Below are 72,089 nucleotides of genomic sequence, written 5' to 3'. Positions count from 1 at the left end.
TATGGAATAGAAAAATTGGTGTATCGGATAAAAGGGAAGTTATAGTAAAGAATCTACAGATTTGTTAACTAGTTCAAAGAATAATAATATTCAGCACCTCTTAAAGCAGATGAATTAAATATAGCAGGAGCTAAAGTAGATGGTTTTGATAAAGAAACCAATACCATTTATTAAAACTGTGGCTATTTTTGGCGAGGTTGTAAAAGATGTTGTTGAACTGAAATGACTAACAACAAAAATCGAGAATCAATGGATGATTTATATCAAAGGACATTAACTACAAGTACAGAAATACGAAATTCAGGATATAATTTAGTTGAGATGTGGTAATATAATTGGAAAAAGTTAGCAGTATATAAAAAACTTAAGAAATTAAAATGGTTACCTAAAGTTGTTGAGCTCCTGAATCCAAGAAATGCTTTTAAAGGAGGTTTTACAAATGCAATGAAATTGAGAGCTGAAGCAGATATAGTTAACACAAAAATAGGATATATTGATGTGTATAGTCTCTATCCAACCGCATTATTTTATGATTATGATCCTGCAGGTAATCCAATAGGAATATATAAGCCAAGATTTTATTCTAAAAAGTGGTGTGGGTTTATAAAATGTTAAGTAGTGGTACCTACAGGATTCTACCATCTTGTTTTACATGTATGACTGAAGAGTGGTAAAAATGAAAAACTTTTATTTCTTTTATGTGTAAATGTGTAGAAGAAAGAACAAATAAATGTAATCACAATCATGATGAAAGAAGTTTTATTATATCTTGAACAACTTATGAAGTGATTAAAACTATTGAAAAAGGATATAAAATTTTAGATATCAATATAGTAACATGTTGTTCACAAATTTCATGAAGACTTCATGAAAATAAATTAGAAATTTAATTTAAAAACTAATAAAACATGTATATAAGATGTAAAAGAAAAGATAGATATTGGCTTACATCCTGTTAAGGTAGAAGAAAATACAGATAAAGAGCTCCTTTTGCTAATATTTGTTCAAATTCGTTATGGGGAAAATGCGGTCAAGGACAAAGTTTGGGTAAAACTGAATTTGTTACAGATTTACAAACATTTTAAGCGGTACTACTGGATATTCGTTTAGACAATGACAATAAGGTTCAGATGAAGTTCAATTTCAAAGATTGTTGTGTGGAAAATAACACAGCTAAAAATATTTTTATAGCAGCATTCACCACATCAAATGGAAGATTCAGATTATATGATACGTTAGATAAACTAGGAAAAATAATTATCTGTTTTGATACAACAGTTTAGTGTGTGTTGATAGTGGTAAAATTACTGTGAAAAAAGTGTGTATGCTATATTAATGTACTGATAAATTAGGAAATATCTGTATTATAAACTGGGTTTCGACTGGACCTAAAAGTTATCATTATGATAAAAATACAGAGATGAAAATAAAAGGATCCACTTTAAATTATGAGAATATTAAAAATCTAACAGGTGAATGCGTAATAAAATTAATTGATGATGAAGAGAAAGAAAAGATCCAATTAGAATACAATCAAGTAACTAGATATGTAAATAATAAAAATTTAAACAACAAGAAAGTTAAGAAAGAACTCTCCATTCAATAATAGTTCTAAAAAATTATGATACAGTATCATACAGATTTTAAGTTTTATTAATGCATTTTTATTCTACATAACAATAGTACTCTGTTTAAAAAGATTAGTGAAACACAAGTAATTTTTTAAAATAATTTACTGGTTGTGAATATGTGAATACTAGGTATGTAGATGAAACATGTTTAGAACAGGATAATGAATTTAAATTTATTTTGCCAGCCAGATATTTGAAATTAATTAGTGATTGGAATTTTCAATTTTTTTGGAGGAGGAAATATAAGACTGAGATAAAGTGGAATGAAGAAACTAAAAAGAATGTAGTCAATTTTATCATCTCGAATTCACTACGTGAATTCCTTAAATTTTTGCTCTGATTTTTTCACACTAATCTCATGTGGGATGGCCATTCTTCACTTTACTTGATACATGAAAATTAATTTCTTAAAAATTAATTCCAGTGCACCCAAAATGCCCATTATTTTCAACTAAAAGTTTCTTTCATTCTAGACAGATTTTATTTAGGAATGATAAAACTTCTCTAAATATTAAAAAAATTATTCTAGTGTGATCGAAATGCACATTATTTTCGATGCGATATGTAGTGGTAAGTGATTATGTTGAGCACACTAAGCATGTTTTTAATGTACAACCTTTTTTATGAATTTATATATATATATATACTGAAGGGCCAAAGAAACGGGTACACCTGCCTAATGTCGTGTAGGGCTCCTGCAAGCATGCAGAAGTGACCCACCACAACACGCATGTACTTGACTAATGTATGAAGTGGTGCTGGAGGGAATTGACGGTATGAATCCTGCATGGCTGTCCATAAATCCTTAAGAATATAAGGGGTAGAGATCTCTTCTGAACAGCATGTTGCAAGGCACTCCTGATATGCACAATAATGTTCATGTCTGGAGAGTTTGGTGGCCAGTGGAGGTGTTTAGACTCAGAAGAGTGTTCCTGGAGACACACTGTAGCAAGTCTGGATGTGTTGCATTGTCCTGCAGCCCAAGACGATCATAATGCACAGTGGAAATGTATGGATATAGATGATCAATGCTTTCGTACATGTCATCTACCAGAGTCATATGTAGATGTATCATTGGTCCCAATATGGATATAGATGATCAATGCTTTCGTACATGTCATCTACCAGAGTCGTATGTAGATGTATCATTGGTCCCATATCACTCCAACTGCACACACCTCACACATTACAAAGCCTCCACCAGCTTGAACAGTCCCCTGCTGACATGCAGGGTCCATAGATTCATGGGGTTGTCTCCATACTCATTCACGTCCATCTACTCAATACAATTTGAAAGGGTACAGGAGTTGGCATTCAGCTCCAAAAGCCGATATCGATGATGTTTCGTTGAATGGTTTGCACACTGACACTTGCTGATAGCCCAGCATTGAAATCTGCAGGAATTTGCAGAAGGGTTCCACTTATGTCACATTGAACGATTCTCTTCAGTCATCGTTGGTCCCATCCTTGCAGGATTTTTTCCAGCCACAGTGATGTCGGAAAATGGATGTTTTACTGGATTCCTGATATTCACAGTACACTCGTGAAATGGTTGTACGGGAAAACCCTCATTTCATCACTAACTCAGAGATGCTGTGTCCCATCGTTCGTGTGCTGACTATACAGCATCACATTCAAACTCATTTAAATCTTGATAACCTGCCATTGTAGTTGCAGTAACCGATCTAACAACTGTGCCAGACACACCAGTCGAGCCAAGCACGTCGATGCTGTGGCGAGAGTGGAAGACATGCTAGAGGTGTTCGTGCCCAGTGTCCCACTGCTAATAACTAATAAACAACAGTGTGTTGACATGTCTGGGCTTAAAAGCTGTCTTATCTGTGCTGTGGTAGCTGTATGATCCACCACTGCTGCCCTTACACTACAACGATCCTGGCGAGCAACTGTCCTGTGTGGACACCCACACCCTCATCTACATGTGTGAAATGTTCATGTGACCACTGATACCCCTATCGTTGCACATCTGATGCAGCGTGTCCAACTTGTGTGCCACCCTTTCGAACTCACTCAGTGGTGTGTAGGAAACACGAGTGTGTCTCCGTGACATGGTTCCGTGCATGCTTCACACATTTGCACCACACTAAGCCTTCTGGCTATGAGAATTCTCTGTTAAAATATAGACGCAGATGGCGCTCTGGTATCTATGCCACTATGCTATTTGTTGGTGGACAATGTTGAACTCATTATCAGTACAGCTACTATCCCCCAGGTATCATATGCCATAATTGCATCAAAATCCATGTCAGCTTCCCAGGTGAACATTTTTTTCCTGGCCAATCGTCCTGTGCTCACCGCATTTCTTGGTTCCTTGTTTTTTTGGTATTGGAGTCATTTTTGTCATCAGAACGTTGTCTGACCATTCTACAATGTCATATATTTTGTTACATAACCTTAATATTTCTCATAAATCATCTTGGTTCAGACATTTCAGTATTTCTCGTGGTATTGCGTCTATACATACTGGTTTCCCATGCTTCATTGGTTATTTCACTCTTTACTTCTTCGATTATGAGTGTTGCTTCATTCTCATCATCATTTAGACTGTTCATGGATTCAATTTCCAGAGTTGTTGGTTTTTCTCTATGTCATATCGCTCTTTTAAATAGTCTTCCCATCTGTGTAGAATGTCCTCGTGAACTTTGTACAATACACTTTCGTCTTTATTGAGAATTTACATAGTAGCACTTCCTGGTCTGGTTTGATCCCAATTTTTAGTCTTTACTATGTTGTACAGTTAATTGTATCTTCCCTCAATCTCCACTTCTTCAGTCCAATACGAATACTCGTTGGCTTTGTCAGGGGTTCTTTGTCTAGTGATATGTTGGTCAGTTCAAGTATTATCGTTATTGACGTCTGCACCTTGTATATGACGAAATATGTGCCATATGTACAGTAATTCTGTATGTCCCCTCTGAACTAGATGTTACAGTGCTGCTCATGGTCACAGTACGCAAGAAATTCTAAACACAAATACGACGAAAAGCGGAAGAGCACGGAACACGCGTTTCTTTTCATTTTTTTCGTTTCATTTCATTTATTATCATCCTTTTCATCATTTACGTGATATAAGAATTGTTATAATACTGTCCAAAATATGCATAACAGAATATTACAAATTTCTATCAAACACACAAAATTAACATTAGGTTGAAAATTAAAACATTGAATTAGAACACATAAAATTAACATTGTATAATATGTTGAATATAAAATTATTGCATTAATGTGTTGTTCTTTTACATGTTTTTAACATGTACCGTATGTGATGGATTTATATATATTTAGTACATGTTCGAAAACACATATTACACATGATTTTAGAGTTAAAAGTGTATAAAAGAGACATAGAACTGACATTGAGAACAACATGATATTGACAATACAACCATCAGTTAGTGATTTAAGGATTCAAAATATTCCTCTATGCTGTAAAAAACATTTATGTATCATAAACTTTTTAATTATGACTTAAATTTTCCGTCATCTTCTGTTCCCCTGATGCAGAGTGGCAGAGCATTATAAAGGTGTATTCCATAGTGGCTCACATGTTTTTGAGTTTGTGTTTTTCTTGTTCTTTCTACATGCAGATTCTTACAGATTGTAGTCATGAAGATCTGAATTTACTCGTAAACTACTCAAGTGTGTTCTTGTATGCAGTATGATTTTTAATATGTACAAAGATGGTACTGTAAGTATGTTTAGCTGCATGAACAAGGGCTTGCAGTGTGTTTGTGGCGAGCTGTGTGTAATAATTCTAATGGCCCTTTTCTGTAATTGAAAAACCTCTCTCAAGCGACATTTAGTTGCAACCCAGAATTTTATTCCATAGGATATAATAGAATCGAAATAAGCCATATACACTAATCTTGTACACTCTGCACTGCAAACTCTAGAAATTATTCTCAGTGCAAAACGTGCTGAATTGAGTTTTTTTGGATATGTGTGTGACATGGTCTTTCCAACTCAAGTGCTGATCAATGTAAATGCACAAAAAATTTTGTAGACCAAACTTTCTCTATTTCATGGTCACTCAATGATAAATGGTGATCATCCTTCGAATTTACTGTACCATACTGTATGTAATTTGTTTTATTTTAATTGAATGTTAACTTATTAGCGTAAAACCACTGTTGAACACTCTTCAGAACCTTTAAAGCTCTAGTGAATAAGGATTTGCTGTCATCACTTACAATTATACTTGTATCATCTGCAAATAAGGTAATTTTTGATGATCTGTTAGGCCTTTCAATGTCATTTATATAGATTAGGAATAATAGAGGGCCGAGAACACTACCCTGAGGGACACCTACTGCCACTTTCTTAGCATCAAAAACTGACTTTATTTTTTTTTTATTCTGGGATGAGGTGAGTTCCACAGCCTGAGTTCTATCTTGGAGATAGGATTCAAACCATTTCCTCCCAATTCCTCTGATGCCTATTGCCTCCAATTTGTCAAGGAGAATTTGATGATCTACTGTATCGATGGCCTTTGAAAGATCTTGGTTGATTCCTACCACACATTTTTTATTGTCTAAATTTCCAATAATTTCTTCCGTATAGGCCTGTATAGCTGTTTCTGTGCTGTAACCTGTACGAAATACGTGTTGATTGCAATTTAGAAGATTGGAGGTGTCAAGGTAGCTTATGAGTCTAATTTTCATCAGTTTTTCAAAAATTTTTGATAAAGATGGAAGGAGGGATATAGGTCTACAGTTTTCTACCTTATTTATATCCCTATTTCTGAATATTGGTTTAACCTAAGAAATTTTCAGCCTTTGGGGGAACACACCTTCACTGAATGATAAATTGGCAATATGTACCAGTGGTTCCAAGATTAGTGTGGTGACTTTCTTTATTGTTGTCACTGGCACTTCGTCCAGTCCTGCAGACATTTTGGGTTTCATACTGCTAATTACATTCAGTATTTCATATTTATTAGTGGATCTTATTATCATGCTATTGACTACTTTTGGAACTGTTGTTTTCTCTTCTTTGGCAAAGCTCTTGCTTAATTTATCAGGTACACTTAGACAGTAGTTGTTAATGTAATTTTGCAAGACTTCCTTCTTTATTTCAATGTTATCACTAGATTTAAGTACAATATTCTGGTCTTTAGAGCTTTCTCCTATTTCTCTTTTAACAATTTCCCATGTGGTATTTGATTTATTGTCTGACTTCCTTATTAGTCTATCGTTACTTAATACTTTTGCTAGATTAGTTACCGTTCTATATGCCTTTTTGTAGTTACTAACATGTTTTTTGAAATTAGGGTCAGTATTGGTTTTCATTTCAGAGTTTAGTCTTTTCATAGTCTTGGAAGAGTTTTTAATGCCAGATGTGATCCAAGCATTTGTGTGTCTATGTCTAAATGAAATACATTTCAAAATTTGTCATAAAAAGAGAGGAGAAAACATGCAGCATCTGTATCAGTTTGTGACAATACTCCTGCCCAAGGTTGGTTAGTCTGTGTTATACCAAATTGGTTGCAGTTTTTGGGAGAGAAAATTCTCTTATACATATGATGTACTGTTTTATATGTATTGGAACTGTGAGCACTTTAATAATAAGTGCGTTATGATCAGATATTCCTAGGTCAATATTCAAAACTTCTTGTATCTGGGCTTTCTATATTTGAAAATATATTGTCTATAAGACTTCCTGAAATGTTTGTTACCCTTGTAGGACTGTTTGTATTAATTGGGCATGCGCAGTAACGCTTGTTTCCTGATGCACTCTGGCAACTGCTCAAACGAAGCTTATGTCTACGCTTGGCCAAACCCACGGCCGCCTGCAGAGGCCAGTTACCACCGCATATCCAGTCTCCCGGGAAACGTTTGTACTTTGTATTCGTGCACGTGTCGAAATCAGAATCTTTGGATGTACCCAGAAACACTGGAAAAGTAAGGTGCTGAGATCCGTGTAAACTGTGAACAGTGTGGAGGACTGTGAACGTGAAGACTGAAGAGTGTATATTAGAGGTGGGCCAAACGGTTATTCTGGAGTAACCGTTATCACAGTTCCAGTTATTCTTTGATAACCGTTATCGTTAACGGTTATTAATAACTGCCAAGTTATTTTTCGCTAGCGAATACCGATAACTCCGACAGTTAAATAACGACATAGTTGGAATCCATCAGTTTAGTTATCAGTACAACTGCGAGTAGTGTGAAATAGCAGGAATGTCGTATGAATCGTGTCATAACCTTAGCTTATTAACTCCGGGTACATTTTAGTTGATGTTAGAACGATTATTAGTGTTTCAGTTTATATATTTGTAGGTTATCGGTCGCTATTAGAAATATTATCTTCGCAGCTGCGACAGAAAGTACGCGGAACTTCGTCAAAGCACTGTTTAAGTAAAATGTTAACAAGTAATATGTAAACTGAGTACTGTAGGTTAAATTCGAAGCTTAATTTCTTGTGCTGCTCACATAGTAGAATAAAGTGTACAGCCTTGTAATACAACAAAAAATATACGTAATGTGACAGATTCGTTTACTCCTGTGCTGTAAAAGCTAGTCCTATTGGGGAAAGTGTGAGTACGCTAATCCAAGTTTTATGTCAGATTTGCAAACTGCTCGATTTCTCCAGCGACAGCATGTTTATAACATATGAAGACATGCAGATCGAAAAGGTTGACAGTGTTACATTTCTGGGACTACAACTCGATAATAAATTCAGTTGGAAAGGGCATACCACTTTTTTTCATTCTATTATTTCATAAGGGAACATATTCTGTGGTAACTCATCAAACGTAGCAAAAGTTTTTCGCATGTAAAAGCGTGTAATAAAAATCGTTTGTGGTATCAATTCAAGAACATCATGTAGGAACCTGTTCAAGGAACTTTGTATTCTAACCACTGCTTCCTAGTATATTTATTCCTTAATGAAATTTGTTACAAGTATTTCCAACCAATAGCTTAATACATAATATCAGTACTAGAAATGGGAACAACAATCTACATAAAGACCTAAAATTACTTATCTTGGTCCAAAAGGGGTCCAATATTCAGGAACATGCATTTTCAATAAGCTGCCAGCAAGTCAGCAACCATTAAAAACTTGGTTTCAGATAAGGCACGGTTTACAGTGTGTTTGAATGACTATTTGATACATAAGTGTCTGATTCCACCCATCATCAATATGCCGGAAATGTCTATTTTAAGTATGTCTATGACGTCACTACATACACATGGCAACAAACACGAAGATACATATAAATAATACAATAACATTTCCCACCAAAAATACAATCAAACCAATGGGACAACTGCGGGAAGTTGGGGGTTTTAGGGTGAGGACAAGCTAGTAAAAAAAACACACCATGATCCCAAAACACAAAAGAAAAAAAATACAGCATTCTGCTACACCAACAAAAATCTGCAGGAATCGGACACTTCCCTTGAACAATATAGGTCAACTATAGGTGACCATACCAAAACACCAATACCCACAACTAAAAGTACGAAAATTGGAATCAGACATTTCCCTTGACCTACATAGGTCAACCTCAGATGACGATACTAAAACATCAACACACACACAATTATGAAAATGGGAATCGGTCATTATCCGGTGACCTATATAGGTCCACCACAGCTACTGATGCCAAAAAACCAACACCTACAACTGCGAAAAATAAAACCACAATCCCAAAAGTCCACAAATCAATCATCCCTACATAAATTAAATCACATTCAATACTTCATAAATACACAAAACATCACAGCTAGAAAAAAAAAATAATAATAATTAATTACCACCAGCAAATTCCGGCACTGCAACCTAGATCGACAGCCCCCCCCCCCCCCCCACACACACACACAAAAACCAACTCATAAACACCGTGCCGTAATGACATTCACACACCACAACACCTTTACGTCGAAGCAGACGGGTGGAATCAGACGCTTCCAGTGACCCCTCCTTCTACTCTGTAGATGAATATCGTAGCAGAGACTGATAGACCAGCTTAGGTAAAAATTCTGCTATATTTCAGTTTTGACAGCACTTGGTTGCAACAGTCAAGATCGGGTAATCTGTGTACGATAAATTTATTAAATGTACGTAACTGTGTTTTATTCTGTCAGTGTACCAATTCTGTAAATATTAGCAGTTACTGTGATATATTCACGTATTTTGACAATCTCCTGACAAATGATGAGGATAATAATTATTATATTCCACTGTATTATGTTATACTTTCTGACATGTTATTTGTCATTCGTGATGGCCAGCGGCTATTTCCGTAGCAGTACGAAAATATTTGTTCGCTCCAGTTACTATCCTCTCTGGAAATATCACCTGGAACTACGACCTTCAACTGGAGTCACCGAGTCAGGAACGTCTACACGCACAGTTATTCCGTTACCAGCTTCCAGGTTATCTGTGGTGGTAGCCCGATAACACAGCCGTCTAAAGCTAGCGAAATGAGGGATGCTCAACTACCGGACCTACCGATAGATGGCTCTAGCGCGTGCCACAGGCGTCTAAAGCTAGCAAAATGAGGGATGCTCAACTACAGGACCTACCGATAGATGGCTCTACCAGCTGATTACTGTCGTCTGTATTGCCCGCCATATTCGAATTTGGCAAGAAGTTTCTCTCGGTCTGTACGGTGTATAAGGAATTACGGACTATCGAAATGGTGATTTCTTGTTCCGCCTTCAATTGTACGAAGCGATGGAGTAAGGAGAGTGACTTACCATTTCACAGGTAATACGACTCCCGATACAATACGATAAAAATACAGACTTAGTGCGTTTGCTAATTCGATGTTTTTGAACAGGTTTCCTCTAAAGCACCCAGAGCTACTAAAGACATGGATTACTTCCGTGAAGCGGAAAGATTTTAATCCTACGTCTTGCAGTTTTCTTTGCGGAAACCGTTTCCGACAAGATGATTACGTAGTGAGCCCTGGAACGTGGGAGAAATGTTTCAAACCCGAAGCAGTGCCATAATTTTTGACTTTCCGACACATTTGATGCACCAAATAAACAGCCACGACAACATGTTGTTAGGATTTTGAGTGACAACGATGATTCTCCATTTGAGGTAGCTAATTACTTTCCTTGCTGTGTGTGCGCTTTTTACTTTTGTGAATTTGTTTCGTACGCTACATAGGTCTAAGCAATGTTGTAATACAGTTCCATATTTTTGTTTTTAGCGTTCTGTCCTGGAATCCGTGCTTGATTTGCCCTCTGCAGAAGCTACTGATTGCGTGGAGAATGTTGTCAATGAGAATTCTTCCGTGGAAAGCACGTCCCATTTATCCAATGCAGAAGCTACGAATTGTGTCGAAATCGTTAGTATAAGGATGTTTTCACACCCCCAAAGTTTTCTTATAATATTTTTTCATCAAGCCTTGAGTTATTTCAATCGTATATAACGAAATTATTTCCTTATTTAGAGTGCAGTTGGTTCTTCAGTAACTGATTGTGGTATACAGTCGAAAGTATAAATGGAAGACAAGGCGACCGAAACTTGCATTTTTTTTTCTCAGACATTGTGCACGAATTAAAACGTAAACTGAAGTGTGTCCGTGAAAAAATTCGAAGAAGAAAGTGTTTTCCGTGGATGACATCATAAGTTCATTGAAGGAGAAGGGGCATCTTCCTGAGAAGTTACATAACTTCCTCAATCATCAGAAAGGAACACAAGTGGAATTAGTGTGCAATTTAGTGAACAACTCTCTCTCATCAAAGGGTAATAGATACTCAACAAAAGTGAAAATATTTGCGATGACTGTGTACTTTTATTCACCAGCAGCATATGAATACCTGAAAAAATTAACGCCTCTTCCCCACTGATTTCAAAATGGGTGGCAAGTGTAGACTGTGAACCTGGCTACTTAAAAGATGTCTTCAAGTACATTGTAAGGCACCAGTTCAGCGATTCATGTCTAATTGTAGACAGTGTGGCAATTAGGAAGCAAGTAGTTTGGGACCAAGGAACTAAGCAGTACACAGGTTTTTCAGACTTTGGTGGGGAAGTGCCTCAGTAAAAGAAGTAATAGAGCCATCTGAGGCTCTTGTTTTCATGCTTGTCTCTATTAAAGGCAAATTTAAATGCCTGAATGCATATTTCTTTATCAACGGTGTACAGGCAAATAATCAGGCCACACTGATAAAATCTGCTTTAGAGAGGCTGCATAGTTCTGGCATTAGGGTTTGGTGTGTTACATGTGATGGCTGTAAGGTAAATATAAGCACTTTACATTCACTTGGCTGTACTTTAAATTTTTACAACGGTGATTTTAAAAGCTACTTTCCTCATCCTGTGGAAAAATACAATGTTTAGTGTATCTTGGACATGTGCCATATGATTAAGTTTGCCAGAAATGCTCTAGCAGAAGTATCTGCTATTGAGTCTCCAACTGGCATTATTAGATGGCATTTCATTGAGCAATTGAACAAGGTACAACAAGAAGAAGGTATGACATTTGCGAACAAACTATCAGGACAACATATAAGTAGTGTAAATAGAAAAATGAATGTTTCATTAGCTGCACAGACTTTGAGTTCTAGCATGGCAGATAGTATAGAGTTTTTGAGGAGGGTTTGTAATCCAAATTTTAAAGGAAGTGAAGCAACAGTAGAATTTTTGTATTATATTGATAGGATCTTTGATATTCTGAACTCTAGAAATCCATTAGGTAAAGGGTATAAGAGCCCCCTGAGACTTGACAACAAATCTTATTGGCTTGGTATTTTCAGACACTGAAAATTATATCAAAAGCTTAAAAATCATTGGTGTTCCATTGCTGCTCCATGCAAGAAATGTTAAATCTGCATTAGAATGTATTTATCTCTATGCTCATCCCAATATGGCCAATAAAAATGCATTTGTAAATTTTGTTAACTGGGGAAAACTGTTTAAAACAAGTGACTGCGTGTACTCCGTTGTAGAATACTCAGAAACTGTTTCAGATGTTTGTGATTGCTGGGGATATGCGACAGAATACAGGCCAAGATTTTGCATTGTGTTAAAATTAAATTCGTAGATTACCCATTTCCTGCTCCTGCTCTTGGTCATGATTATCATTATGAAATTGGGATTGAGGATTTATATCAGACTCAACTTGTTTGTAAGATTGCATCCCTGTACTCCTGCACATGCTTAAAAACATGTGGAAAAAAAGCCCGCTAAGAAAATTTTAAACAACACATCGCGTATAAGGCAGAAGTTAAATAAACTCATATTGTTTAATCATGTATAGTGCTCAAATTGGAAAAGATTATGTATTGGGACATTTCATGCAGATGGGTGTGACATTTTGACAGATTTTTTAAAACTATTTTGTCCATAGATTTGTTGTTGTATAATGATGAACTTCAAACGATGAATCACATTGAAGTAAAATTAACTCTTTACATCCTGTGTAGATATTGTAACAAAATTATAATTATTTATTATATAAGCTTATTTTAAGATGTTAGGTGTTACAAAATATGCACTTGCATTAAAAACAGGTGATTTGTGTGAAATTAATGAAAAAAAAGTTCTGAGACTTATTTGACAGATAGCTTTCAGTGTGAGAAAATATTTCCCTCAATAACTATGTTAACTTGAATTTTTCACTTTAAGAAAGCAGTTTAATCACAGAATGGGTGTGATCTAATGGAGTATGCAGTGGCCTTATGTTTCAAACAGTAATGTTTGTGGATACTCTGCAACATAAGAACAATAAAATTTTTACTCTCTTAATTCTTGTTTTAATACTTCTTAGAATGAACACAATGTTCCAATTGATCGTAAGCATTCTTATTACTTTAGAACCATTCTAGAATAAGGGGGCCTTATTCAGGCAAAACCTAATTTTCTTAATTTTGTCTTTATTTTGCTAGGAGGTCTTTCTATTATATTTTCCTGTGTTGAGGGAGGGGGGAGGGGAAGAGAATGCAAATAATCATATAGAATTATCTTTCTAGCACTACAAAGTACTGAATACAGTGATTACAGTTAGTCTTGGAAATCTAGGAAATTTCAAAAAATGGTTAAAATGGCTCTGAGCACTATGTGACTTAACATCTATGGTCATTAGTCCCCTAGAACTTAGAACTACTTAAACCTAACTAACCTAAGGACATCACACATCACCCAGTCATCACGAGGCACAGAAAATCCCTGACCCCGCCGGGAACCGAACCCGGGAAGCGAGAACGCTACCACACGACCACAAGTTGCGGATTAGGAAATTTCAGTATTCATGTTACATGCCTAATTTTCATCAACATTTACCTTAATTATACAGTTACACTTTTTGCTGATTTGAACTGTGTACTACATGTTAAAAAGATTTTGTTTGGTCATAGTAATAAAAGCATTTCTTTTTTTTTTTTTTTTTTTTAGGTCATATGTCCCATATGGAACTGAAATTATCAAGTTACAATGACAAAGGAAGGAATTAACATTAAGGAATCTTACTTCACAGAAATTATGTAACAATGGTTACACTTTTTGCAAGTTAACTTTAACATAAACCATTTAGTTTTCAATTAAGAGTGAAAGCAGTTGCACGAGTCACGTAAAGAACAAAGTTTCCCATAGGGAACTAAAGTATTTTACGTTTGACTTATTGCAGACCCAAAGTATTGCGATCTTCATATTTCTATTTAAAAAAGTTTGTAACTCAAATTCACAGACATTTTGGAACCTGTACTTACATGTGTGTAACAAGGTACTTTTCATGTGTCATGTGGAACCTTTAATTTTCTGGTTTAAATATAATTTATTTCATGAATTACCTTTAATACCGACAATGTCTGAATGCAATATTTACCATTTAGAAGAAGAAATATTAGTGTACAGAATAACAAACCTCATGAAAAATGCGAGAGATTGTAATGTACCGAACTTGGAATGACTCTTTATCAATAGCAGGTAAAATAAAGGCTTCTATTAAATGTTCAACGAAACCAGTCAGTACCTCTTAATTCACCATAGAGGTGATACAGTAATAAAAGAATTTACTTTTTTCAGAATTTCTGCTAAGTATTAAAAGTGTGAAGACCTATTCAATAAGTATTTGCTTTACCAATAACCTGTAGTACAAGCACATGTATAAGCAGGTAATTAAGGGAGTCAAGACTTATGTTAAAATTAAAGGTACTGACTGGTATCACTTGCTCACAAAACATTGTAGTTGCTGTACAGTTTATGGTGTAAGTGGTGTACCCAATGTGATTCCTGGAGGACATAATATTCTGTTATCCTATGGGAATGCACTGCTACCACACCTGTTGAAAGTAAGTTTTGCTGTGGAATAGTTGTATCAGAAAACAAATCTCCACTGTGACACCCTCATGTTCTTGGTATGCTATTAGCTATAATTACAGGAATACTCTTCACATGGAGGGAGGGAGAGAAAATCATGTTCTTAGGAGGAGCAAGCTTTACAGCAGCATATGCTGTTAAAAGCATAGTGAGATTTTCTTTTTCATCATTTCCAACATTGTACACAACTTTCTTGCACTATTATTTTATCACATTTTTCCCTTGAGAATGGAGAAGAGAGAGGAAGAAGAAAAAAAAGAAAAAGTAAGCGAGCTTTCATAAGAACTGAAAACTCTACTTGTCATTTGTTATTTTCAAAATGTTACTCTCTTTCCAAATGCTGTTCTATTTCTTCAAACCAATTCTGAATGTCTCAGGTTATTACATGTTATTTACTGTACATTGTCCAGCAATACTTCTGTTGTTACTGGATAGTTTGTAATTTGGCACTACTTTTGTACCACTGGTATTGTCTAGTGTACTTTTGCAGATAAGGTCGACTGGACTAGATTGTCCTGTCAGTATAGGACAAATTCAGACAATATGGAACTTTTTACAATAAATTTGCAATATAATGTCACCCTTGTCTCACACAGATTGTAGCAGCCATTGGGGTTCCTGTCTGGCCAGCTTCTACAGCTTTCGCTTTCAGGTTTGTTTTTTGCTTGGGCCATATCATGACAACCAGTCATTCCAGTGATTGACACTATGTCAAAGACTGGAACCAAGATTCACAGAAATAAAATTCCGTGGTTGTAATTCATAGTCTAATTAATTTTGCTCACTGATATGTTTTGAATTCAATTTTAAAATAAAACCATGGTACCAGCCATTATTTGGGTGTCAGACTGGAAAATTACAGTTTTAAGACACCCCAACCTTAAAATTAACAGCTGTGATCGATGTTATTTTCAACAAGTTCCTTCACTTCCTACATCATCATGGATCAGTCCAATATAATATCATTACTAGACTTAACTTCCAAATGATACGAGTTATGCATTTAAGAGGAGCATTAACGTTGGCCTTTGTGTGTGTCTCATTTAAACGTATTTCTTGTCTCGTATCGAAGACTGGGGCACTGTCAAAAACTGGTGCTTCTACCTAATCACTCAGTTAAAATACACTGTGTCATGTACAGGCGTTAATAAAATTATGGCATTTAAATTTCGGGACTAGTGCAGCAGGGGATACAACCCGTCGGCTTTGAACAATGACGTCACAAGTCGCCAGAGAGCATGTATTACAGAGATGAAAGAGCTGAGGAGAATGTTGAGAAACAAAGGAATGCGAGAGAGATAAACATTGATCTTGTCAAAAGCGTAAGTGTTTTTTGACTTAAAAAAAAATCTCACGAGATAGAATAAACTGATCCTACTTTATTAAGCAGCTCCCTTCAGTACCTAATAAGTGTTTTTTGGCTTTTTAAAAAAAAATCTCACGAGATAAAATAAACTGATCCTACTTTATTACGCAATATCTTGTCAAAAGCCGAGAAGCGATTCTTCGTAGTGTTGTAGCTGCCTTCAGTAGCTGATAAGTGTTTTTTGGCTTTTTAAAAAAAAAATCTCACGAGATAGAATAAACTGATCCTACTTTATTAAGCAATAGTGTTTTTTTGGCTTTTTAAAAAAAACTCACGAGATAGAATAAACTGATCCTACTTTATTAAGCAATCAGTAAAAAAACGAAATTGAAACATAACAGCAAAAGCTTATTAGAACACATAACTGCTTTATTATCTATGCCTCGAAGTGAAGACATTATGATCTATGACTAAGGAATGACGTCATTGTTCAAAGCCGACGGGTTGTATCCCCTGCTGCACTAGACCCTAAATTTCTGATCAAAGAGAGAGCCAAATTCGTAAGTGAATGTTGCAATTACAGTGTCAGCATATATGCAGATCGGTAATGCAGCACTTCAGATAAAGAAAAATAAGTTTTTCCGTTTATAACTAAGTAATACTTTAATAGTTCAGTTGTAATTTCCGTTGTCAGTAAAGATACCCCTAAGCAAACGATGTCAACTTTTTTTTCAAGACACGTATTCACTGTTTTCCTCACTTGATTTTCCGAATTATACCTGTAGTTAAAAGCTTTGGCAACCAAGGTAATTTTTTGGGATCCATTGAATCTTAAATAATATTTTAAAACGGGCAAATAAGCACTCATAAAATTAATAGTAAACAATTTATAGGTCAGCTTGTCAAACTTCAAAACACACTCGAATTTAGGAATTTCATAGCAGAACTGTCACTGTTTTTTCTCACTAGATTAGAAACACTTCATTATGTTGAAGTGTAGATATCTAGAACATCCAGTATAAAAGACTTATCAGGGCGCAGAACGAAAAACATTTTCATCCGTGTTTTCACACTTCGTTTTTCGCCAAATTCAAATATGGCGGACACTCAATGATATAATCTTTGGCCGGCACGCGCTAGAGCCATCTATCGCTAGGTCCGGTAGTTGAGCACCCCTCATTTCGCTAGCTTTAGACGCCTGTCCCGATAACTACCAGAGAACTAGAACTACGAGCCAATAACGATAACTGCCAGAGGAGAATACCGGCTCTGACAGTTATTTCCATAGTCGCTCGAATTCCTTAGTAACTTTCCTTGTACTACCCGTCCAAGCTAAATTAACACGTAAGGCGGTGGCTTAAGGGAACGACCGTACTTGTTAATGCCTGTACTGCAGCTCCTATCACCCACGGCTCGGACATTAACTTTATTTAATTGTTTATGCTAAAAGTAACGAAGGCCCACGAAATAGTACATAGTTCTTATCAACAGATGGCGCGCAGTCTCACAGTTATTCCCATGGTCTATAGAACGCCTCCAAATGCGCAGTACGATCTTCGGTCAACAGATGGCGCGAGGCACTGTTGACACTAAACAGTTATTGAAATAACTGCCAAAATCAGAGGAACGGTTACCGCAGTAACCGTTACTTCTCAGTAACCGTTTATTTCTATCAGTTACGTTATTTTTTGCCACCTCTAGTGTATATTGCCGCCGCGTGTGTGCTGTGGTTCGTGTTGAAGTGTAGGTAAGTGAGTGCTTGACAGTGTTTGGCAACAGAATAAAGAGCGTTTGATCGTCTTTTACTGGAACTTCCTTTAAAGCAGCAACTGGTAATAGAGACAACGTCCAATCAATTTTTGTATTTATAAGTGGGTGTTTACCAACAGTGTCTTGACTATGGGAGGAACGCTGTTAGCAGTCTTCAGGAAGATATTCAGCATTGTCGGCAGTGGATTGCAGTCGAGTGTATTTGGTCTAACTGTAAACAAATGATTTTTCAAACAGCTGAAACAGGATGACAGTTGTGAACTGTAAAAGTCAGATTAAAGCCGTTTTACGGAATGAGGATTTAAGTAGAACCCTTTTTCTTTGTATGTTTAGGACGGTGACACATTTGCGCTTTTTCTGCGCGTAGTGGTTTAAGTAAGTAGGCTACTAATGTTATGGAGCGACCTCGTTGGTGGTACATTTTAGTCATTCTGTAGGTGACAGATTCAGACATAATGTAGACCTATATCGTGTAGGAAAGATTCTGCACAATTAGTGCTGTTACTGGTAACCTTTTTCCTCTGGTGTTGCACTTCTTAATATTTTATTACAAGAAATCGCACAAAAAAGTGTTTTTTTTTTTTTCGTAGCATGTAAGCCATAATCCAACCATATCATGTAGTTTAGTAAAAGAATAACATTCTTTCCACATTGTTCATGGTGAGATATATGATGGTGATAGACCGAAAACTCTTCCTATGTTAAGAAACTCAAATTTACTTCCATGGACAGCCAGACTCATTCATGTATAGTAACCGTCAGAATGTGCGGCATAATATGTTGATTGGGAGTAGGTAGTTGATGTGCACTTGAAGCAATTGGCTGTAAATCCTCGAAAGCTACTGTAAAACTTGCTAGAAAGACTACTAATGCTGATTTATATGTGGCAATTTGTAGCTTCAGAATTTAAATGGCATTCTGACTAGCGAATGGCATTGGGTTTCTTTGCGAAAGTTGGAAGCAGTAAGTCTTAGCCAAATGAAACGTGGTATGTCCCAGCATTTGTAATGTACATTTGTCAACAAACAGTTGACTATTCAAAATTGTATAACAAATGTCATGTGGCTGGAGGGCCTGATGTGTAGCTGGTAGGGCCTATAATGCTCAGCATATTGGATACAACGCAGCTGATCGGTTGAATTGTAACTTGCAGGATTTTTGTGCTTATCACAAGGTTTGTTTTTCTGTTTCATATGTGCATCATAAACTGCAAGGTTTGTGCTTTGGTACCTCGTTCCCCAGTGTAGATAATAATTCTCTAAACAGCATAAGTATGAAAGATTAAAACCTAGTTTTACGAAGATAGTTTCAGGTGAGTCATAGTATTCAGAAGTGTAATAGAACAGAGCAAAGAAACTGCCAAAAAATGGAAGAACATGTTGTACAGTGTGTACACTGCAATTCAGTTAGCAAAAGAAATACAGACAGACCTTCTGAGAGACAATGAAATTATGTATTCATGACTGAAACATTTGTGTAGGCCCTACAGTAGTAGTAATATAGCCAATTAGGCCAAATTTATTAAGGGAGAAAAATCACTGGCAAGTAACAATGGGCCTGTGCTATTCTGAATATTACTAGTTTAGCCTGAATATTATTATTGTAGAATGTTGACTGTTGAGCAAGATACATTTATGAGATCAGTGCATTCGTATGATTTTAATGCAGGATAGCAACAACAAGATCATTTGCCATACTGGATTTCAAAATGCAGTTGTGTATGATATTCTTGAGTGTTTACAAAAAATGTGATAAGATGTCATCCTTCTACATGCTCAAGAACACCTTGAATTATTGATGAATGGAAACCAAACTGTAATCCTGGATGGGTTGAATCAATTGGGAAAAAAACTAGTAAACAATTCCCATAGCTTGCCGTAACGTTATTATAAGAGGAAAAGGCGTTCATGCCTTACAGTATATAAAGCTATTGATAATATTGCTATTAGTATGAAGAATGGAGTAGGTGCCCAGGTGATTTTGCATGGCCCTTCAGTCTTTTGCGGATGCATATTGATTTTAACACTTACAAATGCAGGCGCTAATGGACACGGTAATGGTTGGATTACTGTGGCTGTATTTTGTGGTCCTAAAGTAGACACTGTAGCAGAGCTTGAGACTTTTAACAGTTGAGAAATTATTGCTTATCAGACATTTCAAATATGTGAAGACTTACAACAGTGATAGAGGTACATATTATATTTCTAAAATGCCATTGGCTCTGTCCTTCCCCTTACTGTATCAACTTTGTGGGTGATCATGCTGCTTCCTGTCTCTGTCTTCCTGTCCAGTCTACCTCAGTGAGAGCCATACAGGAGATCCAGGTGGCTATGCAGACTTGTGACTTTCAGTTTAGTACCACGGTTGTGAAATCATCTAGCTCCATGGTCACACCCTCATCTTCACCTGCTGCGAGCAAAAACCATACCAACAAACCACTTGGCAGCCACCGCAGTGACTGCCCCCTAACTTGACCCATCTCCTGCTTATCATTGAATACAGTTATTCCTCAGTGCAACATTCACTGCATCAGATCCAGTAAGACTGAATTACAGCTCCTGCCTGCAGGAAACAAAATTACACCCTGATGATCACTTTCACCTCCCACATTTCATTTCAGTCTAATTTGACCTTCCCCATGAGGCTAATACTCCGGCTCATCGGGGACTCATGTTGTTCGTTTAAGAAGACATGTGTAGTCCACCATTTCCTTACAAACACAGTTTCAAGCTGTTGCTGTCCATCTTTCCCTTCCTGGTTTCACCTTCTCGCTTTGCAACATTTGCTCACCCTTGTCTTCTGGTGTTACCAGGGCAGACATTTTTTCAACTTGAAACTTCCTGGCAGAAAAACTGTATGCCGGACCGAGACTTGAACTTGGGGCTCTTGCAATTTTGGAACTTATTGCTCAACTTCCTCCTCTCGTTTTGCTGCTTGACGGCTTCAATGCCCACCATTCCCTTTGGGGCTCTCCACACCCCTGTCCAAGAGGCTCTCTCCTTGTAGATATCTTCAGCCAGCTCAATTTAATCTGTTTAAACATTGGAACACCACATTTCTTTCCAAATCCACACACTCTTTTTGCCACGTGGACCTTTCGATATGTATTGTTCAGCTTGCTCGTCGTCTCAAGTGGTCTGTTCTCCCCAACACACACTCAAGTGACCATTTCCACTGTGTCATTTGTTTGTGACTCCCTATCCCATCTGTGCATCCCACCAACTGGCAGCTCTACTCCTCACTGACGACTTTCGATAATTACCCATTTCCTCTGCATTGATGACCAGGTAGAATACCTTACAAACACTATCCTTACTATCCATACCTCGCACCTCTTCCGTGCTGTGATGTGCCCGTCTCCTGGTGGCTTAGGAATGCCACAATGCAATCTGCGTGCGGAGACAAGCTCTCCATGTTTTTAAATGCCATCCCACATTGTCAAACTGTATCCATTATAAACAGCTAAATGTGCAGTTTTGACACATTTTCAGGGATAGCAAAAATGCTAGTTGGGCTTTTTTCTTTTTTTCAAAGCTCTTTTAACACTTTTACTCCCTCTTCTGTTGTTTGGGATAATCTCTGTCGATTTTTGGGAACCACTGCTCATTCCCTGGTTCCTACTCTGACCACAGTGAACAATGTCATTGTAGACCCTCTTTATATCTCCAACAGCTTGGGCCGATATTTTGCAGAAAGGAGCAGGGCGATATCTTTCTCCTCCCAGAATCATGAATGTTACATTTCTGCTTTTACTATGAGGAAGCTTAAACATGCACCCTCTTTGTCCCAGTCATCCGCTCCAGGACCGGACAGCATTCACATTCTGATGTTGCAACACCTATCTCCTGAGGTCCTACACTTTTTCCCCCCATACATACAACCACATTTGGACAGATGCCACATGACTTGATTAATGGTTGGCTGGTGTGGTGGCTTGAATCTTGGAATCTCCTCACTAACGCCAAATATGGTTCCTTAGGCACCATTCTGCTGTTAACCATCTCATCACCTTGTCAACTCATATTATTATTAACATATTTTTGCGGAAGCGCCAAACTGTGGCTGTGTTTTTTGATTTGGAGAAGGCATGTGACACCTGCTGGAGGACAGGTATCCTCCATATTATGTATGATTGGGGCTTCCGAGGTCACCGGCCCCATTTATCTGGGAATTTTTAAAAGGCTGTTTTTAAGGCACATGTGGGTTCATCTCTGTCAGACACTTTTGTTCAAGAGAACAAGGTGCCACAGGGTTCTGTGCTCAGTGTCATCTTATTTTCCATAGCCTTTAACCCTGTTATGGATTATCTCCTGCCAGGTATCTCAGGCTCTTCTTTCATTGATGACTTTGTGATCTATTGCAGCTCTCAATGAACGTTTCTACTTGAGTGGCGTCTCCAGTGATGTCTTGATCACCTTTACTCGTGGAGCATAAACAGTGGCTTCCGCTTTTCCAGTGACAAGACAGTCTGTATGAACTTTTGGTGGCACTGGGAGTCTCTTCCCCCATCTCTACTACTTGGACCATTCCTTCTTTCATTTGTTGACACAATGAAATTCTAGGGACTCACGTTTGATAGAAACTCTGTTGGTCTTCCCACATCTCTTAAATGGCAGCTCGTACTTGTTCCCTCAGTCTTCTGTGAGTTGTATGCGGTACTTCATGGGAAGTGGATCAGACCATCCTTCTCCATTTGTACTGGTCCCTTTTTCATTCAGAATTGGATTATGGATTTATAGTATATTTATCTATGTCCATCTGTCTTACGTTGTCTTAACACCATCCACCATTGCAGGATACATTTAGTCACTAGTGCCTTCCATACTAATCCCGCTAAGAGTCTTTATGCTGAGGCTGCTGACTTACTGTAGCCCTAAAGGGAAGATGTTCTCATCAGTTGTTACACAAGCCATCTGTCTTCTGTGCCCAGTCACCTGTCCTGTGCTCCCTTTTTTTTTGACATTTCAATTGATCGCCAATATGGGGTGTGACCGTCTTCTCTGTTGTCTCCCAGAGTTTGCTTTCATTTGCTGCTTCGATAGCATAGCTTTCTGCCATGTCCGCCATGGGTGCGAGCTGTTCACCTCCGTGGCTTTGTGCCAAGGTACGTGTTCATTTCGGACTCCATTCACTTCTCAAAGTCACTACTCCTGGAGAGGTGTATCCCAGCAAGATTTTTGCACTTCGAACGCAGCTTGGGGACAGTTGTCTTCGCGTACACCGATGGTTCCAAGACCAGCCACAGTGATGAGTGTGCATTTGTACTTGGTGCTGATCCTTTTCAATTTTGGGTTCTTGACCAGTGCTCGATTTTTACCACAGGGCTCTACGCCCTTTATCAGGCCACGCAGTACATCTGGCAACACCGGCTTCCAAACTGTGCCATCTGCTCAAATTCTTTCAGTACTCTCCAGAGCCTTCGCGTGCTGTACACAGTCCACCGTTTAGTACAACGGATCCAAGAATGCCAATATGCTGTTCCTGTAGGTTCCTGATCACGTCGGCTTGCCAGGGAAGGAGGCTGCTGATGCTACTGCAAAGGCTGCAGCTCTCCTCCCTCGGCCTGCCAGTCATTCTGTTCCCTCAGATGATCTTTGTATCACTGTCTGTCGGCGTATAGTGTCATTTTGGAGTGCACGATGGTCTTCTCTCCAGGGGAACACTCTCTGAGACATTAAACCTCTCCCAATAGCATGATCGACTTCCTCTCTGCCCTCACATCACGAGAAGGTCATTTTAGGCTGGTTGCATATAGAACACTGTTGTTTTAGTCACCACCATATATTAACTGGCAAACCTGCCCCATTCTGTGCCTTCTGCTCTTAACCCTTGGCAGTGCACCATTTTTTGATCTGGTGCCCATTTTTTAACTGTTTACATTTACGTCTATGTTTGCCGTCTACTTTTTCAGATGTTTTAGCAGATGACATGTGTTCTGTCAATCATGTCTTACTTTTTATTCATCACAGCAGTGTGTTGAAGTAAATTTGATCCCATCTCAACGATGTTTTGAGAAATTTTCTCTAGGGACGTCCTTGTCCTTAGCTGCTCCTCTTTTAAAGTTGCTTGGTTGGGTTTTTGCCTTTTTCACCTCAGGTGTTTATTTAGTATTTGTTTTTTCTTGTGTAATGATTTGGATGCTTATGGCCTTAGCAGTTTTGCACCCCGAAAGCACCAACCAACCAACCAACCCAGTGTGCTTCACTTCAGTGAATGCTTCAGACTGTGCCATCTGTATTCTTCCCACCAACACTAACTTTTTAGAATTGTGCAGGTAGGAACTCTCCGTGCAACTTATCCGTAGTTCTCATAATCCCCCTGAACTCAACCTTCACTAGTCCCTATCCTGTAGTTTTCTATACCTTTCCCTGCTCCTGCTCCAGCCAAACACATGCATTCTATCCCACTAGCACACCTGCACAATCATTTCGCTTTTTCTGTTTCTCTCCTTTATCTTTCTGTGCTTCTCTCCTTTTCCTCGACTCACTCCCCCCAGCCTGCCGATGCTGCACAAAGCAGCCGACTATCCAGTCCCCACCATATCCTTGCATGTTACCACAGGCAGCACTAGTATCTTTCTCCACCCTTCCCTGCTATCTCCCCCCCCCCCCCCCCCCCTTTTCATCTCTTCTGTACCCTCCACTACCCACCCGAGCAGATGCTGTTGCGTTCAGACCTCAGAGGCTGAATCTGTGTGTGTGTGTGTGTGTGTGTGTGTGTGTGTGTGTGTTTTGTCTATGTCTGATGAAGGAATTAGTCTGGTAGGTAAATAATTTCTAACTGTCTTTTTGCAGTGTGTTTGTCTGCCATTTAGCATTTTAATAAATGGTTATCACATATTAAAATTACATTATTTCATGCCTTGTTGACAGACATCACTCATTTTGAGTGCTAATTTCATTTAGAATGTTGGTACTGATACATTATTTCTTCTTGCAACAAACCTAAGAGAAACAGGACAAAAATATTTGCTATGTGAAGAAACTACAGATTCCAAAGTAGAGTCTCTTCACCCACTTAAAAAGAAGTGCACTAGCATATCAAAACATTCAAATGTAGTGCAACACACTGTGAGTTACATTGTTGTGTTAAAACACTTTTAAAATGATAGTTGTACTGTACTTGGTATATAATTTTGTTGTTATTGTTTGGGTCATTCCTTGTTATTATTTAGCATTGTCTGTTAATTTAAGACCACTTGTGAATTTTGTATGTTTTAGGGTTGGATTATTTGCAATGGCAGTCTACAACAGCAGAGACGTTGAAGATCACAAAATAAAGGATGAGGTTGCAGTTGGTGAGGTACAAATGCCATCTCACAATCCACTGAAAAGGATACGCAACAAACAGCAGCGTGCGACTATGCTTATCAAGAAGCTTCGTGAAAAACGGAAACAACGTAAGAAAGATCGCAAGGCCAGGCAGCAGCAGGGCCTTCCCAAGCAGGTTCCAAGGACAATTGAGAGTATGCGAGAGCCAGACGAAACAGCTCTGCCCTTGTAAGTTCTCTGTGTTATATGCAGCAACATCATTATTTTCAGTCCATCAAATTTGACTTAAACTATTTTAAGATATGTATCCCTGACAGTAGGTACTCTACTGTAACATTGTGATTCCGATCTATTGAGTTGTATGAAAGTTTCATCTGTACCTTGTGAGCACCTGGTAACTGGAAAATGTCATATACATAGCGTGGGATCCTTGTGCTCTTAAAATGTTCACTATCATTGCTTGGTTCATTGTCTTCAAGTTTATGTTAATTTCCTGAGTACGAGGAAACTGCCACACATTCATATTGTGTGTATTAGGTAAGTGGAAAGAGATTAATTGTATTGCAAGGAAATGACCAAAAAACTTCTGAAAAATGGAACCTCAAAAAACCTTGTATTACTACCAGTGGGTTGTCCAGCAAGATGAAAGGCCACTGCCAAACTGTGGCCAAGAGCAAAGTGGACCACCCAGTGGCATAACACACAGCTGAACATAATATGCTTGATTTCAATGGCTGCTTCACAACACGAATCATCCGGATTCTCCTCTGCACTACCAGCTTTTCTGAACTGCGCAGATGGGAGTTGTCCTTACATCACTTTCTCCGCTTCTGAAATTATCCTGGCATCAACCTACAATAACCTACTGCCCCCCCCGCTCCCCCCCCCCCCCCCCCCCCCCCCACCACCACCACCACCACCACCACCACTCATCTCCCAACTTCCCCCCAGGGGGTCCACAACTCTTTTGTGGATACGTGCATGGTGAGCACGGGCCCCGAGCTATTACAGCCTTCTTTCTCTCCAGGGCTGCATTTCCTTCCCCTCCTTGCTCCTTTCCCCTCGCCCTCTCCTCTCCCTCTCTTGGTGTCCTTGCTTATGTTGGTCCCCGCTATTCTCCTGGTTCTGTTGGTTTTACAATTTGGCTGTGTTGCGTAATCACCACCTCCTTTTGGCATTCCCTGGTCCCCCTCTGGGGTTTGACCTCCATTCCTAAATTTCTCCTCCGTAGTGTGAGTCATTTGGGGAAGAGCACCTTACCTAATGTCTCCGACGTGTGCTCTCCTAGTACATTCCACCTTTTTTTTTTTTTTTTCACATCGTTGTCTGATGCTAGGGTGCATAGCCAGCACGGTAGCCAGCCCGTGTGGTGGGGTCGCTATGTACCCTTTTGGTTGAGCCCCCTAAACACACAGGGATCACACTTCTGATACCTGAGCTGTGACCACCTCATGCATGCCTTGGAATGGTTGCTCGTCATCCTGGAGCATTGGAACTCCCGGCAATGGCCGCCATGCCAGATGGTCCTTGCTGTGGCTGGGTGGCGCCCGTGAGGAGAGCCCCTGATCGGAGTGGGTGGTATCAGGGCGGACGCTATGCAAATGAAACGCATACGGGTCCAGAACTCTGGCCGTTCTTCTGCGGCCGTCTCTCTGCGTGGAACTGATTCTTCGAGTGCTGCTTCTCTTGCCCCTTCGGCCTTCCTTTCCATGGCTACCCCCTGGGAAGAGGGTCAGGCCCGTCGGCTAGGGGCGAAACCTTTCCCCCGTTATCTAGTTTGCACCAGGACTGATGGGGATACTTTCACCAATACCAAACCTTTATTCTTTGTGGAACACATTGAAGACAAGTTTGGCGAAGTGGACTCTCTGAGGAAGATGCGGTCGGGTTCGTTGCTGATCAAAACTGCTTCAGCTGCCCAATCTGCTGCCCTTCGTGCCTGTACCCATCTTGGCACAATTCCTGTGTCTATTACCCCCCACCAGTCTCTAAATATGGTTCAAGGTGTGATTTTTCACAGGGACCTCATCCTTCAAACTGATGAGGAACTTCGGGACAATCTCGGACCGTGGGGTGTTCACTTTGTTCGGCGTGTTCAGAAGGGTCTTCAGGACAGTCGCATTTATACTGATGCCTTTATCCTGGCCTTTGAAGGGGATACCCTCCCTGAGAAAGTTAAGATTATGGTTTATCGTATGATGTGAAGCCATACATCCCACCTCCTATGAGGTGTTTTAAGTGCTTGCATTTTGGACACATGTCTTCCCACTGTTCACAGGCCCCTCCCTGTGGTGACTGTGGATGTCAACTCCATGAGGGGAGTCCCTGTGTTCCCCCTCCTGTGTGTGTAAATTGTCATGGCAGTCATTCTCCACGTTCACCAGATTGTCCAGTATATAAGAAGGAAAAGAAGATTCAGGAGTATAAGTCCCTCGATCGTTTAACCTAGACAGAGGCCTGTAAGAAGTATACACGTCTTCACCTTGCGTCCATGACATCTAGTTACGTTTTGGTTACATCTTCACCCCTTCCTCCCCCTTCTTTACCCCCATCCCGGACCCCTCTCCTCCCCCCCTTCCCTGCGGCTCCCACACCTTCTCCTCTGGGTGCTGCTCCCCCTCCCCAGCCGGAGAAGTGTCCCACTCCTTCGGCGTCTGCCGGTCAAGGGCACCTCTCCCGGGATGCCCCTTCCCGGCGCCTTCCAGGCCAAAGGTCTGCTGCCACGCGGCGACCGCAAGAGCCGCGGTCTGTCGGCCCCCAGGTCGTTCGGTCTCTTTCTGTTCCCGATCTTGCTGCAGCTGGCTCCTTTATGCCACACAGCCCTCCTTGATCTCAGCCTGAAAAGAAGAAGAAACATAAGTCCTGGGACAAAGAGCCTCTGATGTCACCGGAGGTCCCATCCCCGACTTCGCAACCGGATTCTGACCTGTCGTTCATGGATGTCGCCCCCTCCTTGTCGGTGATGGGTGGGGACCTGGCGGTATGACTGACTTTAGCGTGTTCAGCCCCCATTTAAATCGTTCTGTGGTTCTCCAATGGAATTGTAATGGATACTATCGTCACTTTCCGGAATTGAAAACCCTTCTTTAGTCTTACTCTGCAGCTTGTGTGGTTCTACAGGAATCTCATTTTACTGATGCTCACTCACCTACCCTCCGTGGGTTCCATGTTTTCTGTCGAAATCAGGTCGGACCCCTGCGGGCTTCTGGTGGCGTTTGTACGTTGGTCCGTACAGACATTGCTAGCACTTGGATTCCTCTTCAAACTACATTGGAAGCGGTTGCTGTTAGGGTCCACCTGGACTCTGAGGTCACGGTTTGCAATCTTTATCTCCCTCCTGACAGGACTCTTACACCTGCTGCCTTAACTGCCCTTCTTCAGCAACTTCCTCCTCCCTTCCTCCTCCTTGAGGATTTTAATGCTCATCATCCCTTGTGGGGCAGTGCCTTTCCATCTAGACGAGGTCTTCTCATAGACCAGTTTATTGCAGACCACGAGTTGTGCCTTCTTAATGATGGCTCCCCCACTCATTTCAGTGCCAGTCATGGTACCTTTTCTGCCATTGATCTTTCTCTTTCTTCTCCCTCTCTCCTCCCTTCATTACACTGGTCGCCACATGACGACCTTTGCGATAGTGACCATTTCCCGTTGATTCTCTCTCTCCCTTCCCGCTCCCCGATGGACAGGTTACCTCGTTGGTCTTTCCAACGCCCCGATTGGCCTCTATACACTGCACAGGTCATGTTTTCTCCCTCTTTGTCGGGTTGTATTGATGATGTCTTACGTGACGTGTCTGACGCGATTGTTCGCGCCGCTAGCCTTGCTGTCCCGCACTCATCTGGACCATTTCATTGCCGGCAAGTCCCGTGGTGGAGTACGGTCATTGCCATTGCCATCCGTGATCGCCGTCGAACTTTGAACACTTTAAGAGGCACCCATCTGTAGCCAGCCTTACTACCTTTAAATGCCTCCGCGCTAAAGCCCGTTATTTAATCAAACAGAGCAAGCGGATATGTTGGGAACGATTTGTTTCTTCCCTCGGTTCTACTGTCCGTATGTCATGGGTATGGGCTACACTTCGCTCTCTCCAAGGTTGCCATCGGCAGTCCACCCTCCCAGGCCTTCACCTCCAGGATGGCTTTTGTTCGGACCCATTAGTTCTTGCAAAACATCTTGCGACCCATTTTGCAGTGGCATCAGCATCAGCCTCCTATCCAGCTGCTTTCCTTCACCAGAAACAGCGGGCTGAAGCTTCCACCTTATGTTTTACCCCTTGTGAGTCAGAATCTTACAACGAACCTTTTACTGAATGGGAATTTCTTTCTGCTCTATCTTCTTCTCATGATACGTCCCCTGGCCCAGATTCCATTCATAACCAACTACTTCAACATCTCAGTGCTCCACAACGGCAACATCATCTTCGGGTGTTTAACCGTATCTGCCTCCAGGGTGACTTCCCTTCTCAGTGGAGGGATAGCATCGTGGTTCCTGTCCTTAAGCCTGGTAAGAACCTCCTATCTGTTGACAGCTATCGGCCAATTAGTCTAACCAATGTTGTTTGTAAGTTACTTGAACGGATGGTAGCCCGTCGGCTCAATTGGGTCCTCGAATCTCGGGATCTATTGTCCCCTTACCAGTGTGGCTTCCGAGAGGGACGGTCTCCAATCGATCGTTTATTTCGCTTGTAATCCGCAGTTCGGTAGGCTTTTTCCCAGTGCCGCCATTTGGTTGCAGTGTTTTTTGACCTTCGCAAGGCCTATGACACGGCCTGGCGCCATCACATCTTACTTACCCTTCATCAGTGGGGTCTTCGGGGCCCACTCCCGATTTTTATCCATCAGTTCCTGTTCCATCGGTCATTCAGGGTTCGAGTTGGTACTGTTTTTAGTTCTCCACGGACCCAGGAGACGGGTAGCCCACAGGGTTCTGTCTTGAGTGTCCTTCTTTTCCTCATTGCTATTGATGGACTTGTGGCCTCTATCGGTCCTTTGGTCGCCCCTGCCCTGTATGTGGATGATTTCTGCATTTGGGTTAGTTCCTCTTCGATGGCATCTGCAGAGCGGCAGCTCCAGGGAGCTGTATGGCGTGCATCTGCATGGACCCTCTCCCACGGGTTTCAATTCTCTCCTCTAAAATCGCGGGTGGTCCACTTCTGTCGCCGTACTACGATCCATCCTGATCCAGAGCTCTATTTCAATGCACAACGATTGCCTGTGGTCCCACAGTTTCGTTTCCTGGGTCTTCTTTTCGACAACAAGCTCACTTGGCTGCCCCATGTCAGACATCTGAAGGTAGGATGTTTCCGTAAACTCAATGTCCTTTGCTTCCTTGCCCACTCCTCTTGGGGTGCGGACCGTTCCCTCCTTTTCCGTCTTAATAGTGCTCTAGTTCTGTCTCGCTTGGACTATGGTTGTCACGTTTATGGTTCAGCTGCTCCTTCCACACTGCACGTGCTGGATCCAGTCCACCATCGTGGTATCCGTTTGGCCACCGGTGCCTTCCCTACTAGCCCTATTGATAGTCTCCTGGTTGAAGCTGGGATCCCCCCCCCCCCCCCCCTTTCTGTTCGGCGGTCCCAGCTTCTGGTGTCTTATGCACTCGCTATCCGTTCCTCTCCCACTCATCCTTCCTATTCTATCCTGTTCCCAGACCATGGACGTCGCCCACCCGATTCCCGCCCTCGGGCGGGTTTACCGGTTGGGCTCCGCCTTGCGTCTCTTTGCCGTGATTTTCAGCTTCCTTCTTTGTCCTGTCTTCCTCGCTCCCTCCACTCCCCTTTGGTTAGTTCCTCGAATTCGGATGGATCTCCGCCGAGGTCCGAAAGTTCCATCCCCCTGATGGTGTTCCGTTCATTTTTCCGCCAAATTTTATGGGAGTTTCTGGATGCTGTTGTTTATTACACTGATGACTAAATCTGCTGATCATGTGGGGTATGCCTTCACGTCCTCTGTTGGAATGGAAAATCATCTGCTGCCACCTACATGTGGGGTGTTTACTGCGGAATTGATGGCAATTTCCCAGGCTCTTACCTTTATTAAACAGTCCCAACACAACCATGTTTTGTTATTTACGGACTCAATGATGGCCTTCTTGCTATTGACCACTGTTTTTCGCGCCATCCCTTGGTCTTTGCCATCCATGACCATCTTGCTGATATTCACTGTGCTGCTTGTTCCATTGACTTCCTTTGGGTTCCTGGCCATGTGGGTATCCCGGGTAATGAGCTCACTGATTGTTTGGCTGGGCGAGCAGTCACTTACCCCCCATTTTCTGTAACCCCTCCTGCAGCGGATTTACGGCTTCACATCAAATCCCACTTCGCACAGTCATGGGCCAACTCTTGGGAGGCTACTCCCCTGTCTAATAAAGTTCGTGCGATTAAGGTGACACCAGGCCCGTGGCGTTCTTCCTTTCACCTCTCCCGAAAGGACTCGACCACACTGTGTCGTCTCCGCATTGGCCATACCAGGCTGACCCATGGTTTTCTTTTGTGTGATGAGCCACCCCCACTTTGTGGTTGTGGAGCGTACCAGTCAGTAGCCCACATTTTGGTTGAATGCCCCCTCCTTTTGGCTCTGCGTGTTAAGTGCGGACTCCCCCACACTTTACCTTTGATGTTGGCTGACGATTCCCGGATGGTCTCTCTGGTTCTCGGTTTCCTCCGGGAAAGTGGTTTTTATTCTCAGTTTTACGGTTTTTAATCTATCTCTGGTGTTGGGGCACGGCGGTGAGTGTTTGGGTGTCTCCCACTGTAAGCCGTGTTTGGAGATTCCCGACTCACCTCACCTCCCTGACCGAGATCCTCTTTTCTTCCCCTTTTACTCTTTCTACCCCCCCCTCCCCATACGTGCTTCTACATTCTAGTGCTTGCACCTTTTAAGTCACAGGTGGTCTTGCCTATGCTGCTTCAGCATAGTGTTGGGTTCGTTCTCTTGCTGACTTCCCTCATTTTGTTTTTACCATTGACAACATGACTGCCCTTTTACGTTTTTAGCCTTTTATTGTTCTGACTTTCCTGAGATGTCACACTAGTGGAATGGACCACATTTGAAACAAGGGACTGATGACCTTGCTGTTTGGTCCCTTAAACCCCACACAACCAACCAACCAACCATCTCCCAACTTATTCCCCCCCCCCCCCCCCACCCCCCTTTCCGTCCTGTCATCTCTTCTCTACTCACATCCCCTGACCCCCACTGTACATCACTCTCTGCCAAAGCACTCACAAGTCTTTTCCCCATAACCTGCTATCCTTCCCCACTCCACTCCAGATTGCTGGTTTTGCTCAACGCAGCAGTTGCATTCCGGCCAGAGCTGCTGCTGCAGATAGCAGTCATTTGTGCATGAGGTGTGCTTGCTTATGTGGATGTGTGTGTTTTCTTTTCTGAAGAAGGCTTTGGCCAAAACCGTAGTGTGTAATAGTCTATTTGTTATGCTGCCTGCATCTCAGTGTGTCATCTTTATGGTGAGTAGCACTTTATTCTTTTCATAATATTATGAAAATTGTTTTAGTTGGAGATTACATCTAAGCATGATAATTTTTGAAAATTAATTCTTATTTACAAGAAGAGGTCCCTGTGGGGATTGACTTTTTGAAACCATCTATACAGCGATGTAGGTTAGGTTCCTAGGGATCTCACCCTGCAACCATTCGCCCTGGTGGGCCCTCGTTTGTGAGTAATCAGTGACAAAAAAAAAATTGTGTGATGTTTGAGAGCTTAAAATTTTAAGTTTTACAAGTAAAGACATTGTGGTGCAGTGGCTGACATGCAAAAGATTGTGGCTACAAATATCGTCAGGTGTATTGAAATATTTTTGTGTTCACTAATTGAAATGACTTCGATCGTTATCTTTATTCAACTAATTTGTTTGACTGTGATTTTTTAAAAAAAATTGAACACTTTGTTACATCATTTTAATCATTGTTATAACTTTTAAGATCACTTTTATTTTTTCTCATTATTTTGTTTTCGTTTGTAATCTGTGCCTGTGATTTTAATTATTTTTGTTTATCTGTCACAATATTTAAAAGTGTGAAAATGTCAGTCTATCATTTAAAAAAACAAAAGATGAAGTAATTTATTTATATTGGCTGTGCAATGGTGTCAAAAATGTTTTTTTGGTTACGTACAAGATGCACATTTTTTATGGTAATTACCATACAGACTTTTAAAACACAAATTCCTATTGCACTGTGGATAAAATAACACAGATGAATATTTAAACAAATGTGCAAAATGAGGAATAGATATAATGAATGCAATAACATGGACCAAAGTACAAATATAAGATGATTAAATGGAAGATAAAGTAATTTAGTTAAAGGTTGTTGTTGTGGTCTTCAGTCCAGAGACTGGTTTGATGCGGCTCTCCATGCTACTCTAGCCTGTGTGAGCCTCTTCAACTCCAAGTAACTACTGCAACCTACATCCTTCTGAATCTGATGAGTGTATTCATCTAGTGGTCTTGCTCTACAAATTTTACCCTCCACTCTTCCCTCCAATACTAAATTGGTGATCCCTTGATGCCTTAGAATGTGTCCTATCACATGATCCCTTCTTTTAGCCGGGTTGTGCCACAAATTTCTCCCCAATTCTATGAGGGGTGTTTGAAAAGTCCATACAAAGTCTGAGAGATGGCACCACCGGTGCGTATCGAGGTCATGTTTAGTTAGTAGCATCTTTGTAAAGAATGCACACCAAGTTTCAGCAATGCTGGTCTATTTCTTTGTGTTTGGCATTCGTGTGAATCAAGGAAGTCAAGTGATTGTCAAAAAATGGATGAAAAAGAATTTCACGTGGTGATTAAACATTACTTTATGTTAAGGCAAAATGCCTCAGGAAACTAAAGAGAAGCTTGATAAACATTATGGAGACTCTGCACCTTCGATTAGAACAGTTTATAAGTGGTTTCAAAATTTTTGGAGTGGCCATATGGGCACAAGTGATGCTGAATGTTCTGGACGCCCTGTGGACTCCAGAAGTCATTGATAACATCCATGATATGGTGATGGATGACAGAAGAGTTAAGGTGCGTGAGATTGCTAGTGCTGTGGGCATCTCAAATGAATGGGTACATAATATTTTGCATAAACATTTGGATTTGAGAAAGCTATCCGCAAGATGGGTTCCACCATTGCTCACGCTTGACCAAAAACGGAATCGTGTGAGGTGTTGCAAGGATGGTTTGCAGCTGTTCATGAAGAATGGGCAGGACTTTAAGCATCGTTTCGTCACTGTGTATGAAACATGGAGACATTACTGTACTCCTGAGACCAAGCAATAATCTAAACGATGGGTTACCAAGGGAGAAACTGCACCAAAAAAGGCAAACACCATTCCTTCGACCGGAAAGGTTATGGCGACTGTATTTTCGGATTTGCAAGGGATAATCCTCATTGACTATCTTGAAAAGGGTAAAACTATTACAGGTGCATATTATTCATCATTATTGGGCCTTTTGAAAACCAAGTTGCAAGAAAAACACCAGCAATTGGACCGCAAAAAAGTCCTTTTCCATCATGACCGTGCACAAACGCACACCTCAGCAGTTGTGGTCACAAAATACGATTCCAACTCATTTCACATCCTTCGTATTCTCCAGACTTGGCTCGCTCAGACTACTATTTGTTCCCCAATTTCAAGAAATGGCTGGCGGGACAAAGGTTTTATTCAAATGAGGAGGTGATTGCAGCAACTAATAGCTATTTTGCAGACTTGGATAATTCCTACTATTCAGAAGGGATCAGAAAATTAGAACAGCGTTGGATGAAGTGTGTAAGTCTAAAAAGAGACTGTCGAAAAATAAAAAAAGTTTTACCCCAAACATGTAAGTAGTTTTTATTTTTGCACGGGCTTTTCAAACGCCCCTCGTAGTCCCACCTCATTAGTTACATGATCTACCCATCTTATCTTCAGCATTCTTCTGTAGCACCACATTTCAAAAGCTTCTGTTATTTTCTTGTCTGAGCTATTTATCGTCCATGTTTCACTTCCATGCATGGCTACACTCCATACAAATACTTTCAGAAACGACTTCCTGACAATTAAATCTCTACTCAATGTTAACAAATTTCTCTTCCTCAGAAACTCTTTCCTTGCCTTAGCCAGTCTATATTTTATATCCTCTCTACTTCGACCAGCACCAGTTTTTGCTCCGCAAATAGCAAAACTCATCTATTACTTTAAGTGTCTTATTTTCTAATCTAATTCCCTCAGCATCACTTGATTTTATTTGACTACATTCCATTATCCTTGTTTTTCCATTCGTCTGTAAAGAATTTGCGTTAGGATTTTGCTACTGTGACTTATTAAAGTGATAGTTCGGTAATTTTCACACCTGTCAACATTTGCTTTCTTTGAGATTGGAATTCTTATATTCTTGAAGTCTGAGGGTATTTCGCCTGTTTCATACATCTTGCTCACGGGATGGAGTTTTGTCATGGCTGGGTCTCCCAAGGCTGTCAGTAGTTGTAATGGAATGTTGTCTATTACGGGGGCCTTTTTTTGCCTTAGGTCTTTGAGTGCTCTGTCAAATTCTTCCCACAGTATCATATCTCCCATTTTATTTTCATCTACGTCCTCTTCCATTTCCATAATATTGCCCTCAAGTACATCGCCCTTGTATAGAACCTCTATACAGGGGTCGGCAACACGTCGATCGCGACTTACTGGTAGATTGCGAGTGCTTACTTGGTAGATCACGTGAGTACTGAGAGTGCGAAAGAACAATTGTTGAATAAAATCATCAGTTGTTTTCCGTAGCAGTAAAAATGCATGCTCATTCAACACTAGTTGTTTTGTTTGTTAATAACAGCATGGAACTGGTACTAACATCTACCTTGAACCCCTAAAATTTTTGCCTGCACGCCACTCGTTGCTGCACTGTTTCACTCATCTTTGTGAAATGTGTTTGATACGTGTCAGGAGAAGGTGGTGAGTTTTGTGCTATGTACTACAAACTTCTGCGATGTAATAGAGTGTGGAAAGGACATAGGTAGAACTTTTTTGTGCCATCGGTACTCAGCACTGAGCATGCGTAGTAGCATACCTTTTGACACTTTTCGAGACTGTACAAGCAGTGCAGCGACTTCACGCATAATGCGTTGTGTATCAAAGAAACGTAAAATTTATCATTTTCGTTGTGAATGTGAACACAAATTTTTCATAACAGAAAGAAATGGCACATGCATTTGTTTATTGTGTGACAATAAGATTGCATTTGTGAAAAAGACAAGCGTCGAGAGACATTTCAAAGCTGTGCACCCACATGTTAACACTGAGTATCCTATAAACTCTGAACTGAGAAAGGAGAAAATCAAAAAACTTAAAAATCAATGATGTGTTCAACAAAGCATGTCCGCGAAACCAGTAGACAAAAGTGTTTCTGCCACTCTTGCTTCCTATCGTGTTTCTAATGTATTGGTGAAAAGGAAGAAACCCTTCGAAGATGGTGAATTCATAAAAGAAGCATTTCGAGAAGCTGATGACGGGTTGTCTCATAATTTCAAGAGCAAGTCTGAAGTAGTTGCTGCCATTGAATCCCTTCAACTTTAATCAAGAATGGTCACGAGGATAGTTGAAAATATGTCTGATGATGTTTTCTCTCAACTGTAAACACATTTGGATGAGTGCTGTTGTTTTTCAATGCAGTTAGATGAGTCCATTGATGCAACAGGTACTGCTCAGTTGCCAGTTTTTGTAATGATGGTTTTTAATAACTTTACTGTCAAGGAAGAACTTTTGAAAGTAATTTCTTTGAAAGGCCATACAAGAGGAGAAGATATTTTTTGCCATGAAGCAACTCATTCTGTCGGAAAAAATACCTATCCACAAGCTTGTAAGCATTACCACAGATGGAGCCCCAGCCTTGAAAGGTTCTAAAAGTGGTTTTATTGCTTTGTGCCAAAGAGATGAAAGTTTTCCACTGTTTTTAACTTATCATTGTATTTTACGCCAGCGGTCTCTTTGTGGAAAGTTTTAAATTTTAATGAAACTATGAATGCTGTTGTAAAGATAGTCAACAAAACTAGGTCTCACTCTGTTCAAAGAAGACTTTTCAAAGATTTAGCAAATGAAGTAGAACTAATGTATGGAGATTTACTGCTCCACACTGAAGTGCATTGGTTCAGCAAAGAAGTAGTGCTGCAATGTTTCCACAAGCTTTTACCAGCTATAAAACTGTTTTCCAATAACAAGATGAGAATAGTCTGTCAGCTTGTATTGAAGATCCTCTCTGGCTTATGAATTTTGCTTTCTTAATTGACCTAACAGAAAAGCTTAATGAGCTGAATTTGAAATTTCAAGGCAATGAGAAAGATATTGCTGATATGATATCTGAAGTAGATTATTATACTGAAAAATTGTTTTGTGGGAGTGCTGCCTTAAGAGGGGTGAATTAAGACATTTTCCAACTCTGAAGACACAAATAGAAGAAAGTGAGATACCTTACAATAGTGAATGTCATGCAATAATATTAAAAAAATGATCTGTTTCTCAAAAGTGTTGCAGAACCCAAAACCTGTTGGCTTCTAATTCCTCAGGAGAAATACCCTATCTTAGTTAATGTTGCTCTTAGAATAAAGGCCTTGTTTGCTTCTACCTACCTGTGTGAATCACTGTTTTCAAATATGAATTTTATTAAAAATAAGCACAGAACAAGGTTGACTGATGAACATCTGGACTCGTGTATTCGACTAAGTGTAACAAGTGATACACCAAATAAGGACATTGTTGACAAAACAGCTACTCAGATTTCACATTAAATGTGAAATAGTTCTTGTGTTATTAAAGTAAGAATGTACTTGAGAATATTATGAAATATAAAATTAATATGTTTCGAACAAATAGTGAAGATTTGAAACTTTTATTTTAAATAGTAGTTTTACAGTACCGGTATCCAAAAATTAAAAATGTAGCAATTGAATTTTTAAAAATAGATCACTTTGATATGTTGGTACAGAATGGTAGATCGTGAAGACTTTGTGGTTGCCTACTCCGGCTCAATATGCTCCTTCCATCTTTCCACTTTCCCTTCTTTACTCAGGGCTGGTTTTCCATCTGAGCTCTTGATATTGATACAGGTGGTTCTCTTTTCTCCAAAGGTCTCTTTAATTTTGCTGTAGGTGGCATATATCTTACCCCCTAGCAATATATGCTTCTACATTCTTAAATTTGTCCTCTAGCCATTCCTGCCTAGCCATTTTGCACTTCCTTTCGATCTCATTTTCGAGACGTTTGTATTCTTTTTTGCCTGCTTCATTTGCTGCATTTTTATATTTTATTCTTTCATCAATTAAATTCCGTATAGCTTCAGTTACCTAAGGACTTCCACTAGCCCTCGTCTTTTTACCTAATTGATCCTCTGCTGCCTTCACTATTTCATCTCTCAAAGCTATCCATTCTTCTTCTACTGTATTTCTTTCCCCTGTATTTGTCAATTATTCCCCAATGCTCTTTCTGAAATTCTCTACAACCTCTGGTTCTTTCAGTTTATCCAGGTACCATCTCCTTAAATATCTACCTTTTTGGAGTTTCTATAGTTTTAATCTACAGTTCATAACCAATAAATTGTGGCCAGAGTGCACATCTGCCTCTGGAAATGTCTTACAGTTTAAAACCTGGTTCCTAAATCTCTGTCTTGCCATTATATAATCTAGCTGAAATCTTCCAGTGTCTTGAGGCCTCTTCCACATATACAGCCTCTTTTCATGTTTCTTAAACCAAGTGTTAACTATGATTAATTTATGCTCTGTGCAAAATTCTACCAGGTGACTGCCTCTCTCATTCCTTAACCCTGATCCATATTCACCTATAACTTTTCCTTCCCTTCCCTTCCTTTCCCTACTATCAAATTCCACTCCCCCATGACAATTAAATTTTTTTCTCCCTTAACTATCTGAATAATTTATTTTATTTTATCATACAGTTCTTCAATATCTTCATAATCTGCGGAGCTAGTTGGCAAATAAATCGTACAAATCACAGTAGTACATACTGTGATAGGTGTCGGCTTCGTGTCTATCTTGGCTACAATAATGCATTCACTATGCTGTTTGTAGTAGCTTATCTGTGCCTTTTTTATTCATTATTAAACCTGCTCCTGCATTACCCATATTAGATTTCGTTTTTATAACCCTATATTCAACTGACCAGAAGTCCTGTTCCTCCTGCCACCGAACTTCACTAATTACCACTATATCAAACTTTAACCTATCCATTTCACCTTTTAAATTTTCTAACATACCTGCCTGATTAAGGGATCTGACATTCCACACTCCAATTCATGGAAAGCCAGTTTTCTTTCTCCTGATGATGACGTCCTCCTGAGTAGTCCCCACCCGGAAATCCAAAAGGGGGACTATTTTACCTTTGGAATATTTTACCCAGGAGGACACCATCATCATTTGACCATACAGTAAAGCTGCATGCTCTCGGGAAAAATTACGGCCGTAGTTTCTATTCGCTTTCAGCCTTTCACAGTACCAGCACAGCAAGGCCGTTTTGGTTATTGTTACAAGGCCAGATCAGTCAGTAATCGAAGCTGTTGCCTCTGCAACTACTGAAAAGGCTGGTGCCCCACTTCAGGAACCACACTTTTGTATGGCCTCTCAACAGATACCCCTCCGTTGTGGTTGCACCTACAGTATGGCTATCTGTAATGCTGAGGCATGCAAGCCTTCCCACCAATGGGAAGGTCCGTGGTTCATGAAGATGGGGAGGGGAGTTTAAGGTTAAAAAATAAAAATAAAATTTATGCACCTAACAAGAACCAAACCCACAAACTTTTGTGTGTCACTCTGGTATGCTAACCATTGTGTTATAATGCTACTACATGTAAAACTTCCAAATTTTAGGCTCTAGAAGATTACACATTTAAGATTTTTTTCTTCCCCTCCATTGGTTACTCACAAATGAGGGCCCACCAGAGTGAAGAGCTACTGAGTGAGATAGTTGGGACACTAACCTACATCACCATTCGTATCTGCATCTTACCAGTTTTGCTTATGTTACTGAGAGATGAATTACGAAGATGAGAATCGTTCAAAAAGTGCTGAAGGTTTCTCACTGAGCAGTGGAGAAATGCTTGCTATGAATCATTCGGAGAGAAAGAAAAGGGAACAGACTGGAGGGTATCATAGTTACAACTGCAGTGGGGAGCTGTACTAAAGCTCTAGGATGCCTGTGTGCCACCTGTGATTCTTCTGTCAGTGAATTTTGTCGTGTGTCCTTATTTTTTTTCCAATCTCATTTGATTACTTTTTGAGATGAAAACTTCTGACACAGATATACTGATAAATTGTCTTTGTTTATTCATTGTAACTGACAATTAATTGGAACTAACTCACAACCAAACACTGCTGCCTTCCTGCCATCCTCGTAGACACAGCCACAGTCACTTATATAATAGCTCGACAATATATAGTACTCATAATATTGTTATAATTAACATTTTATGTAATTTACAGCAGAGAAAATCTTGTACAAAAGTATTTATGTGCAACAGCACACTATGCAGAAAACATAAAACGTATTTTACATAGAATTTCGTACGATACAGAGTCTTCCAATGTTAAATATTAAATTCTAAATGACTTTTTAAGATTTTGACTATTGATCTTTACACATGTTTTAACTGTTAAGTCACATTTTTGTTTGCAACAAGTTGCTTTGTACATTATGTTATGCTTTACTAAATAGTTTTGATTTTTATCATACCTACTTTCTAGAACTTTCTGAATGAAGATTTCATAGAAAAAATAACTGTCATATAATTGAGTTGTTATTCTTTTGAATTTGACTCATCTTCATATTGTCACGTAGAAGATGATGTAACTAGATAAATGACGAACACTAACCTCACTTAACGAAGGTTTATTCAGCACTTACACATAAGAGTGCAGAGCGAACTGCCTCCGGCCAGAACACACACAGTATATATACAGGTACAGAACATTCCAGTACAACAATTGTTGATATTTGTGGATACTTCTTGAATTTACTCGAACCGAAAATAGAAATTAAAATTGTACAGGCGACGTGAGTTTTGAACTCATGACCCTGCATGCAACAGTTCAGTATCATAACCACTACACCAGCTTCTTCTGTGACATTGCTCTCTCCTTCAGAGAACAGCGTCTCGGTATTACGTCCTAGTCCAGGAAAGACTCATTGGTCCTGCATACTCAGACTCCCGATGACTGATGATTGCCCTGGTGGTAATCTTCTTAGAACTTCTTTTGCAACTACGCTCTTCATCACCTTTCCGCTTGTTCCGTGTCGTTGGAGCTTCGGATTTACCCTGGGTGGTGGAAACCGTGTAGGGCTTCATTCAAAGGACATGGACCGTACCTCTGATCTTTTGTTGTCTTGCATCGGGGTCGAAATCTTCAGCTTCATAAGTAACATTAGACAACTGTCTTACAACCTTATAAGGTCCAAAGTAGCGCCTGAGGAGCTTCTCAGAGAGACCAACCTTACGAACAGGAGTGAAGATCCAAACGAGGTCACCAGGCTGGTAGACAACAGGGCGGTGGCTCGCGTCATACCTTCGGCGATCGTTTTCTTGAACCTGCAGCGTGCAGAGTCGGGCTAACTGCTGAGCTTCCTCAGCTCTGGTTAGCACCTGGCCGATGTAGAAGTCCATGTCATCAGGATGTAACGGAAACACAGTGTCCATCGTTGTAGTCGCCACATGCCCATGCACCAGGAAAAATGGCGCAAATCCTGTGATGTCTTGTTTGGCAGTGTTGTAGGCAAACATCACGAAAGGTAGCACCTCATCCCACTTGCTCTGCTCAACATTGACGAACATTGATAGCATGTCGGCCAAGGTCTTATTAAGGCATTCAGTAAGCCTGTTAGTTTGCGGGTGTTAGGCAGTCATCATGTGATGAGTAATGTTGTACGAACGGTTTATCTCCGTCACAAGATTCGATTGGAAAAACTTTCCCTCGATCCGTAATTAATGACCTTGGGGCACCGTGTTTTAATACAATGTCTTTCACGATTAATTTGACTACCTCGGATGCTTTGGCTGTTTTCACAGCTTTTGTAATGGCATAGTGTGTAAGATAATTAGTGGAAACAATAATCCATCTATTGCCACTAGCAGACGTTGGAAATCATCCGAGGTGGTCAATCGCAACACACTGGAAAGGCGTTTCGGCTGGTGGAATTGGTATGAGTTGATCAGGTGGTTTCTGAGGAACTGCCTTTTCCCCTGGCACACTCTGCAGTGTAACACGTAGTGATGGACACTCCGAAATAAACCTGGCCAGAAAAATCTCTTGCTGATTCTATCTTAGGTCTTAATAAATCCTACATGTCCAGCGTCAGGTGTGTCATGGAATTTCTGTAGGACATCTAAGCGCATGCGTTTAGGAATCACTCTTTCCAAACTGATCAAAGTTTTTCTTGCAAAGTAAATTGTTCTTTCACATCCTCTGACCAATTTAAGGCAAGCATAATTTGAGATATCTTGACATCCTTCTTCTGCTCAGCAGAAGATGCCCTTGCACAGGGTTTCTTGAGAGACAGTCGGCACCTTGGTGTTTTCTTCCACTTTTGTACACTATCGTAATATCATACTCTTGAAGACATAGTGCCCACCTGGTGAGTAGTCGTGTTGGATCCTTAAGACCCATCAGCCAACAAAGTGAATGATGGTCTGTAACAACTGTGAATGGCCTTCCATAGAGATACTGTCGAAATTTGCACATGGCGCAGATCACAGCAAGACATTCTCTTTTTGTAGTTGAGTAGTTTCTCTCGGCTTTTGTAAGTGTCCTAGAAGCATAGGCTATAACCTTCTCATTTCCATCTGAAATTTGCACCGATCCTATACCCACTGGCATCTGTCTGTAGTTCTGTAGGTGCTGTCTAATCATACAGACCAAGTACAGGGTTAGTAGTCAGAGCTTTTGCTCCAAAGAGGCACTTGTCTTGGATTAAGTTTCAGTCTGCCTTGTTGGAGACACTTAAGAACGGCCCTCAGTCTTTTTATATGTTGATCAAATGTCTCTGAGAACACTATAATGTCATCTAAATAACAAAGACACATCGTCCACTTCAGGTGACGTAGAAGATTATCCGTCATCCATTCAAAAGTTGCTGGTGAATTACACAAACCAAACCGCATTAACTTAAACTCGTACAGGCCCTCAGGGGTGATGAATGCAGTTTTCTCACGATCAGCCTCATCTACTTCGATTTGCCAGTATACTGAGTACATGTCCATAGTTGAGAGAAACTTAGCCCCCTTCAGCCAATCTAGTGTATCATCAGTTCGTGGAAGAGGGTAAATGTCCTTTTTAGTTATCTTATTAAGCTTCCTGTAATCAACACAAAAGCGCCAACTGCCATCCTTCTTCCTGACGAGGAACACTGGTGATGACCGTGGGCTCTGCGAAGACTGAATGATGTCATTCTTCATCATTTTCTCTACCTCGTCGCAAATTATTTGATGTTCGTTGCTGACACACGGAATGCTCTCTGGCTTATTGGCTGATGATCTCCAGTGGCAATCCAGTGCTTCACCATTGATTTGTCTAATTTGCTCTTCACCTGTGGATTGAAGCATTAAGAGAACTCTTGAAGAATGGCAAGTAGCTTCTTCTGTTGTTCCTTAGTGAGATCTGGTGATAGTTGAGCTAGAAGATCTTGTCTCATAGTGGTAGCGCTAATTTCGTGCACGGACTCTGCACGGGAGGTTTCTATGATGCTCAGCTGTTCTTCACTTAATGGCTCAGCATTTGCCATGCACATGCGTCTTGGAAGGATCTGCGGTTCTCGGCAACAGTTAACTACGCACAATTCTTCAAATCCGTTCTTAAACGAGACGACAGAGGCTGGGTTGACCAAGTTATTCTTCAGTTGTATGGTTCTCATACATTCCACTACAAGATCCATAAGTTGATGCATGGCCTGACGCATGACAGTTACCTTTCTATCGCTGACTGCAGTAATGATCACTTCACCCAGCACACATAGTCTCCACACACTTTGGATGCGCATCTTCCTGTCCACAGTATCTCATCTCGTCTGGCATAATCTTTGAGTGACCACAATTTGTAATTGCCTGAGAAACTTTCATAAAGTCCCATCCGAGAATGACGTCATGACTACTCTTGTAAGACAATAAATTCTAAGGGCTGTGTATGGCCACTTATACCTACACCACTGACACATCTTCCTGTTGGTTTTACATATTTCTCATTAGCCACCTTCAGCAGAGATGTTATGTTGTCAGCGAATACGGTTTTCTGCAACTGGCGACAGAACTTCTCCGGAATGACTGAATATGATGCTCCAGAGTCCACAAGAGTTTGGGCTGGTTGGCCATCCATGAAGATATCGACGTAGTTTCCTATCATTCTTGTAGTGGTCGATGGCGGAGGAATTTTTTCTTCGGCGACCTCACCTCCAAGGAAGGTCGCACCCTTTAGTTTTCCAGGTCGCGGCGGCTAGGTGATCGGCTGGAGCATCTAAACAGCAATGGAGAACTAGATTGGCGTGTTGGGGAGTGTCCTCTCCAGCAGCTAGCTTGTGGCGATGGTAACCTACGTTGTCCTGCACCCACATCTTGTTCATCTTCGTCGTCCCGGAGTTGGCGTTGGCTAAGATCGGTCTGCTGTCTTCTGGTGTGGGCATCATCAGATATCTGCCGCCTTTCTCGACAATAGCACACCACATGTTCCGGTCGTCCGCAGTGGAAACATACTGGTTGGTTATCCTGGGTCCTCCAGGTGTCAGTCTTCCTTGGTGTCCAAACAGGTTCCTCATGTGGCATTGTAGGAATGTAACTCTGCCTGAGTCTCAACTTTTTCACCGTTTTAAAGGGACATGAAGGATGAGAGATTGGGTTCAATGTCTGTTCCACTTCCTCCCTTATGACCTTTTGAAGCATCTCGGTTTATCGCTTGCCGTGAAATCCAAATGCCTTATGTACTTCCTTTCTCACTATCTGACAAAGAATACTTGGAAATCAGTTGCTTCCTCCATCACAGACATTAATACAACATTTGGAAGCTGTTCAAACTTCTTGTGTGTTATTCTTTTTTGATGCATTGTCTCGATATACTGGCACCATTTTAATGAAGTCATCTACTGTCGAAACCTCCTTCAGGAGTAGGGCTTGATACATGTCCTCAGCAACACCCTTCATGAGATGTACAACCTTATCTTCCTCCTTCATTCTAGGATCCACTATTTTACACAGCTCCATGACATCTTGAATGTAGGATGCTGTAGTTTCTCCTGGACGCTGTGCCTTGCACTTTAATTTATCCTCAGCCTTGCACTTCCGTCGTTGTGTGTCGCCGAAATACTTGCCAATTCCATCTGGAATACTTCCCAGCTTGTGAACGTCTCCTCGTTGTTCTCATACCATTGCTTGGCAGTGCCCTCCAAGTAGAAAAATACGTTAGCCAAACACACGGTGTCATCCCGTTTGTTAAATTTTGCTATACGCTCACATACCTTCATCCAGTTGTTTGGATTTTGATCATCGTCACCAGAGAACCCTGGAAGGATGTCTCATGTGGTGGCACACAGTTGCTGTCATCGTAACGTCCTCTTCTTCTTCTGTCTCCGATATATTGCAATCTGTTGAATATGGCTCAAACTCGGGTTTCTCGCCACATAAACGGCGGCTCTGTCGTGACCTGATGGGAGCCACTGTGTTGTCAATAATGTGCGCTATCACAAGTTCCAATACCCAGCATCTCCCCCAGAGTAATGTCATGTTGAAGGTGTAATTAGATGAATTATCAACACTAAGGTTTATTCAGTATTTGCACATACAAGAGCGTGGAGCGAACTGCCTCTGGCCAGAACACATACAGTAAATATACAGCTACAGAACATTCCAGTACAATGATTCTTGATATTTTTGGATGCTTCTAGAATGTACTCAAAATGAATATAAAAATTAAAAGTGTACAGTCCACGTGAGTTTTGAACTCACAACCCTCCATACAACAGTTTAGTATCATAGCCACTATGCCACAGTGCTACTCAGCTTCTTCTGCGACAATATAACACAACTCATATCTTTCATATGTTGCCAGGGCAGATGATAAGTTTTGTCACATCTGCTATTTTCCAGACCTGGTGAAGAAGATGAAGAGTTAGAAGCTGATGCAAGATTAGATGAGTTCTCCACCTACTTCAAACGTGAATATGAACCGAAAGTTCTCATCACATTCTCTGATAATCCACTAACACGAACCCGTGTGTTTGGACGTGAACTGTGTCGCTGCATACCTAATGCGGTGAGTTGTACTTGTAATTTTAATATGATTCTAACACATCAAACTGTGCAAAATTTTGCTAGAATTGTAAATAGGAAAGAGAACTGTGTTGCATCTGCACGGAAGCCACTTCTGAAAATTTTGTCTATCATGACCTTTGTGCTTCTTTTGATAGTTGGTTCTTCTTACTGCTCAGTATCAGCATCAGAATCTGTACATCAAAATCCAATGACAGAGAGTGAGAACTGAAGCAGAATTTCCAAATAATACAAAAGGTAACAAATTATAAATGAAATAATAAATATTTCAAATCTGGTAAATGGGAATGCAAAGCACAGGGAATCAGTTTAAGTGCAATTGCATTCTCTAATCATGAGTACTTCTTTTTAACTGCATAACTTTGTACATTGTAGATGATAGGATAGGAGTCACTCCATTTGTCTCTCTCTTCACACTCTTTAAAAGTATCCTGATTCTGCAAAACTGTCTGATTGTTCTGACACCTATTCTCAGCCCATTTAAAAGAACATAAAACTCATTGAAGTCAACAGAGAAAGAAACTGCCTATATTGAATTAGGATAGATAAAAGGATGAGCTGTGGCCTTACTGAAGAAGTATGTTTAACCTAAATATTGATTGCTTGACAGGACTTTGTATTGCACTCGTTCCATATAGTCTAATGTCTGTAATGTTGCCATGTCACCTGCCCAAATGGGGGGCCTCCTTTGTGATCCTCCTGTCAGCAAGCATATTACAGGTGCATTGCTCTAGCAGTCTAATTGCTGACATTCTGTTATGGTACGTCCAGAGATGGTGATAAGCAACGAAAGCTTTTTATGATTTCATCCCAGGTACTGATGGTGTAGGGTGCGTTAGCCTTCTTCTTTCATAGATTTCAGCTACGTACATCAAGAAGACAGTTGCTAATAGATATTTTATATTGTTAACAAGTACTGGTTTTGGACATCCTCTGATCAGTTCGACTGTCTCATTAATGGGAATACAAACATGCTAGATGCACATAGAATTGTATTGTGCATCATGCTTACCTCAGTAGATATAAACGTGTGATGGAGAACTCTAGTAGTTTTTAAACTTCAGCCTTTCACGATTTCACCAGCTTTATAACGTATATGTTATATACAGCAACTCATATATTTACAATACGTCATACAAATGCTCTTACACAACATAGCCAGCTGTATATTACTGAGTGGTTTACAGCATCCAACAGTGCTTGAAAATGACATGATGTTGAAACTGCAATCACAATAAATAATGCTTTAACAACCAAAAGTGCAAACGATCCAGTTATCGTCAAACTAGTATAATCATTTGCATTTTTTTCTTGTAACCATTCAGTTGACGAAGCTTCAGTTACCATTACAGAAATAGGTAGGTGGCATCAGTTTTTCTTTCTTTAATTGTGTTCATTGTATAATATGTCTGAGTTCAACACCATTATTGACATTGTGTTGAATGCTGCCTTCTTTCAGTAGTGGAGAATTCTCCTCTCCTGCAAATTGGTGTACATCATCATGTCAGATATGTATACTCCACCCATGTACTGGTTGTATTGGTGTATTATTTCTGGCTTCATTCCTATTTTTTTATGTTGGACTTGGTAATCACCAACACCAGCTTCAGTAGTCAATAAAAAGACAGGAGCTGGCTGCCGCTTTTACTCTCGGTATGCAAAAGCTAGTTCCGAACCTGACCTACAATTCATCTTTTTCTTAGCTCTAAATTTCCTTTTATATTGGCCTGGTAAAAATTTTGTGTTTTTCCTTACAGTGCCAGTAATGTAGGCACCTAATTTGAAAAGGCTGTTTACAAGTCATACTGACTAAAAGTATTATCTATGATAACCTTTGTGCAGACAATTATGTAAACACCATAACTTATTTAGATTAGATTAGATTTACTTTCATTCCAATTGATCCGTAGTGAGGAGGTCCTCCAGGATGTGGAATATGTCAGAAAAACAACAATACACGACAAATATTTACAACTACAACAAGTAAGCTAATGCACCATTCCACAGGTCCCAAGTGGAATGATCGTCATTTTTTAATGAACGCTAAGAGTCATTTTACAAATACTAATGCACTGAATTTAAAATAAAAAAGTTTTTTATTTATTTGTAAGGTAATAAACATGTAATACAACTACTGTAATACTTATTTACAATGAACACATTACTGCACTGAAATGGTGCAGAAGTTAGATTATACTTACACACACACACACACACACACACACATTTTCATGGAACACATTATTGCACTGAAATTGTGCAGAAGTTATGTTGTACTTATATACAAATCAGTTGGTTTTACTAAGAAATTCATCAATGGAGTAGAAGGAATTGGCCACCAATAAATCCTTTAGGCTTCTCTTAAACTGAATTTCATTGGTTGTTAAGCTTTTTATGGCTGCTGGCGAGTTATTGAAAATGTGTGTTCCTGAATAATGCACATCTTTTTGTACAAGACTAAGTGACTTTAAATCCTTGTGAAGATTATTCTTATTTCTAGTATTGATTCCATGAATTGAGCTGTTGGTTTGAAAAAGTTATATATTTTTAATGACAAATTTCATTAAGGAATATTGGGAAGCAGTAGTTAGTATCCCTGGTTCCCTAAACAGGCTTCTGCAGGATGTTCTTGAGTTCACACTACATATAACTCTTACTGCACGTTTTTGTGCCTGGAAAACTTTAGCTTGGCTTGATGAATTACCCCAAAAAATAATCCCATATGACATTATGGAATGAAAGTAAGCATAATATGCCAGCTTTTTCATTTTTATATCCCCCATGTCTGACAAAATTCGCATTGCAAACAGAGATTTGTTAAGACGCTTCAGCAGTTCTGTGGTGTGCTCCTCCCAGTTGAATTTATTATCAAGCTGTAATCCCAAGAATTTAACACTGTCCACTTCTTCTATCTTCTTGTCATCACATGTTAGACATATACTCTTGGGACACCCCTTACAAGTTCTGAACTGCATGTAGTGTGTTTTTTCAATGTTTAGTGACAAAGAATTGGCTAGGAACCAGTGATTAATGTCCACAAATATTTTATTAGCTGACCTTTCTAAGACTACATTTGATTTGCTATTTATTGCAATGTTTGTATCATCGGCAAACAAAATGAACTTGGCTTCTGGTAATGTTACTGATGAAAGGTTATTGATATACACAAGAAAAAGTAAGGGGCCTAAAATGGAACCTTGTGGGACCCCACATGTAATTAGTTCCCAGTTGGATGATGCCTGATAGTGTGATACATGTCTCTTTCCTAATAACACCCTTTGTTTCCTGCCAGAGATATAAGATTTGAACCATTTTGCAGCATTTCCTGTTACACTATAATATTCTAATTTACTTAAAAGGATATTGTGATTTACACAGTCAAATGCCTTTGACAGATCACAAAATATACCAATTGCCTGCAGTTTTTTGTCTAATGAATTAAGCACATTTTCACTGTAAGTGTAGAGCCTTCTCAATATCAGAACCTTTTAGAAATCCAAACTGTGACTTTGACAGTATGTTATTTGAGATAAGATGGTTATAAAGACGACTGTACATTTCTTTTTCGAAAATTTTTGAGAATGCTGGCAACAGTGAAATTGGACGGAAATTTGATGCTATTTCTTTATCTCCCTTCTTAAACAGTGGCTTAACTTCAGCATATTTCAGCCACTCAGGAAATATTCCACTGATAAACGACTGGTTACACAGATAGCTTAATATGTTACTTAGCTCAGAATCACATCCTTTAATTAACTTTGTTGATATTTCATCATACCCACTGAACAACACAGTATCCTAAGACACATCTTGCGATTTCATTCTTATGTTCTTGGTTCTTGGCATCTTTGTAAGTACAAAACACAACACAAGAGTGTGTTATGAAGTCATTAGCACCATCTAACAGCGAATTTATAGGGTAGTTGAAACTAAACGAAGTATTGACGAATTTGTGCACTGGGAGTGTGTGGGTGTGAGATAGTTAACTTGACATTCGAAGGGTTAATGTACACAATGTGCTTTGGGCTCTGCAGCCACCTGCCCCAGGGCTAAAGCAACTGGGAGCTAACCTTCTCATGTCGTTTTGTGTGTTTGTTAAACACGGAGCAGAGCACACACTTCGGCACTGCAACAGGGTCATTCACTGCTATAGATCACTTGGTATTCTCTTCGGAAAGGACATCTGTCCTTTGGTGGAACAACAAATGCCAGTCTGTATTCAAGAACAGGTGGGAAGCTCTATGTAGATTCAGTGCCGGCCAAGTGCAGGGAGTCGTACAGCATTTTGAGTAGTCAGGGCAAAATGGTGTCAGACTATTAGAAACAGTAAAAAGAGGTTGTGGCAACAGTGTCTGCCCACCATAAACTGTCCCAGTAACTATTCAGCCATAGGGGAGACTATAAGGAGGATTTCTGGGAAAAAAGGGAGACCACAGTGACTGCTGTAATGAAGCATGGTAGTCTCAATCAACAAGCAAGACATTGCCCAGACGATGACAGCCTGTTTTGCCACATTTACCACCACTGACAGTCAGGATTCAGCTTTCTGATACCTACAAGATGTGTACTGAAAGTGGCAGTTGGTACCAGTTCCAGGACTGATTAATGCAACAGCTCCTTCTCCCTGTGGGAGCTGGATTCTGCATTATTTGTAGCTCATGAAACATCACCTACTGAAGATAGGGTCCATTATAGTATGTAAAAAGACGAGGGCTAGTAGAAATCCTTGGGTAACAGAAGAAATATTGAATTTAATTGATGAAAGGAGAAAATATAAAAATGCAGTAAATGAAGCAGGCAAAAAGGAATACAAACGTCTCAAAAATGAGACCGAAAGGAAGTGCAAAATGGCTAAGCAGGGATGGCTAGAGGACAAATGTAACGATGTAGAGGCTTATCTCACTAGGGGTAAGATAGATACTGCCTACAGGAAAATTAAAGAGACCTTTGGAGAAAAGAGAACCACTTGTATGAATATCAAGAGCTCAGATAAAAACCCAGTTCTAAGCAAAGGAGGGACAGCAGAAAGGTGGAAGGAGTATATAGAGGGTCTATACAAGGGCGACGTACTTGAGGACAATGTCCTGGAAATAGAAGAGAATGTAGATGAAGACGAAATGGGAGATAGGATACTGCGTGAAGAGTTTGACAGAGCACTGAAAGACCTGAGTCGAAACAAGGCCCCAGGAGTAGACAACATTCCATTAGAACTACTAACGGCCTTGGGAGAGCCAGTCCTGACAAAACTCTACCATCTGGTGAGCAAGATGTATGAGACAGGTGAAATACCCTCAGACTTCAAGAAGAATATAATAATTCCAATCCCAAAGAAAGCAGGTGTTGACAGACGTGAAAATTACCGAACTATCAGTTTAATAAGTAACAGTCGCAAAATACTAACGCGAATTCTTTACAGATGAATGGAAAAACTGATAAAAGCCGACCTCGAGGAAGATCAGTTTGGATTCCGTAGAAATGTTGGAACACGTGAGGCAATACTGACCTTACGACTTATCTTAGAATAAAGATTAAGGAAAGGCAAACCTACATTTCTAGCATTTGTAGACATAGAGAAAGCTTTTTACAATGCTGACTGGAGTACTCTCTTTCAAATTCTAAAGGTGGCAGGGGTAAAATACAGGGAACGAAAGGCTATTTACAATTTGTATAGAAACCAGATGGCAGTTATAAGAGTCGAGGGGTATGAAAGGGAAGCAGTGGTTGGGAAGGGAGTGAGACGGGGTTGTAGCCTCTCCCCAATGTTATTCAATCTGTATATTGAGCAAGCAGTGAAGGAAACAAAAGAAAAGTTCGGAGTAGGTATTGAAATCCATAGAGAAGAAATAAAAACTTTGAGGTTCGCCGATGACATTGTAATTCTGTCAGAGACAGCAAAGGACTTGGGAGAGCAGTTGAACGGAATGGACAATGTCTTGAAAGGAGGATATAAGATGAACATCAACAAAAGCAAAACGAGGATAATGGAATGTAGTCGAATTAAGTCGGGTGATGCTGAGGGAATTAGATTAGGAAATGAGATACGTAAAGGAGTTTTGCTATTTAGGGAGCAAAATAACTGATGATGGTCGAAGTAGAGAGGATATAAAATGTAGACTGGCAATATCAAGGAAATTTGTTAACATAGAGTATAGATTTAAGTCTCAGAAAGTCGTTTCTGAAAGTATTTGTATGGAGTGTAGCCATGTATGGAAGTGAAACATGGACGATAAATAGTTTGGACAAGAAGAGAATAGAAGCTTTCGAAATGTGGTGCTACAGAAGAATGCTGAAGATTAGATGGGTAGATCACATCACTAATGAGGAGGTATTGAATAGAATTGGGGAGGAGTTTGTGGCACAACTTGACAAGAAGAAGGGATCGGTTGGTAGGCCATGTTCTGAGGCATCAAGGGATCACAAATTTAGCATTTTAGGGCAGCGTGGAGGGTAAAAATCGTAGAGGGAGACCAAGAGATGAATACACTAAGCAGATTCAGAAGGATGTAGGCTGCAGTAGGTACTGGGAGATGAAGAAGCTTGCACAGGATAGAGTAGCATGGAGAGCAGCATCAAACCAGTCTCAGGACTGAAGACCACAACAACAACATAGTATGTGACAACATGTCACAGGGCAGAGCAAAGAAACCCTCAACATTTTTAACCTTATTTGGATGTCGGGACCCTTTTATGACATATGGTGAGAGCAGTTTTAATTCCACTTTTAAAACTATGGAAGGACCACACATACTGGCGTAGTTTTTGTAATGTTGCCCTCATTGTATGGAAAAGACCTTGGACCAGATGGTCAAACACTGCTTTGTCTGGACCTTAAAAATCAGGTAGCTCTCTAGTTGTTTACAATGTGGGGTCAAGAGATATCACTACGCCTGCCGATCCAGGAAGTGGCTATATAGCAAGTGTACCTGCACTGTTTTTAGGTACTGGATACAGCTTTTGGAATCCAGGAGGCCTAAGACAGCTCAATGAATGCAGTTTTTGATGAGGTCTTCCCATCTGTATAAGTTTTTTCCTCTCACTGAGCTATTTTAGATAAATAAGTTAGTGACATCCTGTCTGATTTCTTTGATCAGGAGAACATATGCGGACTGAAGCAGTGAATGAAAATTTGTACCATGGCCGGCATTTGAACCCAGGTCTGTGGTTAATAGGCATATGTGTTGATCTCTACACCATGCTGGCACAATGGGTTTGCACAACTGCACAGAATGCCCTAGCACGTCTCCCACCTCAGTCCAAATTCCAGTCATGCCTCAGCTCACTTTGTGTAGCCCCTAAACTCGAATAGTGTCTCTGTCCTTTGTTCCTCCTTGTGTCTTGCAACAACTACTTGCCACTTGCAACTAACTATTCGATGGTGGGAGTAATGTAAGGAGAACAGGGGTCTTAATTTCTCCATCAAGAAGTCTTTGATGTGCTCTTCTTACCCAGTTAGGTTAAATTTTAGACTTGACTGAGTTACAGGTGAGGGCAGTTATTAATTTTAAAGACTCGGTGGAATATTTGGGCTTCACTTTGGACTTTGAACTTAAATGGTTGCCACACCTTAGGGATCTGAAAAGACAGCCCCTAAAAGCAGTCAGTATTTTAAAACACTATTCAGGGGTGGAAGGATCGAACTTGTCTGGTCCAGTATTACGGGGCCTTCATGTGATCTCATCTTGATGATGGGTACATGATGTACAGATCTGCATGACTATCTTATTTGAAATTATTGGACATAGTGCGTGATAAAAGAATTCAGCTTGCCATTGGGACTTTTAGTACCAGTACCATACTGTGCCTTGGTGCTCAGGCTAGTGAGTCGCCACCCCACACATGGTGAGGACTTCTCAGAGTGCGACAGACCTATAAAACACAATGTTATACACAGTGGCATACCACACTGTTGCCTGGCCATCAGGCTTTTTCATAATCAATGAGTGATAAGAGGCCTCATGGGATTCACACAAAGGATTGCCTTTCGGGGATGGGTGCAGCTGGTTTTAATGTTTTATGCCCAGGTTCTAGAGAGGCACAAATTATCTTAGACTTATACATTAAAAGAAAGACTGCACTTCAGGTTTTATGCTTGAATCTCTGTTTTTTAACATTTTGAATTGGCATCATGTAAAGTTCTGTACGTTGATGGCTCCAAACAAGGGGACTTACTTGGCTGTTCAGTAATGTTCCCTGAGCTTGGCTTCAGGATCTGCCTTCCTTGTGAATGCAATATATTTACTGCAGAGCTCCATGCGATCCTGAAGACACCAGAGCAGATGAGGCATTTTCAGGGCATTGGATTTTCCACTTATCTGATTCCCTTAGTGCACTACAGTTGTTGCAGCACATGTACCCTCAAGGGAAAGTTGCCTTGTTAATACACAACCAGCTGTATGTCTTACAGCAGCAGGTGAAGCAGGTGTCATTGCACTGGGTACTTGGGCACGTGAGAATTTGAGGAAATGAAAAAGCAGACAATGCCACCAAGGAGGCCTGCAGGAAACATGATGTTAAACAGTGTGTCCTTCTCTGCACGCTGTTGTTTCGCTGTGAGTTGGAAATCCGTGCAATTGTGGGAAGAAGAGTGGTTGCTAGTGAAGGACTGCAGGTGGTGAAGCCAATTATGTGGCTGTGTTGTTTCTCATGACAATCACTCTCATGGGATGAAGTGGCCCTGACCCGCTTGTGAATTGGGCACTGTCCCTTAAAGCATGGCTTACTCCTCCAGTGAGGGGACTCCGTAGTTTGGGGTGTCTGTGGTGTGCTAACCACTGTACGCCGAATTTTAACAGAGTGCATTTTCTGTTTTATTCCAGTAATCATCCAGCCCTAGCTATCTGTGATTTATTTTAATTCTTTCCACTGATTTTTCCCTTTTGTTTGAAAGGTCTAGATCTGACAGTATGATTTTTGGGCATGTGCATGAGTTTGTAGGGTATTCTTTGTTTTTCTATGTGATTTGTGATGTGCTAATTTTATGATTTGACATTGTCTTGAGAATCAGTGTGTAGACTGGACAGAGTGAATAGCACAATTCTGCTTACATAAGAGTCAATCACCAACTTATTAAATATCTGCATTCCTACAAACTTTTAACAATGAAACTCACTGTTTGAAAAGGGTAAAAAGGCACTGATAGAGGTGCCAAAAGTGCCTGGATACGTGAAAATTATTACTGGGACAGTAGACAGTGCTCAGTCAATCAAGGCTACATAAGTAAACAGAGGACAGGGAATAAAGGAATAAAATGTGTAATTGAGAAGATGTACATTAGAGACATGCTATCGATGGCACATGGCGGTGGCAGGTTAATTTAACAGCGGTGTGGATGCATCAGTGGACTGAGTGTGATTGTAATTTCAAGTTGGCATTGTAATTCCATTTGATCTGATCATCATAACTAGTGAGCATCAAGATCATTACCTTTTTCTCTAACTAACTGACAGTCTTTTGTCAAACCTTATGGTGCCTGCAGCACATAGTTAAACTGCCTCAACATAGCTTTTAAAAGGTAGGAATATGTGGTACCTGGAAACTGATTGAACCAGCCCGGAAAATGTATCTTGATAGGAGTAAACTCATATTCCAGCGAGGCAGAGCTCTTGCCATGGGGGTTATTTAACAATTTGGGTTTCAAAGAATAAGGCTGCTCAGAGGGGAGTATCTTTCATAGCCAACCTAATTATGCTGATGTTCACACTTTTGGGCAGGTTGCTTAGGCCGGTATTACACTATCATATTTCTTTGACAAAGATATGATCAAATATTCATCAAATTTGTTTGAGAAAGATATTTGACATGGTGCTACAAAGGGGTATTACACAGTCACCATATTTTTGTCAAAGTTCAAGATGGCTGACAACAACAACTTGTTATTATGCTCAGTTGTTGCGTGTACCACAATTGCACTGTGTGCGCATTTGGAAGGGAAACAGGGGGAAAAAAAGAAACATGTGGGTGAAGCCGTGGGTTTTATGGCAAGATGATAAAAGCATTCAACAAAATTTGTTATGTGAGCTTCTAGTAGAGGACGTCAAGTTGTACATAAATTACTTAAAAATGGATGACATTTCAGTATTTGCTCAGTGCAGTCTCTCGTCATATCACAAAGCACAATACTCACTTAAGAACTGCTATATCTGCAGAAGACAGGCTCACAGTAACACACTGATTTCTTGCTACAGGAGAGTTTTACTCTAGCTTACAACAGTACAGCACTCAAATACTACAGTGCACATTAACTAAAATAATAAATAATAGTCAGAAAAGTGTGAAGCAATTTATAAAGCAGTAAGGACCAATATCTGAAAGTAAATAAAAGCTCAGTACACTTTATGTGCAATAAGAACTATTTTTATTGTAGATCAAAGTAATAATTACATTTTGTGTCTCACAACTACAAAATTAATGGAAATGTATGAAGCTGATGAGGTGCTTTACATTGTGAGGCATTCTGAGTACAAAAATAGATTAAGAAGACTGGATGTAAAAGCTACTCTCATGAGAAAGTGAAAGTTCATGATATGAACTTTTGCTTTCTCGTGAGAGTACTGTGAGCGGGGCCCTTAATTTTCTTTTTTACGTCGTCAGCAGTGCACCTGGGCCATATCTCATGGCTCTCTCCAGTCTTCTTAATAAATTTTTGTTCTCAGGGTGCCTCACGTTGTAAAGCGCCTCATCAGCTTCATACATTTCTATTAATTTTATAGTTGACAGCACACACAAATTAAACTTCGCAGCCATCTTTACAAACACACTACTGGTGACAGAACACTGCAACGAAGCTAGCACTCCAAGTGGTAACATTTCACATTGCAGTGAACAGAAGACAAGCTACTTTTATGGTCATATCTACAGCGAGGCCCTAGATTTGATAATATTTATTTGATGACAGGCGAGATTTGACAAAGTTCCCTATTACACCATCAAATTTCTTTGACATAAATATTTCGCATATCAATTTTGACAAAGAAATATGATAGTGTAATACCAGCCTTAGTTGTGAAGGGTTACCAAACACTGACTTCTAACAGCCAGAACTGCTTCTCTGGCACTTCTCTGGTATATTCATGTGCAAAGGACCTTTCAAACTTCGCATGAAGGGCTCTCTTACAATTGAAAATGCGATGTTGATTAAAAATTATCAACTTCTGGCTTAACGGCAATTATGACCGACCAAACTTACAGAAAATATCTCATTGGAGAGGATCATTAGTGCCTCTTTGGTATCTCTTGTCTGCCCTTGCAATGCGCACAAAACCTCCAGTAAAAGCATTCTCAAAATTAATTCATATCATTTCTAGCTGTAAGGGCTTTTTAATTTCTAATTAATCTAATTTTGCTGTGACGATGATAATTTATCAGCCCTGGTGAGTGAGAGATCACATGTGTGCCCACCCATGGGGGCAATGGCTTCAGTAGGAAGTGCCATACTATCAGATCTGCTTGAGTATACTTTACACACCAGCTCAAAACTTGCTGCTGGGCCACTTCCATTCCTTACAATTTTATAGAGAAATTAAATTGGAAGAATTTCTCAGTGTGGCTTGCACTGCAGTGTTAGTTAATGAAACGAGTGCCTATGAAGAGTGGATATTCAAGTTAAAGGCCTGACCAGACATGCAGTTTTAACTTGTCACAAAACGTAGTCCAGTCATCAGTTATGCTGAATTTCTGCATAGTTTCATATTGCAGAAATAATGAGAAGTTCATAAGACCTGAACCACCCATGAATGCTTGCTTAAGACACAGAAACATCTGGATCACTTTAGGGAAAAAAAGAAAAAAAATCATATGCTCAGAAGCAATTCCTCCCTAGGGTTTCTAAAATCATAAATATTTTAGAAATTATAATGCAGTGCTAAGGGAAAATAAAAGGTGCCAAAATGCTGGAACAGTTAGCTTGATAAGAAATTCATAAAATGAAAGCTGTTTGGAATATAAAAAAGAACAGTAAAAATATTCAGTTACATGAAAATTCACAACTTGCCAGCAGCCCAATAGGTTTAGCTAATGTGTGTAACAGTTGTCTTGTAACTGTGGCTTAAAATGTAACAGCCCATTTTTCATATGCTTTTGAAGCTAATTTGGATCTCTTGATTAACTGTTAAGTCATTGGGTGGGAACCATATATGTAATTTCACCTTTCGAGCTGTGTAGTGTGATTCTCAACAACTTCATGGCAAAGTGTTGGCTAATATTATGTCCATCCAGTGGTAGGAACATATATCATAGATTCATTTGATTGCAGTTACAACTTTTCATTTATAAACGATTGTTTAACAAAAGAAGTACCAAATATACCATATTTTATAATGCTCGAAACCTGTAACAATTCCGATTATCATGCTGTCAACTTGCTATGCTATTGTTTTACATAATGGCATCTAATTATTTTGTAATTACTATAATTCACAATAAGAAACTGGTTGACAATGTAAACAAAGTGTTTATTTAGGCTACTGGATTATATATTGAAATTCTGTCTACACTAAAAAATAATGTACTCATATTTGGAGGAGGAAGCATGGTAGGAATACTTGGGATGATATAGTTTCAGTTCAGTTAACAAAAATGTAATCAGCATTGTTTATTTGCATAATTTCATGTATCTTTCCATGAAAATGACAGATATGTTTGTGACTTTGTATACTATTCCGTGTATTTCAGTTGTAACCACAGACTGACAACATTTTCTATAATTTTGAACAACTTCTGTGGTTGTAATTAACAAAATTACTATATGCAACAATGTTCAAATTATTTTCTAGATTTTATAAGAGCTGCGAGAAATCGCGCAGCAGAGCCAATACAATACCTGAAATTTTGACTTTTCACATTATTAGAGAATCACAGAGTTCTCTGGCCCATCATCACTTAAGAAATTTGCAGGAAGAATCAACTGCAACAGAACAACAAAAAGGAGTTAAGTTCTTGCCAACCTTTGGTGTTTTTTATCAAAATTACTCCTGTTCAACTTCAAGATATTACTTTTATTTGACAGTTATCATCCCCAGCAAGGTGGTTACACTGCAGGCTGAAATGCTCGTTGAGCAGACTATCGCTTATAAAAATTACACACATCTGAGGACAAAAATGAAATGACTACATAACACACAATTTCTCATGACAATAGATGTACAGTAAGCACAGCATGAAATTAAACTACTAGAAACTAAATACGCCACAAGAATAGATTATATACAATATATGGTTATAAAAAATGTGCAGGCATAAACTGTGAAATCTTATAAACTTGTCCTTCTCTACTGGAATATTTCAGCTGCTTAAAATTTGTAATAGTGAAACTATCTCATAAAAAAGGAAGCTGGAAGGTAGTGGTAAATTATGAGTTTTGTTGTTGTCACTCTTTCCAAACCACTTGAAAACATTTTTATAAAAGACTGTCAGATTTCTTACATAAGCACAACTTATTAGTAGAATCCCAATGTGGATTTAGAAGGACTCATTGAACTCAAGCAACTGTTTTTCCTTTTCCTCATGAAGCACTGCAGGCATTAGATTGGATCATGTTTTGAGCATATTTCTGGATGTTCCAAAGGCTATTGAAACATTCAGCCATGATAAGCTACTTAGGAGATAGGAAGTGTAGGTATAAGGTGAGCAGCACATGACGATTAAATCCTAGCCCCATCAAAGTAAATGGTGCAAGAGATGACACTTGAAGAAAATGTGGCAGTTAAACTCATCAATCAGCTCTATTAGCAATAGAACGCAATGTGTCCCCCCGGTCCATATTGGCTCCTATCCTGTTTTTAATATATGTAAATGATTTCGAATAACATGTCAGCACCAGTTGCACTTTTTATTTTAAAAACCATGACTGATATGCCATTGTGTGTCCTTTCAGGATACCTGACATACAGTGTAGCTGATGAATAATGGCCTTAGTGGTTGAGACTGGTCACTGTCTGTAAAATAATAAGAAAAGTGCTACTAACACTGGCATTTGATTCAAAATCAATACTAATGTTGTGAAACCTGTGTCAATATGCTCCACATGCTGGACAAGAAATTAACATGTAAATTGCAGATTACTGTAATCTTATTAACAGTATATATGAAAGAAATATTGGAAGAAAACATCAAAACAGTAACGGAGAGAGTATTTTGAGGCAAATGATTTATTTATAAACTTGGAAAAAAACTGTTGCACTGGACATATTCACCACACAATACGACATGAGCTAATTCCTACATTGTACTGAACAAACAGTCAATCTTCAAAACAGATTGTAAAAATTTCTAGGTATATACATACAACAGAAAGTGTTAATTAGGAAAATACTAAAAGTAATTCAAAGAATGTCATGCAGGCATCTATTTAGAGAAAGTAAAATTGTGTCATTTCCTTGTATGTACAAATTAAAAAAATTAATTATTATATAAGAGAAATTGAACAGTAGTGATCTTTGTACCTTCTGTAATGAATCCTTCATAGCTATTATAGAAGACAGACAAATTATGTGTATGTTTAGCATACAAATCCAGCACTATTCCAAAAAGGCGTAACTACTGTATAACATATTACCAAGCTACATACATAATTACAGATGAAATTAAATTCTAATCTTCAGTGTAATAAATGAGTGATTGTGTGGCATTGATAGCTGGGAGTCCTGACCTGGGAAATTTCGGTCACCCAGTTGCAAGTCTTTTACATTGAAACTACATTGGGCAACTTGCATATTGTTGATGATGAAATGGTGATGACAACACAACACCCAGACCTGAATGGAGTAAACCTCTGACGTAGCAGGGAATAGAACCTGGGCCCACTGCCTGGCAGTCAGACATGCTGACCAGTTTGCTAAAGAGGCAAACTCTTTAGTATAATATTGTACGATTGTGGAAGTGTATCTAGAAAACCAGAATTGTATTACCTTTTGATGCTGTATTTGTAAAATGTTCTCAATAGTCATGGGAAGAAGAGAAAATGTGGTATTATGTAATATTATTTTTAATTGAAAAAATTGTTTTTTAGTGCAACGAATGTTTGCACCACTTAAGAACTGGTTCAATGTCCTCCAAATACCAGATCTAGAGGCCCATAAAATAAATAAATAAATCCGGTTGTTTGATAATGTTCATGGTTGCCACAAGTTATGAAAATCAGGGAATTTCAAACATATAATGGAAATATCAGAGAAATTTGGAAAAAAATAAACCCACTGGAAAAATCTCGTTTTGTCTCAGTAGCATGAAATTGTTTGTTTACTGAGATGTCATGCTTCGTTGCTGCTGGGCTTAGCTGAGTACGTGTGATACTCTCTGACTCGTTCTTACTGCTTCTCCCCTTCCCTCCCCTCCCCTCAGCTTGCAGTCAGTGCTACCACCACTACTTGCTGTTAGCCCAGCAGCTGCTGATGAGAGGCAGGGCGACATCAGGAGGGGTTTGTTTAGATGTGATTCTCAGAGCTTGTTGACACAGCAGCCAGAGACTAAGGTCGTGTGTGCGTGAGCTGTGTCTAAGTGAATGTGTGTGCGCTCTCATTTTCTGACAAAGGCTATAGCCAAGAATTTAGTTGTGAGAGTGTGATTGTCTTTTTTATGTGCCTGTCTGTGGCTCATTGGTCGCCTTTACAGTGAGTTGCTACATATCCTCATTAGTCTTGATTCTCAGAGTATTTGCACATGTTATTTGTTGTGTGGGTGATCAACGCGGTCTCGTTTCATCAACATGGTGTTTGTGACACATGAATAGCTGTTCACACAAGTGGACTTCTGTGACGGGCCAAAACCGCAGGCCATTTCTGTGGGTATCTCTAACAGATCGGACCTGCCAATATGAAGCCCATAGTTTCCCACTAATGTGCGGGCCCTGCCTGTCAGATCTAGTCTCACTGATCTGACCACAGGCTGGGTCTGTCTGTCTGTGTGTGTGTGTGTGTGTGTGTGTGTGTGGCGTAATGTGGCGGATTTTCATGGTTTATCCATGGACCCAGGACTGTGGCGCTCCTCGGCAGGCCAGAGGCCACGGAATTGCAACTGTCTCACCACAAGTACATTGTACAGTGTGGCATTTTATTTATTCTAGAACATTTTGGCACTTCAAAAGAAGTTTATATATTAGAAAGTTTGGATGATAAGAAGAAGAAAATTGTGGCTGTTAGTGGCAGTTTGTACACTATTTATTCATGTATTTCTTGAAAGAAAAATCACACAGTACCTATAGAATAATAGACATAACACTGTGGGTAATAACCAACAATAACAGAACTTAGTAGACCCAGCATTTTATTTGCGGCCACCATCAGTGTTGGTTTACCCAACTCTTCCACATCTTATACATTTCTTTCAAGAGGCCTACTTTTTCTGAGATTATTTCTGAAAGCAGTGAAGGTATTTTAAATCTGTCTTGCGACTCCGGCAAAATGTGTGTTTTTTGTCACCAAATGTGTTTCTTTTTATTGAAATAAAATAACATCAGTGGTCTTAGACATATATACCATTTGGCTTGCTGTGTCCATCTAAAAGCAGTTCATTACACAAGATGTTGATGTTAGTACTTAAGATTTTTGTTCACATGTTTAGAAATACAAAAGTCCTTATATTATTTTTTGTCAACTTATGTCTTCACTTACCCTGGAGATCTCAAAAATTGTCAGAGAAAAGTGCTAAAACTTGTCTAAATCAGGGAAATGTTAGGGAATTTCACATGGGGAAACTTGTGGCAACCCTGACATTAGTCTTTCGTAAGCGTAGTTGGGGTGGATGAGAGTAGAGATACTGGTTCATTATTTGAGAGGAGGACAGTTAGGATTTACAGTACTGAGAGGAAAGTTCTGCCAATGATTACAGAAAAAAAACCTCAAGTATCTTCATGAAAGAAATTTTTCTCCTATCCGTTCTCCAATTCAATCCTCTGGGAACTTATGACTCAGTAGTCTGTGTCAGACCCAAAACAATGCTGCATTCAAGAGGAATCTGAATCTTTTCTTGTTATCATTGGCAGGGCTTTCCTCTCAGTAAATTTTTGCTATCTTTCTCTTGCCCAATGAATGATTATCTCTGCCCTCACTCAACTTAGATTTCCTCATTTCTACACATTCCCCTCCCTCCCTCTCTATCTTTGCATTCATTGCTTTCTTTCGTTATCGCTAATGCTAACTTTTCCCTTTTACTTCCTTGCCCTTGTCTGTACAAGTTAACTACTTCTCTATTGTTGTCTCTATTTGACAAATATATTTTATTTGAGAAGTGTCCTTCCCAAAGGACTGATATTATAGTATTAATTATTTTCATTATCTGTCATTGATTTTCTATGCAAATCAGAGTTAACATTGTATAGAATGTCAGTGAAAATGCTTGGGCAAGATTTGAGGAAGTGCCTGAAGCCCCTGATATTGTCAATCTTCCATCTTGCATTTTGCTGAAGAAATGGGGACGTCAACTAAATTACTATTTTTGCAGATAAAAATTATTTATTCTCTTTTTTTTTTTTTTTAAATTAATTCCAAACAGCCATATTGATTATATTCATGTTTTATTATGATTAGAAGCACCAATGACTAGTGCCTGATGATGATGCCGCCAGAACTTTGAAATCAATTGTAGTAAGTGAACTTCATCAAATATAGCTGTTTGGAATTAATTACAAAACAGAGAGACTAAATAGTTATTTTACACAACAACAATGTTGTCAGATTTATTAAATACAATCTATTTCAGTGGTGTTGAAACATGTTTCACTATTGAATGCAAATGACACATCACTGATACATTGAAAATAGAATTTTCCTCCTGAATCCTTGCAAGCATATCTTGTCATTTCTTACAAATTCTAATGATCATGTTCTAATGATTAACAACAAGAGATTATTATTAGTAGTAGAACTCTACTATTTGGACATGGGCTGCCTTTCCTCTATCTTGTATCAATCCTGACATGGAGTTTTGAGAGATTTCTCCATTCTTGAATTACTTTTACATGTTAACCATTCCTCACTTTTACAGTGTTTCTTTGGAAGAAAGATTTATTTCTTTTGCTTTCTTGGAGAAATAAAATTTTAACAATATAGTGTCAGCAATGGTTTTCACTTTCTAACTGCTACTGTAACAGTTCCTATTTCATTGGTTTCTTAGTAGACTATCATGTTACTGATACTTTTACTATACCCTTGTAGGTGTCAGCTTTTGTGAAAGGCAAAGTGTTGGGCTTACATCCGATCAAGCACACAATGTACTGCAAAAGTTAAACTTGGAAGTCCCTTTGCTTGACCTTAGTTCATTATCATATTTGTTGTGGCACCAGAAATAACACTATGGTGGAACTTTGATTTTTCATTCCCCGATCTTATGTTTTTTGCAATTCTACACCATAAATTCATAGTCCCTGTGAAAAACCCATAAGATCAATGTTGAAAATTCCATGATTTTATGTTTTTTTTCCTCGATTCTACATTCTTACATGATGTCTCTCTTGACTTCATCCCGTTTATTTCCTATTGACGTGACTGAATGTGTTAGATGTGGCACAAACGACAGTCGGTTTGCACTGTGAGTGGTGATGGAGTTAAGGGATATTTTAGGCCATTGCGGAGATGGGAGAGAGGAAACGCTGACATAATACATGATTGGCAATGCCAACAGAACTTGCAACATTTAGCTTCACCACATGATTATAATACAGCTACTCCTAGGTTGTGGCAGCAATTGAAAAACAGGACAGTCGAAACAAAGTGTTCTGGACCAAGCAAATATGTGATAAAGGTGCCCAGCTACCCACTTTCCTTGTATGACTTATAAATCAGTCTCGTCTTTTTTAATGTATTTCTGATGAATGGTATTTAGCAACAAGAGTGATGATCGGCCTTTTAAATTCAAACACTGACTCTCACTCCCTCAGAATCAAGTAAAAGACCATTTCCAGCTAGTGAGCTCTTATTGGCTGGTGACTTGTTATGTCACCCAACAGCCAGCGCAACCTCCACACCACTCTGACACACATAGTAAGTTTACAGATCTTAGCCAATGAAACATTCAAAATTCTTAAAGCACTAGGTTATGAACAAGCACAGAAGCTATAAACCAAAATCGGTGCAAGAATTTCTTCTCCTGCTAGGTAGCAGTTTTACCAACATGCATAACATCAACTGACATAACCAAATCGCAAGGACATAAACAAACAAAAATGGAATTTGAAAATTTTATCTCCTATAATAGGCCCATTAGGAAAAAAATGTGAGTTGCGACTGTTAATACTGTAGGGTATGTAGTTGAAAAGACTATCACTTTTGCAATGATGTACGAAGTAACTGAGGCATTTCCCTACTCACTATTTGCCACAAATTATACTGTAAAACACACAGTTTTGACGGTTCTGTCATTCTCCTCAATAACAGCAAAAATTTAAGAGTTCATATTGTGAAATAAAGTGTAAACTGTGAAATATGGTGGAAAAATGCTGGATTACATCATCTCTGATATTTGTAACATCTAGGGTGTTTGTTTTCCACTTGCGGTGTAACATGGTGACATCGCACTAATGCTGTGGCTTCTTGCATATAGAGCGATGAACCGCAAGCTTATTGGGTGGCTTGTTCTAAAGTACAGCTGATGTGATCAGTTTATAGCAAACCCTCCACTACAGTGCATTCATTTACTTGGAGGAGTTCTCCCTGGAGTCTTGACAGAATCTGGAATGTATCGTGCCTCCACCGACTGCAGGCAACGTAGGCTACTCCATTTGCTATGTGTGGCATGACAATTAAGAAAACGTTTTCAGTGAACATTTGTGTGATAACTTGTTTGTCTTTGTTGCAGTCCTCAATAGTTTTTAATGCATTGTGATGGCAGACAGATTGTTATAAATGTGATGGACTGCTGGAACAGAGAAACACTGAAATCACAGCAGGCTTGACTTTGTTATATTCATTGGTATAAGTAAGTACCACTTGTGAAGGAAAACTTGTGTGTTTACACTACAACAAGAGACAAGTTTGAAGTTTAAATGGTGTGTGTTGGCAATACTGCGCAGAATGCTCCATTTTGACTACTCAGTACATTGAACAAGTAAATGTTTTCAAGCAATACACTGGAGGTCACTGTGCTCTCATCACCAGTGTGTGCTGTAGTGCTGCCGGCTACACAAGGAAAACACACACCTCCCACGTGTTAAGCTGCATCCACACTGCCACTGAAAATGTGTTTCAGTTGGAAATATTGTTTCCTGCAGTGTTTCACATCTGTTTCCAACTTTGCTGCCACAGATACAAGAAACAACCAGTTCTCAGTGTATTTGCATCATCTGCAACATTGTTAGTTGTATTGTTTTTGTATTGTCTGCCATGTCATGTCCCGAGATGAGGGAGCTGTAATATGTGGTGCTGCATTTTTAATACTTGAAGGTTCATGAAAACAGAATTGAAAGGCATCTCCATCTTTCTTTCTTTCTTTACATTTTGTTTATCATGACTTTTGGCCTGCAGGCCATGCAGCCATTTTTCAGTGTTTCGGAGTTTTACAGGAGGTGGTTGTGTTTATCAAAGAATTTCGTAATTGGTTTTAAAACTATGGTAATATTTTGATGAGGGAGAGTTTGTATAGAAGTTGGTAATGGTTGATAACATCACATTAGTTACTGATTGAAATCAATTTGTTGGTTTGCATACACTCATTGTCATTGGTGAGGGAAAACATACTATAGAAGAACTGGTGGGGAAACTTGCTCATGTAGGAACTGAATACGGAAGACAGTTGTAATTTCCATAATTTCACTCAGATGTCATCTAATGATTCGGAATTTCTGGCAAATATGGTATCAACCTTTCTTAAAAATAGACAGAAATTTCAGCAAGCAGTTACAACTAGACATGCTGCTAATCTTAGTTTTTTGGCAACACGAGTTTCATTCCAGAGCCTTGAGTATTCATTTCGCATTTCAAAGCAAGATATGACAAATGACCTTATTTTCTTTTCTACACAGTCTTTGTCAGTATTCTACCAAATGTAGCAGCAGTTGTCCGCAGAGGGTCTTGTGTTTTGTTGCTTTTCTTGTACTGCTTGCTTCATGTATTCCACAAGCAGCCCTTAGCCTTGTACAATGACAACAACTCAATGGCTCGCAGTCTCGTTCACTGCATAACCCCCGTCCCCTGGAGAAACTTAACACAACAAGGGAAAATAAAAAACCTAACAACTCTTTATAACAGACTACACAGTGCGACATATAAATATACACTAGCACTGTGCAGCAGTGACATGCGGTAGCTCACCTGAAACATTGTTTCTTTTGATCTACACCAACACTGTTATGGACATATGTTATCATTCATGGAAACATGTTTCCACATCAAGTAACCTGAAACATGTTTCATAAATGTGTTTCAAGCTCAGTGTATATGCGGCTTTAGAGTCTGGTGCCTTTCACCGTTTTTGGTTTAATTCACCATGTTCATAAATTTTTGCTTTTTTGTAGGTGAGCACAAAGAAAAGATCTCTCAGAAATGCATGTTTTGACATATAATTTGTTGTTGTAGCATGTTGGAAAATAGCTGTTGCCTTATACCTAGACACCAATTTCAATTTTTTGATGAGTTTTTACTTGCTGTTACACACCTGTGGTTTTTCAAGAACTGATGAAATTCATTGCCATGAATTATTGTATAAACATTGTATTGTACATTTAATTTCCTTCGCTTATACATATTTCATTCAGTGTATTGGTGAACATTACAATTTTTAATTTTGTATGACAATTACATATGTTTTTGCTTGTATTTTCCATTAAATAGGGATTGTGCATAGCTTATAGCAACACATTTTTATTGTGACAATCACACACTTATCATTGTTATTTGTCTGTATGGCAGAAGCCTTTTGTGATTTTTCTAACGCAGTTGTTCCTGGATGAACCGTGTAATCTAATTCAGATTGAAAGCCCAAAAGTAAAAACAGCAATATATGAACCAGAAAAGAAACTTTGTGTTACTAGTGTATGATACTAGAAAAACTGGAATCTGGCTGCCAGAAATGTTAAAGAATGTGGAATTTGTTAGATCATGGAATTCCTTCTCCAACTGAGATAGTGCCCTGTCTCTAGTAGTTTTTGTGTTCACTGGACAGTAAACTCTACTCTTAGTTCCTTCAGTGTCCTTCTGTTGTACTCTCTCTCTCTCTCTCTCTCTCTCCCTGTTTCTTTCATTTTCCTGTATACTGACAAAAGATCAAATTCAGAGTGTCAGCTAGAAGAAATGTAAATGTAATGTTGTAATACACAAGTATGTGCAAATAATTCATGTGTTTTATCCTCAACATGTATGAAAAGAGGTTTCGAGCACCTACTGTATTTGATTATCTGCTACATGCTTTCTCAGTGTGGTTTGTATGATTGTATATTTTACTATTACTGTTGTTTGGGTTCTGCCTAACATTTTCCAACATTGTATTAATTTCTTTGATAGCTGTGCTGTACATTAAACAAGGTATTTAAATTGTTACCTGTTATGTACTAGAGCCAACAGGTGTATGTAGCTTGTCTCACATTAGAAGTTAATTTGCTTTCATAACAGATCACTCGATACCGTAATCGATCTGGTGTGAAGAAGATGGTTGAGAGTTGCAAACGAGAAGGCTTCTCAGATCTGGTAGTAATCAACGAGGATCAGCGGCAGCCAAATGGCCTACTGGTTGTTCACTTACCAGATGGCCCAACTGCAAATTTCAAGCTTAGCAATGTAAAGTTAACCACAGACCTCAAGCGCAACTATAAGGAAATATCACAGCATAAGCCAGAAGTAAGTCACACTTTGTAAAATTCTTACATTAATATTGACTAAAATAATCAATTTTTGCATGTATATGATAACTGGATGGATAAAAATATACTCCAAGCAGCAGTGGGAGAAAACACATTTAAAAGTTATAGAAATGTGCAAGCTTTCAGAGCCACTGGCTCTTTCTTCTTACAGAATAGTTGAAGGGGAAGGAGGAGGAATGAAGGAAAAGAACTGGTGAGATTTAGGAAAGGGGGAGGGATATTCAAAAGTCACCCAGAATCCTGGGTCAGGGGAGACGTACCAGATGGAATGAGAAGGAAAAACCGACTATTGGAGACTGCACCGAATGAGATTTGAAATACACTCAGATGAATATACATTTCCAAAACTGTTACACTCGTTTTTTCATGAGTTGCTTGGTGAGTAGATTTTTTATCTATCCAATTATATCACATTTGGTCACCATTGTGTTTAACACCCACATGCTACATTTATTTCTGTAAATATCAGTCGATGCACTTTCTGCTAACATATTAATATGAGAGAGAGAGAGAGAGAGAGAGAGAGAGAGAGAGAGAGAGAGAGAGAGAGAGAGAGAGAGAGTGGTGGGGGGGAGGGGGGGGAGGGAGGGAGGAGGGGTAAGGAGTGTGACAGGGGATACAAATCATCTCTCTCATCACTCTTAAGTCAGATGGGTAAATATGAAAGAAAAGTAGTTTCCATGAATTAGGGGATGAGGCACTAAAACTAGTAAAAGAGTTTTGCTATTTGAGCAGCAAAATAACTGATAGCTGAAGTAGAGAGAATATAAATGGAGACTGGTAACAACAAGATAAAGTATTTTCTGAAGAAGAGAAATTTGTAGCATTGAATATAAATTTAAGTGTTGGAAAGTCTTCTCTGAAGATATTTTATCTAAAGTGTAGCCTTGAATGGAAGTGAAGTGGGGACACTAAATAGAATTCAGACAACAAGAAAGTACAAGCTATTGAAATGTTGTACTGTTGGAAAATGCTAAAGATTAGATGGTAGATTGAATCACTATTGAGAGGTTAATGAACTGGTTTGGGGGAAAAAAGAAATTTATGGTACAACCTACTACAAGAAGGAATTGGTTGATAGGACACATCGTGAGGAATCAAGGAATCGTCAGTTTGGTAATGGAGGTAAGTGTGGGATTGGTAAGAATTGTTGTGGGAGACAAATGCTCAAATACAGTAAGGGGTTGAAACAGATGTAGGTTGCAGTTGCTTATGATAGACTAGTGTGGGGAGACACATTGGACCACGTTCAGACTTAATAAAACTACAACAAAGACACAAGAAAGAAATTGTGAACAGGAAAAAGAAATAATGTAAAGGTAAGGTAGAAGTGGGAGAAAAGTCAAAGAAAATAATAGATCAGTGAGGTTGACAGAGTATAATGAAAAATGGAAGACAGGAGTAGCAAGGTAAGCTCATAGATTGAGAAATATTTAAAGGGCAAGGTAAAAGTGCAAAGAGGTAGAGATGCATAGTTTGGACAAGAGTAGAATGCTCTACGTGTACTGATCAACTTGTATTTTTCTCTCATTAGCTTCCTTTCCTTTGCTTGCTGCTTTAACATTTACCTATCTCTGTGTTGACTGTATTGTGTGGTGACTTGCAGGTAATACTGAACAATTTCACCACTCGCCTGGGCCACACTGTTGCCAACATCCTGGGTGTGCTATTCAATCCAGACCCAGAATTCAAAGGCAGGCGTGTCGTCACTTTTCACAACCAGAGAGACTACATTTTCTTTCGGCACCACATGTACCAGTACAAGTCTGCCCAGAAGGTGTCCCTACGTGAGTTAGGTCCCCGTTTCACTCTACGACTACGGTGGTTGCAGCATGGCACCTTCGACACGAAGACTGGAGAGTTTGAGTGGGACAAGACTGGTCGCCGGCACACATTGGAGGCTTCAAGGAGGAAGTTTTACCTGTAATTGGGTGCCATCTTTTGTGCTGAAATGACAGTATGTGTGCGGAGGATACTGGCAATGTTCGCACAGCAGGATAGAAATTTACACTATCGGTGAAATAATGTAAACTGTTTATCACATATTATATGTAAAACAAGATTTCCTATGTGAAACCATTACAAAGAATTAGAGTTCAGGAGAATAAAAACTGAATGTATGGATATTAACCCTGATTCTCTGAAAATAAATGTTCAGTGACTGTTTCCTATGTTGTTATCTTAAAATTGAGAACACTTGTGCTTTTGAGAAAGCTGCTCCAGGTTTCAAAGCTGGACTTAACAGGTATAATTATCTCTTTTTGCTGCAGTTTTTGCCAGACTAAGAACTTAAGGTAAGCCTTTTTGTAGGTTAAAAATGATGTCACAAGTGCACTTAACATTGAAACTTTCTGCTAGATTACAACTGGGTGCCGGGCCAGGACTTGAATTGAAGGACATTTGCCTTCTGTGGGCAAGTGCTTTACCAACTGAGCTACCCAAGCATGACTCATTCTCGCAGCTTTTATTATGCCAGCAGCTCAGCACCTACTGTCCAAACTTTACAAAAAGTTCTCCCACAAATCTTGCAGAACAGCACTCCTGGAAGGAAGGATATTGTGGAGATGTGGCTTAGCCACGACCTGGGGTATAATTTCCAGGATGAATTTTCATTGTGTGCTGATCTAAAACTTTTTGGGAGGTTAAAACGGGTTACGAGTCATGCTCGGTAGCTCAGTTGATAGAGCACTTACCCGTGAAAGGGAAAGAGCCTTGGTTTGGCTTCCAATCTGGCACACAGTTTTAAT

At 39.5% G+C, this 72,089-nt stretch overlaps 1 protein-coding gene across 3 annotated transcripts; it reads left to right on the top strand.

Moving 5' to 3' along the window:
- The first annotated feature begins 17,899 nt into the window (after nt 1-17,899).
- On the top strand, nt 17,900-71,508 carry LOC124544831 (probable ribosome production factor 1). 3 transcript variants are annotated; one of them, XM_047123528.1, is made up of 5 exons: nt 17,900-17,980; nt 25,224-25,502; nt 46,380-46,545; nt 69,095-69,319; nt 70,949-71,508. In XM_047123528.1, exons 2-5 carry the CDS (start codon nt 25,240-25,242, stop codon nt 71,267-71,269), a joined length of 975 nt encoding a protein of 324 aa, XP_046979484.1. In that variant the 5' UTR covers nt 17,900-17,980; nt 25,224-25,239; the 3' UTR covers nt 71,270-71,508. The 3 variants fall into 3 exon arrangements, with proteins under 3 accessions (XP_046979484.1, XP_046979485.1, XP_046979486.1); XM_047123529.1 differs by having other exon boundaries at nt 17,935-18,065; XM_047123530.1 differs by lacking the exon at nt 17,900-17,980 and adding an exon at nt 18,357-18,378.
- Nucleotides 71,509-72,089: the final 581 nt, after the last annotated feature.

The sequence above is a fragment of the Schistocerca americana genome, chromosome 8 (genome assembly GCF_021461395.2).
Source record: "Schistocerca americana isolate TAMUIC-IGC-003095 chromosome 8, iqSchAmer2.1, whole genome shotgun sequence".
NCBI lineage: Eukaryota > Metazoa > Arthropoda > Insecta > Orthoptera > Acrididae > Schistocerca > Schistocerca americana.
This window is presented reverse-complemented; position numbering and strand designations above follow the sequence as displayed.

Excerpts from the sequence above, each read along its gene's own strand:
- LOC124544831 (XM_047123528.1), top strand. The coding sequence starts at position 25,240 with ATGGCAGTCTACAACAGCAGAGACGTTGAAGATCACAAAATAAAGGAT. Across the intron at positions 25,503-46,379 it reads GACGAAACAGCTCTGCCCTT|ACCTGGTGAAGAAGATGAAG; the intron begins GTAAGTTCTCTG and ends GCTATTTTCCAG. Across the intron at positions 46,546-69,094 it reads GTCGCTGCATACCTAATGCG|ATCACTCGATACCGTAATCG; the intron begins GTGAGTTGTACT and ends CTTTCATAACAG.